Here is a 72,089-nt window from a genome sequence, read left to right as displayed (position 1 = left end):
CAACATAGCGCAAGTTTGTATGAGTGGCATTCCATTTCATTCCCTAGCAGTTGGGAGGAGAGAATGACACTCAGGTGAGCAGCTTGTTCAACATCCAATCATTAGTAAGCTGCAGTGACTCTGCATCTACTTAGCTTAGAGGTAAAAGGCTGTTAGGTCTACTAACTAGCCCAGATGAAAGGAAGGCATTGCATAAAACAGGTGTTGATGTGGGAGGTCCTTCTGTCTCTGTGTTGCTTTTATTGGTTAATGAATAAAGAACTGCTTTGAGCCTATGGCAAGGGCAGAACAGAACTAGGCAGGAAAAGCTAGGCTGTGTGCTGGGAGAAAGAGGGCAGAGTCAGAGAGAAGCCATGGAGCCACTGGAAACAGATGCTGGGAACTTTACCCAGTAAGTCACAGCCATGTGGCGATATACAGATTAATAAAAATGGGTTAAAATAATATAAGAGTTAGCCAATAAGAAGCTAGAGCTAATGGTTTGATTAAACACAGTATCTGTGTGGTTATTTCAGGGTTGAGCAGTCAGAAACCAACAAGCCGTCTCCAACAACAAGGTGTTTCATCCTTGTCTATGTGAAAGCATTTTCTAAGGAAATACTGTGTGCCAAATACCATCCAGTGTTTGGTTATGCATCCAGGGACATAGTTATTCTTCTATGTAGGCAGAAAGTTGGTTCCTAAGATCCTGAATGTTGTAAGATAAATCCCGTGCATGTTTGCCAACTCATGGGTCTTGAACTACTGACCTTGGGGTTGTTGAGTAGAACATCAATTATAAAAATACATAATATATTAAAATGTATAATACATATCTAATAGGTTTATTGTATTTAGTTCTGGTGTGTGTGCGGGTATATATTCCCATCGTGTGTCCTCCTCTAACTCTCTCAAGCTTACTTGTTCTGGAAATGGATCTCTCACAGCTCCTAGAACTTCCCTCTTCAACCAGCCTAGCTGGTCAGCAAACCCCAGGACTGCTCCTGTCTCTGCCTTCCTCAGTACTAGCCTTACAGGCGTATATGACCGTCCTAGGCATTTTACCTGGGTAGTGGGGATTAGAACTCGGGTACTTATATTTGTATAGCAAGCGATTTATCCATCAAGTCATCATCCCAGTCTCATGTTTAACATTTTTATAAAATGTGCTGGACCATGTTTTTTTTTAAAATTTTATTTTAAGTATCTTTCCTTCTATCATCTCAAAATCAAAAGTTTTGGGAATTAGCAAAGCAGGGATGCAAAGCACTCTGAGGCACTAAGGAGTGTCATGGTTTGTTCAACTGGAATACACATGGCGCCTAACCTAGGCCTGAGAAGAGACCTTCTATCTATGTATGGTTTAACACAGTGATCTATACAGAATCCAATACTGGCCCATGGCTAAGACTGGATTTCTCAGATGATCTATTTGGTGCTAGAAACATATAATAAAAAGTTAGTGATCTCAGGAACTTTCAAAGGAGACATTGTTTTATTATTTGTTTGTAACAAGGTGCTATCTGCAGCCTAAGCTGCCCTCAAACTTGTGGTCCTCAGAGTGTTGTAATCACAGGTATGCATTATAATTGGCCTAAGAAAATACACTTTTAGTAATTACCTGCTCTCACGTTGATAGTAATCTAAGACCATGCTCTTAGCTTCAAAGATCACCTTACAGCCAAGCGCCTCAGCAGCACCAGTGACTAACACCATCCAAAGTACACGGGACAAGAACTGTTGGGAAGTTTTGAAGTAAAGAAACTCAGTTAATACTCTGAGCAGTTTTGGACAATACAGACTGTTCATTAAACTGCAAATTAGAACCATAATGATGGTGGTGGCGCACGCCTTTAATCCCAGCACTTGGGAGGGAGAGGCAGGCGGATCTCTGTGAATTCAAGGCCAGTCTGGTCTACAAGAGCTAGTCGCAGGACAGACTCCAAGCTACAGAGAAACTCTGTCTCAAAAAGCCAACAAACAAACAAACAAAAAAGAAAGATAAGGTTCAAAGCTAGTTTGGGGCACCCTGATATATTAACCCTATCAGTTGGGCTCTATAGTCCATGTTCTTGAATAAAAAGCTGAGAATACTTGGAGAGAGAAAATAGGAGAAAGTTAGGCCGTGTGACATCCAAGTGTAAGCAACCAGCGTGAGGACTGTATTGCATAGGTGTGAACAGCAGATTTGTATTTGAGCATCAAGGGACATGCATCACAGAGCTGATGAAAAAAAATCTAGCTGTCTTCTACTTCCACTTCTATAAAGTTTAATGCCAATGTGTATTCATTTTATAGACTAATGAATCTGTGGTGCACCACCTTCAGTGTCGCCAAGTGTACCTAGCCTGCAGGGTGAGTGACATCTTCGCTCATGTGGAAGTTCTGGCAGGGCTGGAAAACGGCAGAGCATCCGGTCTAGAATCACACTGACCCTTGCCCTCACCATTGCCAGTCAGCAAAGTAGTATCCCACACAGCAGACTCTCCATGCTGTGTGTGACTTCAGGTGTCATCTGTCAGTCATCGGCATGTCTGTGACTTTGTCACTCTGACCTCTGCCCTGAAGTCATAGAGTTCTTTCCTGGAAGTTGGCTGGTCCCAGCGCTTCTTCTTTCCCCTGACACAGAGTCCAATCCTATCAGACCCAGATAGATTGTCTCTTGACCATCTGAAAGGGCCCAATTTCCACATCAATTTTACTCACAATCATCAGGGGTAGCACTTCACTGTCCCTTGTTGGGGAGCATCGTTGAACTGAAGCAATGGTTCATAACATAGAGACCCTTATTGGTTCACAACACCCCAAGGCCAAGTTCTCAGCACAAAGAGATTTATTTGCCCCAGGGGACAAGAGGCAAAGTCAGGAGACAGATGATGAGAGAGAAGAACAAGGGAGCAACAGAGGGGGGAAGAGACATTTGTCCCAGGGAAGTGAGTGGAATGACTCCCTCTGGATATAGAGGAGACAGACAAAATAGCAACTTATAAAAGGAAAGGGGAAAACCCTGTGTTAGGATGAGTTGGTAAATGTTGATTGGGCATGTTAATTAGATGAGCCAAAGGGGGCATTTGACTAATAAACTTCAATACTTTGAAAGCTAGACTTGGTAGTCAGCCTCAGGAGGAGGAAGTGGCTGAATGAGGAAATCTAATGGATTATTTTCTTATTTTTTTCTTATTTTTACTGAGCTACGTATTGTTCTCTGCTCGCTTCCCATCCTCTCCCCTCACCTTCTACCCACTACCATAGTCCCCATGCTCCTAATTTACTCAGGAGATCTTCTTTTTTTCTACATTCCATGTAGTTTAGATCCATGTATGTCTCTCTTAGGGTCTTCATTGTTGACTTGGTTCTCTGGGATTGTGAATTGTAGGCTGGTTTTTCTTTGCTTTATGTCTAAAAGCCACTTATGAGTGAGTACATATGATATTTGTCTTTCTGGTCTGTTACCTCACTCAATATGATGTTTTCTAGATCCACCCATTTGCCTGCAAATTTCAAGATGTCATTTTTTTCTGCTGTATAATATTCCATTGTGTAAATGTATCACATTTTCATTATCCATTCTTCAGTTAGGGGGCACTTGGATTGTTTCCTGGTTCTGGTTATAGGAAACAATACTGCTATGAACATAGTTGAGCACATGTCCTTGTGGCATGATTGAGCATCCTTTGGGTATATACCCAAAAGTGGTATTGCTGGGTTTTGAGGTAGGTTATTTCATAATTTTCTGAGAAATCTCTGATAGCCAAAGCAGCTGTACCAGTTTGCACTCCCACCAGCAATGGAGGAGTGTTCCCTTTACACCACATCCTCTTCAGCATAAGTTGTCATTAGTGGTTTTGATCTTGGCCATTCTTTAGGTGTAAGATAGAATCTCAGAGTTGTTTGGATTTGCATTTCTCTGATGGCTAAGGATGTTGAGCATTTCCTTAAGTGTCTTTCAGCCATTTGAGATTTCTCTGTTAAGAGTTCTCTGTTTAAGTCTGGACCCCATTTTTATTGGATTATTTTTTTCTTTTGATGACCAATTTTTTGAGTTCTTTGTTTATTTTGGAGATCAGCTCTCTGTTCGATGTGGGGTTGAAGATCTTTTCCCATTCGGTAGGCTGCTGTTCTGTCTTGTTGGCCATGCTTTTGCTTTACAGAAGCTTCTCAGTTTCAGGAGGTCCCATTTATTTATTGCTGTCCTCAGTGTCTGTGCTACTGGGTTATATTTAGGAAGTGTTCTCCTGTGACAATGCATTCAAACATACTTCCCCCTTACTTTTCTATGAGAGTCTATGTGTTTGGCTTTATGTTGAGGTCTTTGATTGATCTGGACTTGAGTTTTGTCCATGTCTATAGATATGGATCAATTTTCATTCTTGTTTCTACATGTTGATATCCAGTTATGCCAGCACCATTTGTTGACTATGCTTCTTTATTCCATTTTATATTTTTTGCTTCTTTTTCAAGAATCAGGTATTTATAGGTGTGTGGATTGATATCTGGGTCTTCGATTCAGTTTACTTGGTTTGCCTGTCTGTTTTTATGCCAATACCAGGCTGTTTTCTGTAGTAGTTTGAAGTCAGGGATTATGATGCTTCCAGAAGCTCTTTATTGCACAGGATTGCTTTGGCTACCCTGAGTTTTCTGGATATCCACATGAAGTTGAGTATTATTCTTTCTAGGTCTGTGAAGAATTTTGCTGGGATTTTGATGGTATTGTATTGAATCTGTAGATTGCTTTTGGTAAGATTGCCATTTTTACTGTGTTAATTATACCTACCCAAGAGCATGGAAGGTCTTTCCACTTACTGGTGTCTTCTTCAATTTCTTTCTTCAAAGATTTAAATTTCTTGTCATATAGGTCTTCCACTTGTTTGGTTAGAGTAATTCCAAGATATTTTATGCTATTAGTGTCTACTGTGAAGGGTGATGTTTCTCTGCTTTCTTTCTCAGCCCTTTATCATCTGTGTACAGGAGGGCTACTGATTTTTTTGAGTTAATCTTGTATCCTGCTACATTACTGAAGGAGTTTAAGAGTTGTATACGTTCCTTGGTAGAATTTTTGGGGTCAATTATCATATCACCAGCAAATAGTGAGAGTTTGACTTCTTCTTTTCTGATTTGTATCCACTTGATCTCCTTTTGTTATCTTATTGCTCTAGTTAGAACCTCAAGAACTACATTGAATATATATGGAAAGAATGGACAACCTTGTCTTGTTCCTGATTTCAGGGGGAGCATTTTGAGTTTTTCTCCATTTAGTTTGATGTTGGCTGTTAGTTTGCTATATATTGCGTTTATTGTATTTAGGTATGTTCTTTGTAATCCTCCTCTCTCCAAGACCTTCATAATGAAGGGACATTGTATTTTGTCAAAGGCTTTTTCAGCATCCAATGAGATGATTATTTGAACTTATTTTTTCAATTTGTTTATATGGTGAATTACAATGGCAAATTTTTGTGTGTTGAATCATCCCTGTATCTCTGGGATGAAGCTGACTTGATCATGGTAGACAATTTTTTTGATGTGTACTTGGATTGAGTTTGCCAGTATTTTATAGAGTATTTATGTATCAATGTTCATGAGTGAAATTGGTCTGTAAATCTTTTTCTTAGTAATGTCTTTGTGTGGTTTGGGTATTGGGGTGATTGTAGCCTCATAAAAAGAGTTTGGCAATATTTCTTCTGTTTTCTAATGTGTGGAACAATTTGAGGAGTATTGGTAATAGTTCTTCTTTGAAAATCTTATAGAATTCTGTAGTGAAATCATCTGGCCCTGGATGTTTTTTGGTTGGGAGACTTTTGAGGACTGTTTCTATTTCTTCAGCAGTTATAGGCCTATTTAATTTGTTTATCTGGTCTTGATTTAATTTTGGTAAGTGATATTTATCCAGGAAATTGTCCATTCCCTTTAAGTTTTCCAATTCTTTGGAGTACAGTTTTTTGAAATATGACCTGCCTTTTGGTTAGCTTGGATAAAAATTTGTCAATTTTGTTGATTTTCTCATAGAACCAACACTTTGTCTCACTGACTCTTTGTATTGTTTTCTTTGTTTCTATTTTGTTGGTTTCAGCTCTCGATTTGATTATTTCCTGCCATGATGGAGGAAGGTCATTGGTTAATTAATAAAAAAAACTGCTTGGCCCTGATAGGTTAGAACATAGGTGGGTGGAGTAAACAGAACAGTATGCTGGGACGAAGAGGAAGTGAGGTAAGACGCCTCAGACAGACGCCATGCTTCCCTTTCCCAAGCAGATGTGATGAAGCTCCGACCCAGGATGGACGTAGGCTAGAATCTTCCCGGTAAGTGTACCTTGGTGCTACATGCATGAATCGAAACGGGCCAGGCAGTGTTTAAATGAATACAGTTTGTGTGTTGTTATTTCGGGGTATAAGCTAGCCAGGCAGCCAGAAGCTGGCAGCAGGAATGCAGCCCGCAGCTCCTTCAACACTGCCATCTAGTCCTCCTGGGTGAATTAGATTCTTTTTGTTCTAGAGTTTTTAAATGTTCTGTTATCTCACTAGTGTGGTATATTTTCAGCTTCTTTATGCAGTTATTTAGTGCTATGAACTTTCCTCTTAACACTGATTTCATTGTGTTCCATAAATTTGAGTATATGGTGTGATCACTTTCATTGAATTTTAAGAAGTCTTTAATTTCTTCCTTTATTTCGTCCTTGACCCATTGATGATTCGGGTGAGCATTGTTTGATTTCTATGTGTTTGTGGGCTTTATGGAATTAGTGTTGCTGTTGAATTCTAATTTTAAGACATGGTGATTTGATAAGATACATGGGGTTATTCCAATTTTTTTATATCTGTTGAAGATTGCTTTGTTACCTAGCATGTAGTCAATGTTTTGAGAAGTTTCCATGAGGTACTGAAAAGAAGGTATATTCTTTTATGTTTGGATGGAATGTTGTATAGATGTCTATTAAGTTCAGTTGAGTCATAACATCTGTTATTTCCCTTATTTCTCTGTTTATTTTCTTTCTGGCAAACCTGTCCCATGGTGATAGTGGGATGTTGAAGTCTCCCACTATTAGTGTGTAGGGTTTAATGTATGATTTAAGCTTTAGAAGTGTTTCTTTTACATATGAGGGTGCCCTTGCATTTAGGGCATAGATGTTCAGTATTGAGATTTCTGCCTGATGGATTTTTCCTGTGAATAATTTAAAATGTCTTTCTTTGTCTCTTTTGATTGATTTTAGTTTAAAACCTATTTTGTTAGATATTAGGATACTTATACCAGCTTGTTTATTAGGTCATTTGATCAGAATTTTTTTCCTAACCTTTTACTCTGAGGTAATGTCTGTCTTTGAGGTTGAGGTGAGATGTGCATCGTGTATGAAGCAGGACGATGGATTCCATTTTTATAGCCAGTCTGTTAGCCTGTGTTTTTTTTATAGGTGAGTTGAGTCCATTTGTATTAAGGGATATTACTGGTCAGTGATAGCTAGCTCCTGTTATTTTAGTTTTTGTTGATGGTGATATTATTGTGTGTTTTTTTCCCTTCTTTGGGATTTACTGCTGTGAGATCATCTATTGTCTATGTTTTTTGTTTGTGTAGGGCTAGGTTTGTGTCTAGGTATTGGTTAAATCTGGTTCTGTCATGGACTATTGTTTTGTCTGTCTATGGTGATTGAAAGTTTTGCTGGATATAGTGGTCTGGGCTGGCATCCATGGTTTCTTAACATCTGCATAATGCTTGACCAGGACCTTCTGGCTTACATCGTTTCCATTGTAAAGTCAGTGTAATTCTGATAGGTCTACCTTTATATATTACTTTACCCTTTTCCTTTGCAGTCCTTAATATTCTTTTCTACATTGTATGTTTAATGTTTTGATTATTATGTGGAGAGGAGACTTTTTTGATCCAGTCTATTTGGTGTTCTATAAGTTTCTTTTATGTTCATGTTCATATCTTTCTTTAGGTTGAGAAAGTTTTCTTCTATGATTTTCTTGAATATATTTTCCGTGCCTTTGAGCTGCAGTTATTCTTCTTCTTCTATACCTATTATTCTTAGCTTTGGTCTTTTCACAGTGTCCCATATTTCCTGGATATTTTGTGTTAAGTTTTTGTTACATTTAATGTTTTCTTTGACAGATGACTCTACTTCCTCTTTTGTATCTTCTGTGCTTGAGATTCTCTTTTCCCTCTCTTCTATTCTGCTGTTTATGCTTGCATTTGTGGTTCCTTATTGTTTTTATCATAATTTTTGTTTCTATAATTCCCTTGCTTTGTGTTTTCTTTGTTGTCTCTATTTTGTGTTTCAAGTCTCTAATCATTTCTTTCACCTGTTTGATTGCTTTTTCTTGTTTTTTTTAAGGGATTTGTTGATTACTTCCAATGTTTTGTTTGTATTTTCCTCCATTTCTTTGAGGAAATTTTTCATTTCCTCTTTAAGGGTCTCAAACATTCTCATAAAGTCATTTTTAGGTCATTTTCTTTTGTTCTACATTTGTTTGTTCAAGTCTTACTATTGTAGGGCCACTAGTTTTTATTGGTGTCATGTTGCTCTTTGTGATTTTGAACATGTTCTTACCTTGTCTACTCATCTTTTCCTCTGATTGGTATAGTTGGGGCTATCTGTGTCTCTGGTGATCAATCTTTCAGGTGATAGTGGATCCAAGGCTCAGATGGTTGCTCCTTGTGGTGCAGTGAAGGCCATGGTTCCAGTCACCCTAGAGGTCATTCAGTGTTCCTGGAGGTAGTGCAGTGCTTCCTGAGTTCGTTCTGCAATACCAGGTGTCATTTGGGCCTGTTCCCATGGAGGTTGCCTGCTTGGGGCTGCTTCTACTGAGGTTGCTGCCTATTGCCTGCTCTGGCAGAGGTAATTGGCTCTGGCATGCTATCTCAGAGGTTGTTGATTCACTCCCAGTCTTGCAGAAGTTTCTGGCTCAGGCCTGCTCCCTCAGTGGTGGTTCCCTTCTACCTGTTCCTGTGAAGGTTGTTGGCAAAGGTCACTGGCTCAAGCCTGCTCCTGTGGAGGGCACTGCCTTGGGCCTGCTCCTGCTGAGGTAGCTGTCTCAGGCCTGCTCCCTTGGAGGTCCCTGACTCATGCTAGTTTCTGCAGAGGTCTCTGGCTTGGGACTGCTCCCTTGGAGGTTACTCACTTGTACCTGCTACTGTGGAGGTTGTTGCCTCAGGCATTCTTTGGTGGAGATTGCCGGCTCAGGCTTGGTCTGGCAGAGGTCACTGGCTCATGCCTGATTCTGTAGATGTCCCTGGCCTGGGCCTGCTCCAGGCTCCTGGCTTGGGCCTGATCCTGCAGAGTTCTCTGGCTCAGACCTGCTGCCTCGGAGGTCCCTGACTCACACATGGACCCACGGAGGTCTCTGGTTTGGGCCTGCTCCTTCCATGTTAACTCCCTTGTACCTGCTCCTGTGGGGATTGCTGCCTCAGGCCTGTTATGGTGGAGATTGCTTGTTCAGGCCTGCTCAGGCAGAGGTTGCTGGCTGGGTCCTAGTCTGGTTAAAATAGCTGGCTCGGGCTTACTCTGACAGAGGTCACTGGCTCAGACCTGCTACCTCAGAGGGCATTGATTCACACTCTTCTCTCAGAGGTTTCTGACTCAGACCTGCTCCCTCAATGGTGGCTTTCTTGTACCTGCTCCTGTGGAGGTTCAGAAATCTAATGGATTTTAGCAAGGCAGAGGAAATCTTGGAGAAGGGCAAGGCCTGTCTGAACCATGTTTCTCAAACTCAGGCTGGCTAGAATCCCTTCACACAAAGACATTGCAAGGAATGAGGTACCCAGATATGGGAAGTTGCTGCCACTAATCTAGAGGGAGATGGTGATGGCCTTAATGACCCATCTCTGGTGGACACCAGAGGTTCACATCACCCTACAGATGGATGCTAGAAGTGTGTCTACACATCCATGTGGACTGAAAATGAGTTGGTGCTTTTGCTCAGCTGGTTTACACTTTTCCAAAGTCTGAACCAAGCAGGGCATCCTGGGAAACATGGCTTCTGGGAGTCTGGTCCTTGCAATAACTTAGAGGATTTGAACAAGTGTTGGGTAGCAACAGACCCAAAATGAACTACATCAGCTGACTTTCCATTTGCCAGTAGACAGTCAACAACATCAATTTACATTTGAAAATAGTATGTGTAATGGTAGTGTATACACTTATATCAAAAAACATTTCCCAGATCTCTTTAGTACAACCATGTGGAAAATTTTAAAAATTCAATAGAACTGAGAGAAATAGTACTGAATGTAAAGATCAGCATTACAATCTATGTTCACAGAAACAGTGATATCAACAGAATAAAAAAAAAGACACCACTCAAATGTCTAAAATAATTAATAAATTGTGGTGTATTTCTAAAACAAAGCCTTACCCAAAGGTAGAACGAAAGAACTAAGGGTATTGCCCAATAAAATACTGATTTCTGAATCCTAGTAGTATTAGAAAAAAAAAACAAGCTAGGGAATAGTTCATGCCATATCATTTTATAATGTTCTAAAATAATTTAACATAAAATATTATTAAATAAGAATATGAAAGACAAGGAATAACTAACACAAAATCAAGTCTAGTCTGCATTTACAAAAGAAACCTTGGGGAGAGTGTGTGGGGGCCTCTCACTCACTGGTTCTCTTCTACTGTCTTCTATTGTTAGCTTGGCCAGTACGATCAGAGCCTCTATTTATTAATGTACCCTGTTTATAGGAATGTATGTTGAAATACTCCTTGAAATATGTTAACTATTTATCAGTGTATGTTGTTATTAAATGGGGGGAAATGCATAAGGATGTGAAGGAAGTCAAAGCTATAAAAATGTCCTTTGAGTGACAACAGGTTTGTACACACCCCACTTTAGAGACTATTTGTCTAGGAGCTTAGACTATCGTCAACAAAATGAGACACCATGTAAAAAAACAACTAGATCCATAGGATCAGGACAAAGCCCAGGGTTTCTGCTGAAGCAGTACAAAATGGCGGTGCTAATAGATGAAGCAATTTATCTGTTCACATGCATCCCTCTTAACAGTAATTAAATGCGTGCTTGCTCATCGAAGCTGGGTCTTCTCTCACACATGCAGCAACACAAAGTGAAGCTTGGAATCTGAATGCTCTTATTAAATGTAAAAATAGCAATAACACGAGATTTTAATTATTGCTTAATTAAACGTATTCAAATTAACTGCAAGCGTATCTGGTTGCACATTGACTCTTTTGTTTATCTCCTTAGTATTCATTGGTCACTAACTCTATTCCCATCGTCTTCTCCGGGATGGGATACACACAGAAGAAATTCCTTCACCCGCAAATGTTTCACACACTTCATCTACTGAAGATGCTAGATGGATGCCGACACCCAAAGATCCAGTGGGACAAATGCTACAGACAAAAACATCCTGGGAAAGGCTATAGCTCCACCAGGATGGCTTCTGGATCTGGGAAAGAAACTGAGCACTCCAGAGAAAGGAATCTTGGAAGTCAAGGAAGAGGATGACCTGTCCTGCAGTCTAGCTGCAAGTAGCACTCCAGAGAAAGGAATCTTGGAAGTCAAGGAAGAGGATGACCTGTCCTGCAGTCTAGCTGCAAGTGGTGATGCTGCATCTTCAAAATACATATGGAACATGATATGAAGAAAACTGGTGAGTGACCCCAGAAAATGACCCTGGGAAGGGTATATAAATAAATACATAAATTGTCATGTTTTTGTATTGTTTAGCTTGATCAAGTTTTATCACATCCAAGGGATGGGAGGTCGAGGGCAGAATAAAGATGTCATGGCATGAGTTTACAGAGAGTTGTAATGGTAGGCAGATGGCAACAGATGAGAGAAAAACCAAGCAGCACTACCAGGAGATTCAGCTGGTGACCTGATTAGTTTTACTGTCAACCTGATACAACCTAGGAACAGCCAGGAAGAGGAAAGCTCAGTAGTGAAATTGGATCTTATTAGCCCATGACCATGTCTGTGAGAGGTTGTATTGATTGATGACTGATAATAGAGAGCCCTCTACTCTCAGTGGTACTATCCATAGGCTTGTGGTCCTGAGCTGAACAGAGCCTGGAGCTCAGTCAGCATGCACTGTTTCTAATGGTTGCTCTTTCAGATTCCTCTTTGAGTTCTTGCCCTGACTTCCCCCAGGGATGGACTGGGACCTGGAACTGTAAGCCAAATAAACCCTTTTCTATCCAAGTTTCTGTGGATCATGGTATTTACCACCACAACAAAAGGCAAACAGAATAGTCACATTCAGACTTCATGAGAAATGACTATAAGGAAGTCACCTGACAGCAAGAAATTTACACACTAAATCATATATGCACTTTTTAGTGCAGTAAGGGACCCATCGCACCTGGATGGCCCAAGCATATAAAAAAGCTACCATGGAAATCCTGATTTTCAAGGTGCAGGCTGGTTTACCCAGATATTCACACACCAAGAGAGGCCCAAGACAGAGGACGCTCATCATGAGGGTCTGGGGATCTAAACCATGGATAGAGGTTTGTGGGGAGCAAGGTTGGGTAGATGGAGAAGTTCAAATCCTACAGTGAGCATTAGAAGTAAGCTCACCTCATGTCATCGTCATTGCTTGAGGATAAGGCGCAGAGCTCAAAGTCCTGTCCTATCATCCACTGGGTGAGAGTTGCTCTGTGTATCTGCACATGTCCACTTAGAGATCTAAGTCCAATACTGCCTCTGTGAAGAACGCATGGAAACAATTTCTTCCTGGGATGCTTCTTTTAGACATTGAAGATGGAGTCAGGAAAGGAAAATTCGTATGTAAAGATGAGATGAAATAATTGATATCTCCATGAAGCCTTGTACTACAAGCAATAGTAAGGTAATTGCATTCAACTATCAATTTAAGGCGTTCAAAAGATGATCAAGCTGGAGAAGAAACAAATGAAAAATAACATCTGAGGAGTGTAACTTCCCAGATGAGAGACTTTACCTTTCTGCTGTGGGAGAATGGTTTTACCCAGGGAGCACTGTGGGACAATGGTCTTACCCTGTAAAGATTTGTTTCTTGTACTTGTTTAATAAAGTGCTGATTGGCCAGTAGCCAGGCAGGAAGTATAGGTGGGATGACCAGGTAGAAAGTAGAGCAGGGGCAATGTGAACAGGAGAATTCTGGGAAGAAAAAGAATAAGTCTGCAGTTGTCATCCAGACACAGAGGAAGCAAGTTGTGACTGCCTCACCAAAAAAGGTACGAAGCCACGTGGCTAACACAGACAACAATTATGGGCTAATATAAGTTATAAGAGTTAATAAGAAGCCTGAGCTAACAGGCCAATCAGTTTATAATTAATGTAGGCCTCTGTGTGTTTCTTTGGGACTGAGCAACTGCGGGACTGGGGAGGACAGAAATCTCAGTCAACACCTCTCTGAAAAAGGTAAAGAGCCATATGCCAAGGAGGGAACATCATTAAAATGCTTAAGAATACCAGGAGGAAAGCTGAAAGATCATAAAGTCTTCCAGATTAAAATCTGAAACATATGGAAAGAATTTGGAACCCAAACGACCTCAAGTTTCTCCAAAACCAACCCTGAAAGCAAGGCCTTGTTTCAAAAACCATGAAAAGATAGGAGGAATAAAGATCTTAGTTTTCATGTCCAAGTAGAATTTTTAACATTAAAATTGAGGTGGTCTGATTGTTGGTGCTAATAATCAACTTGACAGACTCTAGAATCAATCGGTAAGGATACAAGCCTTCCTACAGACCTTAGAGCATCTACATTAACATTAGTGGTGATGTCTTAATCATATTAGGATATGTGGGAAGGTGCTTCTTTATCAAGGAAGCACCAATCCCTGAGTGAAGATTCTGGATTATAGAAGATGAAGAAAGCCACATAGGAGCAGTGTTCGTCTCCCTCTGCTCCCTAATGTGCCATTGAAGTGACCCACTCACTGCTTCAAGCACTTGTTGTATTGACTTTCCCAACATGATGGACTGTACCCTTGAACTGTGACTCTGAATAAGCCGTTTCTCCCTTAACTCACCCTTGTCCAGTTTTTTTAAAATCACTGCAACATGAAAAGAAATTGAGACAAATGGAGATATTTTCAGATTCACATTTGCCTGAGAACTTTCATGAATTTTGCTAATATATATATTCCATCAAGACGAGAGAATAAATCAGGAAAGCCATAAGAAGTGGGAAATGTAGATATGGCCGAGATGTGTAGATGTGGGGATGTTGGGAAGCCAGGAATGAATGTGGCAGAAGTTTATGACTTGGGGAGAGCTGCTGAACCCTAATGAGACTAATGGTATCTTTGAGGCATTTATACAAAGTAAGAGGGGAATTGTGATCCTGGGGACGAATGTGGAGGTAAATTAAATAATGGCTGCCAAAAAATCTAGCAAAAGATCGAACTCAATAGATGAGTGTAGACTGGATTTCCAGGCAGGGGAACTGCCGTGTAAGGAGCATAAAAGACTGTGAGGGCCTCCTGTGGTTCTTTAGTATGGTGTATCACATTAAGAAAATGGTATAGGAGAATAAAACCATGAGCCAGTATTGATGGAGGCTGCTGTTGTTGTAATCCTGCAGGTCTTCCAAAGGGCTCAGTCACCAGGTGACTCTGCTGGGAGATAAGGACAAGCAGATGTTCTTAGGGCACTTTGGGATGTACCTGTGAAGGGGATTGGGATACCACAGGCTCTGAATCCTGTTTTTGTTTCCCTGGCCACGAGGGAGTGTTTTTGACCCCACTGCTCACTTCCACAGTGACCTGCTGCCTCACCATGGAGGCAAACATCAGGAAGTGGCCTCCAGTGGACTAGATATTTCAGAACTAGACACAAACTTTACAGGCTTGCTATCTTGAACATTTTGTCATAGCAATGGGAATCTGACTGGCAGCTGAATAAGTACAAGTGGAAGTTTGATCCTGCTGAGAAATAAGGGTAGTCCTAGGATGGCAAAAGGTCTTTCGGCTTGCTGTTGCAAACCTGTGTGTGACACAGAGAGAGAGAGAGAGAGAAAGAGAGACAGAGAGAGACAGAGAGAGACAGAGAGAGACAGAGAGAGAGAGACAGAGACAGAGAGAGAGAGACAGACAGAGAGAGAGAGAGACAGAGAGAGAGAGAGACAGAGAGAGACAGAGAGAGACAGAGACAGAGACAGAGAGACAGAGAGAGAGACAGAGAGAGAGAGACAGAGAGAGAGAGAGAGAGAGAGAGAGAGAGAGAGAGAGAGTTACGAGCTCAGACAGTTGAGGCTGTGGATATTATTTTTAAAAACTAGGGTGATTAAAGAAGAGCAGAAGACATGATCAAGAATCCTCTCCAAATAAAATTATACCCACAGCTTAGCCACTAAAACTTGTAACTATTGCCCCATATGGCATAGAATTAGGATTAGTTTGGGATCTAGAGGCATTTATCCTGTGCTGTCTGGGTAGGCTCCAAACACATTATATGTCCAATATAGAGAAGGCAAAGGGGTGCTCAGAAAGATGCACAGATGGCCATAGAAGACCCAGGAGGTCTACACCACCAGAGTCAAGAAATGAAGATTGTAATTGATTCTAGAAGAGGCACAAAGTGGGTTCTTCTATAGGTTCTTGGCTGACCAGCTCCTCAATTTTGACCTCTGCTCTCCTAAACTCAGTAATGATAAATGTACCTTGTGTTCAGCCACCTGCTTAGAAAATGCCCTACGCTATGTCTTAACACAAAAGGGAAAACTTTGAAAGTGCTTCCTCCAAAGAGAGGAGCCAAGAGGTGTCAAAACATCCATGGGCCAAGCTTGAACTAAGGCAGTCAGGGCACTGTGCATGGAGCTCAGCTGGTAGCTTGGTCACTTAGCATGCGTGAAGCCCTCCTTAGGGCCACACAAAGACAGGTGTGGTGGCAAATAGTAATTCTAGTATTCAGGAGGTGGAGGCAGGAGAATAAGAAGTTCAAGGTCATTGTTAGCGACATATCAAGTTTGAAGTCAGCCTTAGGGAGAGAAAAGAGCACAGTGGAGTTATTTACGACCTTTTATAGACAGATGGGATGGGGCACTGTGTAGAAGTGGGACGGGCAGGGGCATTGTGCAAAAATTTAACAGAGTGATTTTAAATGACTCTTGGTATCTTTAAAATCAGTTACGAAGAGTTTACAAAGTGAAATCACAAATGGGGGGGGGGACTTCGAATGTCACTCCTAATCAAATCATTACAACCATGACTGCAAATCTCAATCCCCAGTGGAATAAAATGAGAACCAAGCAGGCACAGCATGCAAGAGTGAAAAGCTTGGACCAGAACACTGGCTCCTCCACTCACCAGCTCAGACTCATGTTTGTGACCTAATCTCAGCTCTGGAATTCTCCCTCATCTCTTCTGTGCATTTAGGAGACTGTGTTTCCCAAGGGGGGATAAAAATGATTGAATCAAATGATGCCTGTAAGATGCTTGGCGAGCTGCCCACCGCATGGTGAGTCCTTATACGAAGAGCAACTATTTTTCTCATTGCTGTGATCCTGTTGGTTAGTACTTTGGTCTGTGTAAGAAGTTAGATAAATTCCCACCAGCTAGCATGGAGAGATGGCCCCATGGATATGAGTGCTTGCATATAAGCATGAAGACCCATGTTCTTCACACCCCAGCGCCTGTGTTCAAGTTGAACATGCCTATAACCCTAGTACTGTATGGAGTGAAGACGGGAATATCAGTGGGGCTTGCTGACCACCAGCTTAGCTCTAGTTCATGGAGAGACCCTGTCTCAAGGTAATACATTAGAGTAAAAGTTCTACTAATCTCATTCGATCTATATGCACATGCACAAGTGTGCACACATGTGCACCTACAAAACTCACGTGTACAACTTACACACATACACACATAAAAAGGCATATCAGCTGTGAAGGCTTCAGATCAAATGCATTGTGTGTTATGGATGATGAGCTCTCCCTCTGTAAATGGGCGAACTGTCCTGTTATAGGTAATGGATGTGTGTTAGGGGAAGGTTAAAAGTGTCACTGCTAGTCCACAAGCTATCTTTAGCAGCAGTCTCACAGGAAACCTCTCCCTAAGCCTAACAGTATTGATTGACAGCATGACAGGAGCCAGAGTCACCTGAAAAACAAGCCTTGAGGCCCATTCAAGAGGAAGCTTTTAGCCTCTGGTCTTGCCTGAGAGATTGTGTTGATTAGGCTAACTCGAGTGGGAGGAGCCACCCTAAAAATGGGAATCAGTTTCCTGGGATCCTGGCCTATGTAAGGAGACAGTTGGTAAAGCAGGGGCCTTCATCTGCTCCACTCACACCTGTAGACACAGGGTCTTCATGCCCTCCACTCACACCTGTAGACACAGGGTCTTCATGCCCTCCACTCACACCTGTAGACACAGGAGTCTTCGTGCCCTCTACTCACACCTGTAGACACAGGGTCTTCGTGCCCTCTACTCACACCTGTAGACACAGGGTCTTCATGCCCTCTACTCACACCTGTAGACACAGGGTCTTCGTGCCCTCTACTCCCACCTGTAGACACAGGAGCCTTCATCCACTCCACTCACACCTGTAGACACAGGAACTTTCATCCTCTCTACTCACACCTGTAGACACAGGAGTCTTCGTGCCCTCTACTCACACCTGTAGACACAGGGTCTTCATGCCCTCTACTCACACCTGTAGACACAGGAGTCTTCGTGCCCTCTACTCACACCTGTAGACACAGGGTCTTCATGCCCTCCACTCACACCTGTAGACACAGGGTCTTCATGCCCTCCACTCACACCTGTAGACACAGGAGTCTTCGTGCCCTCTACTCCCACCTGTAGACACAGGAGCCTTCATCCACTCCACTCACACCTGTAGACACAGGAACTTTCATCCTCTCTACTCACACCTGTAGACACAGAGCCTTCATGTTCTCCACTCACACCTGTAGACACAGAGCCTTCATGTTCTCCACTCACATCTGTAGACACAGAGCCTTCATGTTCTCCACTCACACCTGTAGACACAGAGCCTTCATGTTCTCCACTCACACCTGTAGACACAGAGCCTTCATGTTCTCCACTCACATCTGTAGACACAGAGCCTTCATGTTCTCCACTCACACCTGTAGACACAGAGCCTTCATGTTCTCCACTCACATCTGTAGACACAGAGCCTTCATGTTCTCCACTCACACCTGTAGACACAGAGCCTTCATGTTCTCCACTCACACCTGTAGACACAGGAGCCTTCATCCTCTCCACTCACACCTGTAGACACAGAGCCTTCATGTTCTCCACTCACATCTGTAGACACAGGAGCCTTCATCCTCTCCACTCACACCTGTAGACACAGAGCCTTCATGTTCTCCACTCACACCTGTAGACACAGAGCCTTCATGTTCTCCACTCACATCTGTAGACACAGAGCCTTCATGTTCTCCACTCACATCTGTAGACACAGAGCCTTCATGTTCTCCACTCACACCTGTAGACACAGAGCCTTCATGTTCTCCACTCACATCTGTAGACACGGGAGCCTTCATCCTCTCTACTCACACCTGTAGACACAGAGCCTTCATGTTCTCCACTCACACCTGTAGACACAGGAGCCTTCATCCTCTCCACTCACACCTGTAGACACAGGAGCCTTCATCCTCTCCACTCACACCTGTAGACACAGGAGCCTTTATGTTCTCTATTCACACCTGTAGACACAGAGCCTTCATGTTCTCTATTCACACCTGTAGACACAGAGCCTTCATGTTCTCCACTCACACCTGTAGACACAGAGCCTTCATGTTCTCCACTCACACCTGTAGACACAGATCCTTCATGTTCTCCACTCACACCTGTAGACACAGGAGCCTTCATCCTCTCTACTCATACCTGTAGACATAGGAAACTTTATCCTCTCTACTCACACCTGTAGACACAGAGCCTTCATGTTCTCCACTCACACCTGTAGACACAGGAGCCTTCATCCTCTCTACTCATACCTGTAGACATAGGAACCTTCATCCTCTCTACTCACACCTGTAGACACGGGAGCCTTCGTGTTCTCCACTCACACCTGTAAACACAGAGCCTTCATGTTCTCCACTCACACCTGTAAACACAGAGCCTTCGTGTTCTCCACTCACACCTGTAAACACAGAGCCTTCATGTTCTCCACTCACACCTGTAGACACAGAGCCTTCATGTTCTCCACTCACACCTGTAGACACGGGAGTCTTCATTATGTCTACTCATAACTGTAGACACAGGAGCCTTCATTCTGTCTACTCACACCTGTAGACACAGGAGCCTTCTTGCCCTCTACTCACACCTGTAGACACAGGAACCTTCATCCTCTCTACTCACACCTGTAGACACAGGAGCCTTCATCCACTCCAGTCTTACCTGTAGACACAGGAGCCTTCTTGCCCTCTACTCACACTTGTAGACACAGGAGCCTTCCTGCTGTCTACTCACACCTGTAGACACAGGAGTCTTCATGATCTCAATTTACACTTGTAGATACAAAATAAGCAGCTACTTCAATTTCCTTAGGCCTTGAATTCCCAACTATACCCTTGAATGATGAACCAGAACAAACTTTTCTCCATTACAATTCCTATCATCAGTGCATTTCATGACAGCAATGGGAGATGAAGCTACGTCATGGAGGAAGCCACAGATAAAATGGGCCTCTTCTATTGTGACTGGTGCCACTCTCTTTGAACAAGTCTCTCAGCCCAGGGGACCAAGTGGAACCCTTGCATTATCTCAGCAGCCTTGGAAGGAACAGTCTCACTACAGGACTTCCTAAACTGTGGTCAAGTCTCAGGTAGGAAGAAGTGTCTTTGCCAGGCAGTAGGGAGGAGATGCTGAAATGGCTACAGAAGTAAAAAAAGACTGGTTTCTCTTATTGGGCTGGCCAAAGTTTTGGGTACACACTTGGGTAGACGTTAGATCACACACATAAACATGTGTCACTTCCGCTTCCTAAAAGCCTGATAATTTCAAAGCTGTAAAAAGGCAGACTCTGAGAAAATGTAACAAGGTGCTCACAGAGCTAAGCATAATTAACTGCAGAAGACATGGATCACATACGTGCATGTGTATTTAGCCAAAGAAGCAGAGAGCATTAGGGCCTGGGCTATCCGAATAAGAGATGAAAGGAAAGATCTTCCTACAGTTTTCCATATTGCTAAGCAGACCCAGGAAACAGAGGGATCCCTGAAATGGAGCATGTTTGCTGGATGACAGCCAGAATCTTTCAGATAATTTTGGTGTCCAAATCAAGGCAAAGAAATTAATTCACTATTAGAATTCAGGGCTTGAACTCTACAGACGTCCAGAATAGCCAGCTCTAAGGACTCAAATATGCCCAATGTAGAGAAGGTTGACACATTCCTATCAGGCCTTTTGTAAAAAGACAGCTGTGTGCTCCATCGAGCTTTAGCAAAGACTGCAGGGATGTGATGTACCACGGAGAGGAAGTGCCATCAGCATGCAACTTTACTGAGCAAGGGTGGGACTAGGTAGCAGAGTTAGTGAAATGCTGGTCCAGCATCCAAAAATCCCTGAGTTGCATTCCTAACAAAGAGGGTAAGTGTCCCTGTCATCATTATATAGAAAGAGTCTTTGAGGCCAGCTGGAGTTGCATCTGACCTTGGAGGTTGGATGAAAAGACATTGTCACACACAGTGTCTAGACACACACCCCTCAGCCACTCAAAACCCAGTAATTACTTTTCTTGTTTTCTAGGACTGAGTGTTGAAAGACATAACTTATTAGGTCCTTATTAAGTGTTTTACAGATGTCAATCAACACTCATCTATTCTACCACAAATCTGTTGGAAGGAACTGTAACTTTGTCAAAACCAAAGGAATTATTAATGGCAGAGTCAAGAGGCTTCAAGTTAGACTTTATTCAGCATCTGCTAACTAATTCATGCATATGTATGTGCACACACTCCCCCATACATGCACAGATAATAGTAATAATAAAATCAGAGCAAATAAAAGCCCTGTTGAACATCTAAGGTGTGCCCACCAAATCTGGTGTTGTTGGGATATTAATGGTGGTAGTTCTCAGGGGTGCAGCCAGAGCACAGATGGGGCAGGAGGAGGAGCCCAACCCCACAAATGATAGTGATGCTATTTAACTTCAGGGTCATATGGGTACCAGCATTCCCTGTGAAGCCTCAAAGTAGCCTGCTGTTTCCTGAAACAGACCCGTGTAGTTTGTAGTTGGAAGATGCTTGTTTGTTTCTGGCTGCTCGGCAGCTCAAACCCAAAATAATCACACAGAAACTATATTATTTAAAACACTGCTTGGCCCAAGACAGTTTCTTTATTAACCAATGGTATTCCCAGCATACAGAGGGAAATCCGACATCAGTAGTTTTCTGCTGTTGAGTGGGCCCTGGAGCAGACAGAGGCCTGAGGTTGCCCCAGCATCCTTCCTGTATTTTTCCATCATCTAGAAAGACCTATGCCTAGCCTGCTGTCTTAGAGAACTTTGTGAGCATGTGAGACAAGCTTCTATTTATCTGTGAGAAACCATGGCCTCCAGGCAAGCAAAGTGAGCTTTTGATGGCTCTCAGGAGGTTTACTCCCTAAGACAGAGGGCTGAGAGGAATCAAATGTGTCTAAGTCTGAATGCGGATCACAGACCAACATCTGGGAAGATGGGATACTTTTTAGAAGACTTATCTCACATCCCAGACACCAGTAATTAGAAGCAGTAGGATAAAACCTACCAAGTGAAAACCTCTGACTCGTGTCTATGGATCTCTTCTCCTGCTCTGGAAAATTAAGGCTTTCCATTTTTCACATGGCCAGAGGAAGATACATCTTCTTAATTCTCTATCCAAAGACCTAGGATTCCATATAATTAGGAGTTGTCCACAAGAATGCTCACACTAGGAAAACAGAGGTGTCTTACCCTGGAGACTCCCATAATGAAAATGGGAACATAGTGGTCATTTTGATCTATATACACTGATGGCATATTTTGCATTAAAGAAAATGTAAGACTATTATGTGTGTAAGAATATACAAGTTTTTAAAAATATATATCATATATATGATATCACACACACACATATACACACACACACCATACCCCACAACATCCCATGAGCCACCAGTGATGCTTCCTTCTCCCCAGCAATTACTGAACTGACCATACAATTACGGAACGAGGTGGAGATGAAGGCCATCTCATCTGAGACTTGCAGGCAGATGCATCCCTGCTCTTCATCACTGACTTGACACAAATTACTTGGGGAACTCTCCGAGTTTGTTCCTTAAATATCCAAAAGCATCACTGTAAAAATAAACAATGAATGTGTGCACCTTTCAACAGCATAAGCATGCGGGCGTCTTCCCATGCACTATACCCGGTTCTCAGCTTTCTTTAGCAGCTGTGTGCCACAAGGAAAATAGCTGAAAATCTCGCTTTCAAGCCCCTCTTTCTCCTCCAGGGATCCATTTCACAACAACCTTTAGTTATATCGATATCAGTGGCTTCAACATAAAAATGGGCACAAGATATCGGACCCACAATGGTTTTTCTATGGAAATATAAGAAGATGACAATGTCCTCAACTCTTGTGTCACTTGTGCAGAGTGCTAGAAAATTAGAGGCTGTGGCAGAGAGGAGCTCATATTCTCTCCGCACTGACCACTTCTGGCTATGTGGGCCGGAAAGCACTGTGAAAAACAGGATCGCTGTTAGTCAGGCATGCATAACCACGTGCGGTGCCTACACAAAGGATGTCAGAGGAGGGTGTGTGCACCTCAGGGCTGTGAAACAGTGGCTGTTACTTCCTAAGTCACTATACACATACCACGTGCCCTGTCCTCCATCACAGTCCCATGTTCTTTGCATTAGTATGTAACACACATCTTCAACAAAACCCCACAGCCATGTTATATTTCCTTACTCTGTTTCACAGAACATACACGGCCCAGGGGTCCCTGATCGCAGAACCTCTGCTGCCTTTGTAGCCATCACACAAGGTCACATAAGAACACACACATCTTCGAGAAGCGCAGGGGTTCAGCGACTCAGAAACAGAGACACAGAGATGAAATGACTAGCCAACAACATAAAGCAAATGACTGGCATCAACCCCGAGCCCATCAATCTATAAAAAGCCCTTCTCCTTGCCTGGTTGTTGTTTATGCTTATGTTGACAGCATTGGGGATCTTGGGTTGATCAGAAGCCTTGACTGACAGTTATATAGGTTTTGATGAATAAAACATGAGATAATAAAAGTGTTATTACTTTTAAGATGCAGTTGAGTAGGTAAAAGAATTCCAAACGGGAAACAGGAGCACATCTTCTCGGGAGAGGTGTTAGAGCGCACTCACTATGCTGATGTTGGCTTCACACGTGCCCACAAACAAGAGCATGTCTTCTCGGGAGAAGTGTTAGAGCGCACTCGCTATGCTGATGTTGGCCTCGCACGTGCCCACAAACAAGAGCATGTCTTCTCGGGAGAGGTGTTAGAGTGCACTCGCTATGCTGATGTTGGCCTCGCACGTGCCCACCAAACCATGAGGTGATGAGAATCAGGAGCCTTAGTGGCCGAAGCCACACATTGTGAGCATCTCAGACTGACAGGTGCCTGATGCCCGGGAATGTCTCACCCACATGATGGCTTTGCTGCCTCTGGTGTCATGTGGGATTACTCGATTTTCTATCAGAAATTCTGTGGAGCCCAAAATATTGATGCTGGTTTGTTCTCCATCTCAGCCGCTCACCTCAGCATTATTCTCCATTGACAAAATACAAAAGAAAGATAGTTTGTAATACGAAGTTTATCTATTTCAAATAAAGCCATGATCAGCAGGTGTTACTACATAGTCCTCTGGTCTCTAATCAAAGATCGAAACAAGTTAGTTTTTTTAATTCTGTTGTTTGTCAGACATAATAGATTTTATAGTTCCTGCCACCCCAGGGAGCCAACACACAGTGCTTCAGTCTAGATTTTCAGTGCTTGGTCTTTCTGTTAAGGAGGCAAGAATACTAGTTCTTGACAAAGATGTGCATTCAAATCCTACTGTAGGACAAATATCCCCATAACGAGATCTCCATGTGCGCTGTTATAACTGGAAGCACAAAAGGAAAAAACTAATGAAGGGTCATTAATTCTCCCATAATTCCAAGCACAGAGACTAAAACAAAAACTGACACAGAAGCCAGGCCAGTTTGCAGCCAGAGGCACTACACTGTTTGAATCTTATGTTTTGAAACCTGCATGGTTTGGAGAAATGTTTGTCATTAATTTTGTGCCAAAAATAATGTCAAAATACTGGCACACCACCATCCCAGGGGCCACCTAGTAATTGAATCAGCTCTCAAGGACAACACAAGGAGAATGTGTTTCCTGCCCACCCTGCCCCAGGACAAAAAGGATGCCTGGTGCTGATGTGGGGCCCAAAAGCCTTTGCACCATGTGGACGTGGTAAAGGCCAGTAGTACAAGCTCCACTGTGGCTAATTGTAACTTCCATGATTGCATGCAGGCATGAGGCATTTGTTTTCTTGTCCATGCTTCAGAAAACCTTAACTGCCTGCAGTCCAGAGGGAGGAGTAGACAGAGGGATTAAAAGGGGGATAAAAGCAAAAAGGAACAAAAGAAGGCAGTAAAGAAGGTGGGAAGGAGGGAGGAAAAGAAGGAATGGAGGTGAAGGAGGGGGGAGAGGGGGGAGCAGGTAGGGAGTTGTCTCCGGTTGCTGTGGAAACACAGCACCTGACATGTGACTCCCTGATGAATTACGAGACTGCTAGGGAGTGTGTGTCTGAAGGAAAGTGACATTCCTCGTGTGACTTTCTGTGTTACTATAAAATCAATTGAACAAATGCCTTACCTCTCTTGTGCTGTCGTTGCCTCTGCCTTGTGTTTCTGTGTCCTCGTTCCTGGTGTCACATTGACCGGGTGGGAGTTAGGGAAGATTAGGAGTATTGGAAGGAGTCTGTGGAGAGCAAGGCCTTCCACCCCAGCCATGTGATGTCCCTGAGCACCAGAGAAAATTCAGAGGTTCAAACCAAGTACATTAACTAAGAAACGCGGAGACAAATCTCAGGTAAATGAAGTCAAAGGTGAGAGGGCATTCTGACGGGCTGCTCACTGATGAAACAGATCATAAGGACTATGATAAAACTATACATAAGAAAAAAATGGATAAACCCCTAGAAACACGAAGCCTGCCAAGCCTGAATTAATGACTAGAGTCTGAGCAGGACAAATGACAAGTAAGGAAGCGAAGCAACACAAAATCTTACAGCAAAGAAAATACCAAGATGGCTTCCAAACGGTCATTATCAACCATTTCAGAGAAGGGCTAACATCAGTTCTTCTAAAATTCTTCCAAGGGAGAGAAAAATGGAAAGAAAAAAATCCAAAGCCTTATATGAAAGCCAGAGATACCAGGAGTTAATAAAACCTGCAGGCCAGTGTATCAATGGACATAGGTATAAAGACACTTGACAAAATACTAGCCAACAGGCTTACTTTCCAAGGTGATTAAATGGGGTTCGTGATAAGTGAGACTGGATTTGCATATCCAAAAGAATCCATGTTACCCTTCATACTAGCAGAATGAAGTGTAAAAACCACACGATCATCTCGAGGGATCAGAAGAAAATCACGTGGAAAGTTCAGCATCCCCCCATGACAAAAATTGGGGACATTTCAACAAATAATTACAGAGGGGAATTCCACGTGGTGATTTTCATAGGTAGGATAACCATTGCTGCAATGAAATGCTGGTACCAAGGCAGTCTGGGGGGGGGGAGGTCTTCTCAGTTCATGCCTCCACATCATGTTTATCATCTAAGCAAGTCAGGACCTCCAGCAGGGTAGAACCCTGGAGACAGGAACTGATGCAGAGACCATGGAGGGGTGCTGCTTACTGGCTTGCTTCCTAGGGCTTGCTCACCCTGCTCCCTTATAGAACTCAAGACTGCCCAGTGCAGGGGTGACACCTCGACAATGACCTGGGTCCTCCCCCCATTAATGACTAAATAAGAAGATGCCCTGCAGGCTTGCCTATGGCCTGATCTTACGGAGGCATTTTTTCAACGGAGGCTCCCTTTTCTCTGATGACTCTAGTCTGTGCCAAGTTGACATAAAGTCAGCCATCACAGGTGACTACTTGATAACTTTTGACACGCAGCACTTCTTAGGAAATAACCTTTCCCTTTCCTTTTTTGGGGAGGGGAGCGGGAAGGGATGTTCATCTCCAAGATCTGAGATTAATAAATATCTCAGATATAAACCATATTACAAAGCTTAAAAGCTTTGTGTTTTTTTACCAACTCAACACTTTAAAGGACTGTCTTTTTAATATCCAAACCTCTTTTAAAACTTAAAGTCTCTTAACTGTGGGCTCCTATAAACTAAAAAACAAGCCAAACACTTTCTTACTTCAAGGAAAGGAAGAACCAGGGCATGGTCACAATCTGAACAAAACAATCCAACTCCAACAGAGTAAATAATTTAAAGTCCAATATCTGGGATTTACTCACAGTCTTCTGGACTCCTCCCAGGTGCTTGAGCCACCTCTCTGGCTGTGCCCTGTGCGGCACACACAGTGTGTCATCTGGGCTTTAGCTGGTTCCACTCCACCACTTCTGCCGTTCTTGGAGGCCATCCCACCGTCCTGGCATCTCCAAAATGCTGGGGTCTCTTGTGACAACTGGGATGCACGTTCACCAGTAGCCTCTCCTGGACTCTTTTCGGGAACTCTAACCACACAGGACCAGGGTTTAGCTGTTCTCCAATTCTCCATGACCCCTCAAAACCAGGACCACCTGGGTAGCCCTTAAACAACCACGTTGGGCTGCCAGCTTGTGGTTGACCACTTCTAGAACTTAGCTTCCATGTGCTGAGCCTAAAGAAACAGTTCCCAAACGACTTCATTTCAATGATGTTGATCTTTTGTTAACCATAACTGATTCTTCAGCTCCAGTTGAGCAGACACCATGAATTCTTCACACAAATGGCTCAGTAGAGTCTTTGCTTCCCTCTGAAACATGGCAAGCCAGGCCAGGCCTCCATCATTTTCACTGCTCTCAACACTCTCTCCTTCCAAGCTCCTACAGAGCAGTCCACTGAACTCTCAACACTCAATCGCTCTTCAGGCCAAAGTTCCAAAGACCTTCCACAGTCCTCCCCAGAACATGGTCAAGTCTAACGCAGTCCAGCCCATTTTATATAGCAAGTTCCTGTCTCAAACCCCCACCTCTAAATTTTTTTATTAAAAAATAAAAAAACTCAACAATAAACAAACTAAAAACAAACAATGTAGAAATGAAATCATGAAAAGAAAGTCATGTTTACAATAGCATCCAAATAATACAGCAGGGATAAACGCAGCCAGAGACCCGACAGAAAACCTTTCTGTTACAGCCTACCTACCAAACAGGAAGCCCTACGATGATGGTGTGTTGGAGGAGCCACTAGTTAGTTCCAGCCGCTTAGCCCCAAAATAATCACACAGAAACTGTATTAATTAAATCACTGCTTGGCCTATTAGCTATAGCTTCTTATTGGCTAACTCTCACATATTAATTTAACCCATTTCTATCAGTCTGTGTATTGCCACATGCCTGTGGCTTACTGGCTAAAGTTCCGACATCTGTCACCAGGTGGGCTACATGGAATATCTCTTGTTCCACCCTTCTTTCTCCCAGCATTCATTTTAGTTTTCCCCACCTACCTAACTTCTGCCCTGATATAGGTCCAAAGCAATTTTTTTATTCACAAATGGTATTTATAGAATACAAAGGGAAATCCCACATCCATGGTGCAAAGGACAGGAAAGATTTAGATTCCTGATTAGGAAGGACAAATATTGTTAAATGTTCATACTGTCCAAAACAAGGCAGTTTTAAAACAGTCTCTATTAAAGGTCAGTAGTGGGGCTGTAGGGGAACAGAGCTAGGCAGGAAAAACTAAACAGAATGCTGGGATAAAGGAGGTGGAGTGGGAGAGAAGCCATGGAGCTGCCAGAGACAGACACTAGGAATTTTACCTGGTAAGCCAAAGCCACGTGGCGATATAGAGATTAATAGAAATGGGTTAAATTAATATAAGATTTAGCCAATAAAATGCTAGAGCTAGTGAGCCAAGCAGTGATTTAATTAATACAGTTTCTGTGTGATTATTTTGGGTCTAAGCTAGCCGGGAATGAAAAAGCAAAAAGTGGCTCCTTGCAACACTGGGCTCTGACAACTGTGTAACCTTTAGGCTTTCCATGTACATGGAAACTTCTCTATCTAGGGCCAAAGTCCCTTGCATCACTCTGGTATGTGTGTGGGCATCCCATACTTTCCTCATCTCTGTTCACATCCTGTGACAACACAGGAGTCATAACTCATAATGCAGTATCTTTGGAGCAGAAGCCAGAGGCTCCATACCCTACACCCTACAGGAAGGTCCAGGTTGGGAGCAGAACCAATGTTTTAATGCAGGCATCTCTTGCATGAGTATGAAGCATGCCATTCTCAGAAAAGCAGGAAGAAGGACACATTAATACAGAGGAGTATCACCTCAGTCTACAAAAGACGGAGCCATAAGAGCTAATGAGCTGGCATCTGGCTGTAAAGGGCCCATCCCAGTAATTGACCTCACGGAATTCCCACCCAACGTCCTTACAAAGTTGAGAAGACATTGCCCAGGACGTCAGTCACCTGCTCGGGGTAGCCAGCCTTGTTCAGAAGCCAACCTCTCTAGCTCCCAAGCCAAGTCAGCCTGAAAGGTCTTTTGTTCCTGGGGCTGCCTGATGGAGTAGACAGCAAAGTTGACCCTACAGAGATGGAGTCTTGGTGGTCTCCCTGGAGCCCAGGCTTGAATGCTTCGGAAAGCCCGGAGCAGTACTGTGCTGCAAAATGGCTGAGCAAATCACCTCGTGGATATCTTTATCAGAGATCTATTTCTGCGTGCTGTTTGCCTGCAACTGAGCAGGCCTATGCTGCCCTTAGAACCTGTGGAATGAAAACTGCTGAGGGGAAACAACTGCAGGTCTCCAGACAGCATCCAGGACTTGATGGCTCTGCTCCTACCCTCATACACAATGCCAGTCCCAGCCAAGTGCAATCTACCAGCCTGGGGATAGCTCTCCCTGGGGACCTCTGCTCCACAAAGGTCTCTGGATCTGGGTCAGCGTAGCCCCACCCCAGGGTGGCTGTAGCACCCTTGTAAGCACGACTACTTCAGCCACCAGGAAGTGGTTCTGTCTTTTCCTGTGGTAGAGAGGATACAAGCCACTCTCTGCTTCCAGTGGGGATTGTGAGCAGCTTCGAGGAGCGGCCAAAAACTCACCCTGGAGTTGCACCTAGTTCCTCTTTTCCCATTTACCATGAGGCTAGCTTTCTTTTTGAGAAAAAGGCCTTTTCTGGTGAGAGAACGTTCCTCTCACCAAAACCCTTGCCCTGTGTCCAGAACCCAATTGTCACTGGGCTGTGGGGCACACAGGAGGCAGAAGCAGGCAGATCTCTGTGAATTCAAGTTAGGCCTGTTCTATACAGCAAGTGCCAGGATATGCACCAAAGCTACATAGAGAAACCCTGTCTGACTCTTAGGAGTGGTACTCCAAATAATTTTCAAAAGTTTTGTCATTTCTAAGAGCTTGTTCAGAGCTGAAGAGTTATCAGAGGGCAAGGTTGCCCCATAGCTCAGAAAAGCCAATCTTTGTCAGCCCAAGGTAGCGTCCAGTGTCTCGACAGTAACCCTGAAGCCAGCCTGCCCTCCCTACCCCAACAAAAGTTTATCCAGGAAGGATCCAAACCAAGGTACCTCGCCTGGAAAAGCAGGACGTGGAACAGAACTAGCCAACGCTGAGCACCTTTTGACTGGGATGGGTGGAGGTTGCTGAACCATCCGTGGCGTGTGCAGAGCCCTCACGGGACTGAGGGTGTGGAAATGGACACATCACTGAATATGCAGTTGACACACTGACCAGCCATGTCTCAGGTAGCTTTCTCCTCGGCACTCCTATGTAGACAAGCAAGTAAGGTTATTCTATATAAATATGTCTGGTTTGTAGAAAATCTTTAGATATGAAATACAATTCTGAGTGTTTTTTATACCCAACAAACCAGAAAATAAAGGATTTAAAATAATTTTCAAGTTGGAGAAAATGTCTGAACCTTATCTATCCTTATTTCTTTTTTTTAAATTTATTTATTTATTAAGGATTTCTGCCTCCTCCCCGCCACCGCCTCCCATTTCCCTCCCCCTCCCCCGATCAAGTCACCCTCCCTCATCTGCTCGAAGAGCAATCAGGGTTCCCTGACCTGTGGGAAGCCCAAGGACCGCCCACCTCTATCCAGGTCTCGTAAGGTGAGCATCAAAACTGCCTTATTTCTTTTTTCAGGACTATTCTTATTTCTTCTCTCTCTCTCTCTCTCTCTCTCTCTGTGTGTGTGTGTGTGTGTGTGTGTGTGTGTGTGTCTGTGTATGTGTGTGTGTGTGCAAATGTGTAATAGTTAATCTTGGCTATCAGTTTGATTAGATATAGAATCAAGTGGACAAGGCTGGGAGTAACTGCGGGAGGAAGTCCTCCCCAGAATGACTGGTGTCTTCCTGAGTGGCTTACAAGAAGGTTCAGAGGAAAGAAAGGCATCCTGCCATACCTGCTTGCCTTCACTTCTGGCTGGTAAGTGCATCTACTCTGTGGCTGTTCTTGCTGTTGCCTCCACTGACATTAGAACCAGCTTCATCAGGTCTTCCAGGAGGAACTGAAGACAGGTTTCTCTCCAGGAATCTTTCAGGCCATCAGCTCCGGATGGGTGAGCCTCCAGCGTCACGGGCTGAACCACTACCAGTTCTCAGGCTCAGTCTCTCCAGTGTGCAGACAACCATCGTTCTACCACCCAGCCTGTGTCTGGAAAACCACTATGATGAATCTGCTTTGTAATCTACGTATTCATTTTGATGATTTTCTTCCTCTGGAGAATGCTGACTGCATATAACAAATGGTTCATGGATGATCAGCTTATTAGCGTAAGTTTCTTAGGCTCTTGCACATTAGCTACCACGATGGTCAAGGCCTGTGACCTCAGCCTTAGCTTCTCTGTAGAGGAGGGTTGTATTAGCACCCTGAATAACTACCATGATGATCGTAGTATTATATTACATCATATTGCTCTATATAATATATATCATGTGTTATCTAAATGCGTTAGCTGGTACCTGACTATGGGGACTGCAATAGTGGTAAGCTTCCCCTGTTAGGTTCATGGCAGTCACTGTCGCCAGTGTCTCTGCCTTCTTAGCTTTGAGAAGAGCACAGAGGAATGAAGATGGAGCTTCCTGCTCCCAGTCCTCACTTCTGTTGTCCCTTGACACATACATTGGTAGGCAGAGGGTGTGAATGTCTTCCCAGAAGGACAGGGAACCACTCCGCTCTCAGCCACTTTTCTGTTCACTGTGATCCAGAGAGCAGAGGCCAGGAAGACAGAAAAGCAACACACACTGTGTCCTCGTCACTTGCTCTTCACCTTGCTGTATGGCACAGGTAAGGAACGAGTTCAGGCAGAGCTCTGAAGAGGAGATGCCTCCAACAGTCAAAAACCCACAGCCCTGGGAGCCCAGCTGCCTTCTCCCAGGCAGGGCTGCCAACATGAGTCTCTGCCCTGCCTGACTTTTGACAAAGGAAAATTCTTCCAAGTGCTGGTGTGGAGCTTGGGATATGATAGATATCTTTAATGATATGACAATCAGAGACAAACCAATTAAATACCACTTGATAACCAATCAGTTGCAACATTCACGAAACTGGTCCTTGTTTCCTCCCCACCAGGTTAACAGATGGTGCCATCACGAGGGGCTGCACTTGGAGGAGGAGCAGGAAGTGCCATTACAGTTGAAGGATCAAATATTTGGTGCTGGCGTTGGGAAACCAACAAGCATCTGATGCCGGGAAACAAGAGTGATTTACTACTGGATTGAATGTGCACAGAAAAAAAAAATCAAGGAAAATGAAACGCCCTCAGCAGCCACCTGAAATTCCTCAGCACCATCTGTCCGTAACATTAAACAAAGCCCGGGAGGGTCTGGAAGGAAGAGAGAGCGAAATGCAGCGATGAACTTAACCTCCTGAGTAGCTTGATAAATCTCCTTTCCACAGGCAGTCACAGGTCAGCAGATCCCACCATCCTCTGGAAGGCTGTGGAGGCTGCGCTGCTCTCTGGGTAGAATTGCCCGGCAGGCACCTGGGTGGAGTTTTCCAGACTGAGCACTCTGGAAAACTAGGTTTCCTGGGCCCAACTTGGTTCCATCCACTCTTCTTGGTCTATACTTTCTTTTTATTATTATTTTTCATTGTTCATGGTACTGTGTGAGATGAAGACATTTTACCATGATTAATATATGTTGCATGTTGACGCTGAGTGTATCCCGTACTTCCCCTGCCTCCATCTCCACTCAGGCCCCTCATGTCATGATTTCATACCAATAAATCCAACCTTTGAACTTAACATTGTGACATGACACTGTCACCTACTTGTAAGAGCCAGTTCTCTCCTACCGTGTGGGTCCCAGGGACTGAACTCCGATCCTCAGACTTGGCAGCAAGTGGCTTTACCCACTGAGACTACTCACTGACACCCTTCCCCATTACTAAAATTATAAATTTTCTTCTACAGCACTGCTTTCTGCACAGTGCAGGGTCATAACCTCTGACTCTCACCTTCACACCAAACTACTAATTCACTTCCTGCTTTTCTGAAATTAGCTATGACAAAATCACAGTAAAATGTGTCTCCATATTTGTGAGATCAGTTCATATCAGCAAACTGGATCCTGTGTGGTGTCCCATAGTCCCTTATAAAGACACTGCCTAGCTTTTCATCCTTCAGCAAAGATGGGCTCTTAGACAACTACCAATTATTTTATTGAATTTTATTGTGCTCTACATTTTTCTCTGCTCCCCTCCCTGCTTCTCCCCTCCCCTTCAACCCTCTCCCAAGGTCCTCATGCTCCCAATTTACTCAGGAGATCTTGTTTTTTTCTATTTTCCATGTAGATTAGATCTATGTATGTCTCTCATTAACAACTACCAATTTTTAATCGATAAGAATGGTGTTGCACTTTGGGGCATATCCCCAAAAGATGCTTAGTTACACCTCAAGGACACTTGCTCAACTGTGTTCATAGCAGCTTTATTTGTAATAACCAGAACCTAGTGACAACATAGAAGTCCCTCAACTAAGGAATGGATAAAGAATATGTGGTACATTTACACAATGGAGTATTACTCATCTGTTAAAAACAGTAACATCATGAAACTTGAAGGGAAATGGGTAGAACTAGAAAAAAATCATCCTGAGTGAGGTACCCAGACCCAGAAAGACAAACATGGTATGTACTGATTCATAAGTAGGTATTACCTATGAAGGTAAGGATAACCATGCTACAATCCACAGACCCAGAGAGGCTAGATTGGTGAGTGGCCCAGCTGTCATCAAGGAAACTTCATCTAGTAACTGAAAGACACACATGTAGAGACCCACACCCAAGCATTGCGCTGACCTTGGAGAATCCTGCTGAAGAAAGTGAGGGGAGGATTGTAAGAGCTGGGGGTTCGAGTACGACACAAGGAAACCCACATTAACAACTAACCTAGGCCCACAGGAACTCCAACTCTGAGCCAACAGTCAAGGAGCCTGCCTGGGACCAGCCTAGGTGCTCTACACATGTGTGACTGTTGTGTAGCTTAATCTACTTGTAGGACTCCCAGCAGTGGGAGCAGGGGCTGTCCCTAAGGCTTTGGCTGGCTTTGGGAAACCTACTCTCCATAGTGTGTCTCCTTGCCCAGTCTTAATAGAAGGGGAGGAGCTTAGTCCTCCTACCTCAACTTGATATGCCATGCTTTGTTGACACCCATGGGAGGCCTGTCCCTTTCTGAACAGAAATATAAGAGAAATGGATTGTGGGGGTGGGTGCTGTGGGAGGGGGCAGAGGAGGGAATGGGAGAAGAGGAGGGAGGTGAGATTGCAATTGGATGTGAAATAAATGAATAAATTTATTAATAAAAATAAGAATGATGTTGCAATGAATAGTCACGCCTGTCACTATAAACATGATTTGTGTGCAGATCCCAAGGACGGCGGCTGCCACGTTACAAGTCACACGTGTGCTACGTCTAAGGAATAGCTGACCCATCTCCCACAGTTGCTCACCATTATCCCTTGTCTGTGGCAGGCTTGAGTATTCCACTTCTCCACATTCACATCCGCGTTGCTTTTGTCAGGACATTTCAGCACCATAGAGGATGCTACGTGGGCTTTTAGAGAACTCTCACTGTGATTTTGGTCAGCATTTCTTCAAGGACTCCTGGAGCAAAGTGTGGGCTGATTTGCTGTTTCTTGGAGGGAAACTGAAGTTTCCATGCAAATGTTTTGGCCGTTTTCAGCAATTAATTCCTACTCTTAATTTGAACCTTGAACTCCAGATGAAGTCTTTCATGACATTGGTGTGACAACGCACACCTTTAGTCCCAGTGCTAGAGAGGCCGAGGCAGGTGGATCTCTGTGAGTTCAAGGCCAGCCTGGTCTACTTACTGAGTCTTAGTCCAGCCAGGGCTACATAATGAGACCCCATCTCAAACAAACAAATAAGATCCTTTATCATATTTCCGATAAATACTTACCTCCAACCTGTGGTTTGATTTGTCATTTTAATAGTATGATTCATTGAGAGGGAGTTCACATTTATTTCATTAATTGACTTATTGATGCCTATTTATGTCATATCTAAGGCCTCTTTCATCTTATCCAACTTTGAGGGGAAAAAGTAACCACTTTTGCTTTTACAAGAATTGTGTTCTCCATTCTAGCTGTTGAGTCTGTGAGCTGTTTGGGATAGTATTAGTAGTGATATAAGGTGCAATTTTTTTAGTTTGTATCTTTAATTCAGATAAGTTTGTGCCTACATCTTGTGTTTGAAGGACCAATTTTTTTATATTCACTGCCTAGGGATATGGGATACCCTTTGTTATGTTGGGAGCTTAGGCCGCAGCCCCTAACCCTGAGAGTTAGCACTATGGACTCCAAATCCCAGCAGGCCAAGTCCTGACCCCTCCCAGAGGCTCAGGACCAGTCCCACTGAATATTTAAGTGAACTCCCAAAAGAGGAACATGAGGTCTCCTTTTTCTTCCTCCCAGAGGTCACATTCATGAAGCTTCCCAGTTTCTCCTTGGGGCCACCTGAGGGCAGAACTCCCATTAAACCTGGATATCTTTTAATTTGGCTTGTTTTGATTTGGCTTGATTGGGAATTTGTGTTAGTGGAGAGCTTGTGTTAGGAAAATATTGCTAACACTCTTGTGTATGTAGTAAATATGTCTTATTGCCATTGGTTAATAAAGAAGCTGATTTGGCTAATAGCCAGACAGTATAGAGTCAGGTAAGAAATCAAAGCAAAGATAAAAATAAAAAAAGGCAGAGTCAGAAGACACCAGCAGTCATCAGAGAAGCAAAATGTGAGGTAACAAGCCACAAGCCTCATGGTAAAAGATAAAATAATAGAAATGTGTTATTTTAAGTTATAAGAGTGAGTTAATAATAAACTTGAACTAATAGGCCTAACAGTTTATAATTAATATAGAGCCTCAGAGTGGTTATTCAGGAATTGGTGGGCAGGAGAGAAACCTCCAGTAACAGCCTTGGGATCTGATTTTCACATTTTGATTGGACTCTTTGGCCATTACTGTTTGTTCTTAAGCAAGTAACTCAGAGTTTTGATCACTACAGATTGAAATTATAAATATATAGCAAAATCCTCTAAGCTTCTTATTTGTTAATTTTATATCATTCATGGTAATTTTCACCTCCACATAAATATTTCAGGTAGCTTATGAATTTTTACATGACAATTTAGCTAGAATTTTCTCAAGGATTGATGTGGGATTCCCCTCTCTGTATGTTGTGAATATGTTTTATTATCATTGGTTAATAAAGAAGCTGTTTCAGCCAATGACTTAGCAGAATAAAGCCAGGCAGGAAATCTGAACAGAGATATAGAGAGAGTAGTCAGAGTCAAAAAGATACCACATAGCTGCTGAAGGAGACAGATGGCCAGAACCTTACCCTGCAAGCCACAGCCTTGTGGCAATACACAGATTAGTAGAAATGGGTTAATTTAAGATGCAAGAGTTAGCTAATAAGAATCCTGAACCATTGACCAAACAGTGTTATAATTAATTTGGTTTCTGTGCAATTATTCCAGTCTAGGCAGCAGGAAAATGAATGAGCAATCTCTGTTTTCAAAGAATCACCTTGACTCTGAAGATCAGTTAGTAGAAATTTCCTGACTTAACACCAAAAGTTTATTTACATCTTTCCAGATTTTCTTAGAAATACTTCATGGCTTTCAGCATATAAATCTTGCTGTATGTAACTTCTTCTGTTAAACATATTCTGGGTATTTATTCTTAGAGCTTTTATTGTGAATAAATTTTATTCCCTTGTATTTCATTGCTAGTATGTAGACATGTAATTTATTTTGTATATTGACTTTGCGACCTATTAATTGGCAAATTCATCTACTTGTTGTAGTAGAGTTTAGGGTATAGTCTTTAAGATTTTATGCAAATACTCCATGCAAATACAATACACACTGTAGAGTGGATATTGCATCCTGTGTTGGTAGTCAGTAAATTTATTGGTTCTAGTAGCTTTTAAGTATCTTCTTTCAAATTTCCTCATGCATTAACCTACAGTCTGTAATAAATACAGCTTTCTTCTTTTTCTTTGCATTTGACTTTATTGAATTCAATAGAATCTCTATCAAAATCTTGACTATAAATAGAAAAGAAATCTTTGTTGCATGCCATTATTGGAAGATGTGCAAACATCAATCTTTCTCTGTTAAAAAAGATACTGGTTAAAAGTTGTTCACAAATCCATAGTCACTCAGAGAAAGTCTCTTCTTGGTCCCATTTGAAGGAAGTTCATAACATGAGTGTGTGTGCTGAGCTTTGTCAAGTGCTGAGCTTTCTAGATCTTTTGAGACAATTGTTATATCACTCAAATCTCCATTGCTGTGGCACTGCGACAGAAAGAAAAGAAAACCATCTTCCAACTCTCAGCTACAGAGGATTCATTAAGAGGTTGGTTTGCTACTGCTTCAAGCCTAAGATGAGGCCAAATGCCATAGCAGGAGCATAGGCACAGGAAGACAAACCCTACAGGTTCCATCAGCCTGAAGGGTGTAGAGGGGCAGGAAGGAATGGATTGGTCCTATTTCCAAAGATTATCGTGTTCCTGTGTATCTGGAACCTACTAACATCTGAAGTCCTTAGGAAATCCAGAGTTGTGTGAGATATGCCTCTTATCACTCCGGACTTTGTCCTCTGCTGCTTCTGGCAAATTTCCTCGGACTCAACAAGGTTTCATTCTTATCATCATCACACCTCTCCATGAACTCCTCTTTACCAGGTAACTTTTCCAGACCGACATGGGGTTCCAAGAGACAGAACGCCTATACAAGGCCCCTGAAGCATCACTCCCTCCCCCATCTCGGCATCTTAAGGTAGTGGGGGGGGGGCATCATGACTTGTAGATGGTCAAAAAAAATGGTTGAGAAAAATGTGCATTCGGCCAAATGCTACAAATGAAAATGTAAATACCATACAACACAAACACAAAACAGTATGGCACAAACGTAAACTCTACAAGCACCAGCATAAAGGGACAGGAGAGACTGGTACAATATAGCCAGATAGAAAGGTCACTCAGCTTAAGACCTTGAACTGCTGGCTTCAGGCTGCTAACTCAAGCCCTTATCCTGAAGTGTCTATTTTCCAAGTGCTTTGGATTAGAGGAATGAACACAATTCAGGCCATGTCCTGTGAAGTTCAAGAAGGCTAGCTCTTAACAAGTTGCTCACACCATGTATGATGGAGTGAACCCCTCGGCAAACACTGGTCGTGGTAGTGTGCACTCAGACTTAAGTTTGACTGACAAAGATTCTAAGGAGATAGTAGCAGAAGCAATGGCTGTGACATGTAGTGATATTTCATTTGTATTTAAATAAATAAAGCCTGCCTGAAGATCAGAGAATAAAACAGCTGCCCTGGTCAGCCTTACAGATCAGGTAGTGGTAGCACACACCTTTAATCGCAAGAGATACACTAGTTTGCCCCGGAAATTGGGCAGTAGTGGTGCATGCCTTTAATCCCAGCACTAGAGAGGAATATAAGGTGGGAAGAGACAGCTTTAAGTTTCTGTTTTATTCTGAGATTCCTGGAGGCAGGATCACCATTTTGGACTGAGATAGAGGCTAGGTAGTGATTCTGCTCTGTGTGCTGTGAATACCACTGGTTAATAAAAAAGCTGTTTCAGACCTATCATAGGGTAGATCAGAGATTGGTGGAAAAATTCAAACTAAATGCTGGAAAAAAGAAGGCAAAGTCATGGAACGGCTGCCAAAGACAGATATGCTGAAACTTTGCCGGTAGTCCATGGGCCTTGTGATAAGATATAAAATAATAGAAATGGGCTAAATTAATATGTAAGAGGTAGCCAATAAGAATCAAGAGCGAAGGGGCCAATAAGTGATTTAAATAATATAGTTTCTGTGTGGTTATTTTGGCGCTGGGTGGCAGAAACACACTAGCGGCCTCCTACAATATAGAGGTAAGAGCCAGTGTTTGGGCCAGGCAGTGGTGGCACACGCCTTTAATCCCAGCACTTGGGAGGCAGAGGCAGGCAGATCTCTGTGAGTTCGAGACCAACCTGGTCTACAAGAGCTAGTTCCAGGACAGGCTCCAAAACCACAGAGAAACCCTGTCTCGGAAAAAAAAAAAAGAGCCAGTGTTTGGTTGTTTTGCTTTTCTGAACTTCAGGTTGAATCCCAATATCTATCTTTGGGTTTTTATTATTCATGCTACAGTGACAGAAATACAGTGGAGAATGGAGTTTGGGACATGGAGAAGCTTTAGACGAGCACAGAAGAGAGAATTGTGGACCTCTCAATACCAAGCTTCCATGTGGCTGTGAAAATAAGATCCCAAGCAGAACATGACAAAAGCCTTGAGTTTTACAGAAGAACTATTCTCTGATACATCACCCGACTCCATGGGTCAGGACTAAGAGCATATCATGTACCACTTGGGAGTATTTGTTCAGGAGACATCATGCAGCAAGAATGCAGTCAGCAAACAGGGAAAGGGTTGGACAGAGCATTGTCTACTGTTACAACTCGGGGCCCAGCAACATTGCCGATAAGAGCCCAAGACCAATCTCTGCTTCTGGAGCCAGAACTATGGTCACAAAGAGAGACCACACTGACATCAGTGATGACAACTCCATGTTTATATTCCTCCTTATCCATAATTTACAGTGTCAGTAGGGATTAGCAGGATGTATCACATACTCCTTCCTGCTTCTGGGAACGCCTATGGTTACCTATGCGTCCTTAACACTCTGTAAGTCACAATTATTTCCTAATACACATAATGACCCAGGGCTTTTGCATTCCGAGTCCACAAATCTTTATAATGCAGCTTCTTTAATTCCTAGCACCCTCACTACCATGATGTAAGCCAGACTCTAGCCCTATCTCTCTCAAGTTATTAGTAACAATCTTTGCCTGTCTCTTCTCTATAATTTACGTTCTCTCCGAGAAACCACTGCTTGAGTAGACACAAGCACTAGGCCATCTCATTGCCCCATTCTCCCTAATGTTTTTTAAACTTATTTATTTATTTTTATTGAAAAAATTTCTGCCTCCTCCTTGCCTCCCATTTTCCTCCCCCTCCTCCCACTCCTCTCCTCCTTCCCCCACTCCTTTCCCCCTCCCCCCACTCCTTTCCTCCTCCCTCTCCAGTCTGAAGAGCAGTCAGGGTTCCCTGCCCTGTGGGAAGTCCAAGGTCCTCCCCTCTCCATCCAGGTCTAGGAAGGTGAACATCCAAACAGGCTAGGCTCCCACAAGGCCAGTTCATGCAGTAGGATCAAAACCCATTGCCATTGTCCTTGGCTTCTCATCAGTCCTCATTGTCCGCCATGTTCACAGAGTCCAGTTTTATCCCATGCTTTTTCAGTCCCAGTCCTGCTTGGTGAGCTCCCAATAGATCAACCCCACTGTCTCAGTGGGTGGGTGCACCCCTTGCGGTCCTGACTTCCTTGTTCATGTTCTCCCTTTTTCTGCTCTTCATTTGGACCTTGGGAGCTCAGTCCGGTGCTCCAATGTGGGTCTCTGTCTCTATCTCCATCCATCACCAGATGAAGGTTCTATGGTGATATGCAAGATATTCATCAGTATGTGTCCCCAGTTAGTTCCTTGGACAACTGAGGAGAGGGAACCTGAAATGGCCCTATCCTATAGCCATTCTCCCTAATGTTAAAAGCCACTTCCATATACTTGTGTTCAGCAGTGTGACCAGCCCCTATTCTGAGGGGATACTCACCCTTCCTTCCATGTGTATGACATGTGCTGCCGTCTGCCCTTTGCCTACACACAGGGGTACTCCACAATAAAAGCGCCTTTCTTCCTCTCAGGCCTGTGGCACCTGCAGGTCTCTCAACTCCAGCCATGTGTCATCCCCTCCCAAAGCTTGCCTCCAGCTGCTGACTGACAGAAATGACTGCAGGCTCGTAGGAAACCCAGGTGAGTGGAGGCAGTAGAGGCTTTCCTGATTATTTTGTGTTCACTAATGTATTTGTCTTCATTTCCGTTTGATATTTTTCTTCAATAACTAATTTTTATGTTACCAATGTAATCTATATGATAAGACCACATAACAGATCAAAAATTAATATCTTGGGGCAAGAGAGCTGATTAGTACATGAAGTGCTTGTCATGCAAATGTGGGAACTAGAGTTCTCATAACCAGCACCTGCATAAGATGACAGGCCTGTCTGCAAACCCAGTGCTCAGGGGGTGGGGACATAGGTGGAGACAAAGGAAGAGACAAGGGATCCCTGGAACAAGCTGGCCAGTAGGCCAATCAAATCAGAGACCTTCTCATTCAGACATGACCAAGAATGATCAAAAGGGGCTGGAGAGATGACTCAGAGGTTAAGAGCATTGGCTGCCCTTCAGAGGCCCTGAGTTCAATTCTCAGCAACCATGTGGTGGTTCACAACCATCTGTAATGAGATCTTGTGCCTCTTCTGGTGTACAGGCACACATGCAAGCAAAGTATTGTTTACATAATAAATAAATAGATCTTTAAAAACAAAAAAGAAAGAAAGAATGATCGATCTCTGGCCTATACACAAGCAGCCACATACACACATATACCATACACACAAACATGCCACACATACACATACCACACACACCACACACACACACCATATTTACACATACCACATACACCACACACACATCATACACATACCACATACACCACACACACCACCAAGTACACACACCACCACACACACATATGCCATACATAAACACAGACCATAATACACATACCACATACACCACACACACATCATACACATACCACACACACCACACACACATCATACACATCCCACATACACCACACACACATCATACACATCCCACACACACCACACACACATCATACACATCCCACACACACCACACACACCACCAAGTACACACACCACCACACACACATATGCCATACATAAACACAGACCATAATACACATACCACATACACACACCACCACACATGTATACCACACACACACACATATACCACACATACACACACACCACAACACATGTATACCATACACGCACATACACACACACCACCAAACATGTATGCCATACACACACATACAATATATACACATACCATATATAACACACACACATCATACTCATACATCCCACATACACCACACACACCACCAAGCACACACACCACTATACACACATATACCATACATACACATAGACCATAATACACATACCATATACACACACCGCCACATATGTATAACATATACACACATACAATACATATAAATACACCACACATACACACACACCACCACACATGTATGCCACACACACACATACAATACATACACATACCACATACACCTGACACACACTCTCACATACACACACACACAAACACACACACAAACACCACACATACTCACCCATACCACAATACACACTCAAGAAATAATAAATAAAAATCTTGGCATTGTTCCTCCCTTGTTTTCTTTTGTTGTTGTTCTTTGGCTTTGCTTTTTACATTTTTTACTTGAATAAGGAGGGGCATCGTTGCATAAAAATAAACAATACCCTTTAAAATGAGCAAGCAGGTCTACCCGAAGGATCCTGTCCTTCCAGGAGCACTCTTTGTTTGGGGAACATGCTGATCTTTTTCCTGTCTCCAGTGGCTCCCTTCCATCAAGAGGCAGAGTGGCCACATGGGGCCATTCGAGTCAGCCAAGGTCACATAGAAAGAATATATCAGTGTCATCTCAGAGGATCTCCAGTGGAGCTGAATGAAGTTGCCACTTTATGCATTGAGCTCATGCAAAGCCTTTTTAAAAATAAGAGTCCCCCACTCTGAATTCCAGCAGCAACTAGTGTAGCACTTCTCCTTCCTGAAGACTCTTCTTATGTTCAGGCACCAGCACAGACCATGCAGAAAACCAAAGCTCCTGATTCTACAACTCAAACTTCACAGAATCCGATGCTTTCCCCGTCTCCCAGGAAGATGCAAAGCCTGTTACACCCAGTTCTCAGCAGGATACATCCCGTTGAGCGTGTCATGTTGTGTTTTATGTCATTCCAGCTCTTCCTGGTATGTCTTCAAGTTCTGGTGAGCCAGACCTTCGTAGGACTCTTGTCAACATCTCAGCGGCTTGCACGGTATTCATATTAGTGAGCATTGATGAAAGTTTTGCTTATCTGGGCAAAGTCTGGAGTAAGTCTGACAAATACGGTAGAGCTGTAGATGGTGTGGGAGTCCTTTTCATTTCACCGCTTGTCATTTAGGGAAGTTCTCGATCACAGAACATTTAGCATAAAGAGAAGAGGAGGAAAGCTTAGCTCAAAAGGAAAGAGCTACACACATCTTTCCTTCCTTCCTCCCTTCTTTCCTTCCCTCCTTCCTTCCCTCCTTCCTTTCTTCTTTCTTCCTTGCTTTGCACACACTGTAGGAGGGCTGGGATGACAGGCACACACCACCACACCCAATTTTGTATGGGTTCTACAAAAGTGAACAACAAGGGCTTTGCCTGCTAATCCATCTCCTCCGTCTCTGAAAAGTAACAAAAACAACAACAAAAATGAAAACATGAAAACACAGAGGCCTTTGTGAACAACAGTCAATCCATCCAGAGTCAGAGCAAGAAGGAGGAGCCTGACTCTTGACTCTCCTTGCTCCTAGATTCAGAGACTGAGGAACCCCAATCCCTAGATACAAAGAGGTATGGGCTGTTGGTGTGGAGGACTCTAAGCCTAGCTTTGTTAATTTGAGGTGTCCACTACCAGAAAAAGAATCTAAGGAACTAAGAATAAACACCCTTCAGCTCCAGGAGTGTCTTCTTCCACAACATGCTCTTTGGGCCTCTGTTGTCTCTGACTATAATTTCAAAAGAAGAAAAAATAACTATTTCCTCAGCACAAAACCTTATTAAGTTGAAATTTTTGGTACCTTAGTATCAGTAGATAAGCTTTGCATATCAAAATATTGTCGAGGGATATTCATATTTTGGTTATACTTTCCTTTAAGAAAATATGGAGGAGAACTCAAATATTAGCAATCACCAACTTTTTTCACATCTGAAACATTTGTCTAGTAATAGCTACTGAATTCCCTGCCTAGAAGAGCACAAAATCCTTCATCAGGCAATAAAAATAGGCTCAAAATACTACAGAGCCAAGTAATGACTCACACCTGCAATCCCAGCATTTGAGGGACTGAGATCAGGGACCTACTGCGAGTTTGCAGTTAGTCTTGGCTATATAGGACACTGTCTCTCCAACAAGCAAATAATCATAAATTACAGACAGAACTAAGCAGAGCTTGAACCTCATCCCCTGCCCCTGCCCCTGCCCTACATGTCGGTTGCATTTTGCCTTTCTGGCTTAGCAGCCAATTCTGTTCTCAACAAAGCAGCTATGCTTACTTGCAGGAGACCTTCATACTCTGGGTTATTGATGTTCTTTCATAAAAGAAATGGTTAAGGAGGATTCTTAGACTCTATCTGAGATTCCAACCACTCCTTCCCTGGTTTATGCGATTATACCCCAGCTACACATAGTCTCATAGCCTTGAGAGGTGGTGGAGGATACAGTGCCATGGAGGGTTAGCTATGGAAAAGATTCCATATATACAACTATGGAAGTGTCAGCACCCATTCTAGGGTGGGACTCTTTGGTAGCATAGATGCTTTAATGTCATTCACGCTCCTGTATGTAAGTAATCCCAGTAAACTAATTAATTCACTAAGGTAGATTGGATGGTCGAGCTTTGGCCTGCCATTGCTGCCTTTTTCAGGGTGTGTAGGTATCTCTCTGTGTCTCCTGAAGGCAAGTCCACATATTATCAAGCAGCAGTGACTTGGGGAAAACTATACTAAGAGACTAAAGACCCCAGGTCCCATTTTTTAAAAAATGATTTTATATTATTTAGAGACTCACTGTATGCGTGTTCCTTGGTTAGTTAGAAAACATCAGTAAGTATCAAATGAAGAGCATGTATTAGGGACAGCATCAGAAACGCCAAGACAAGTAGAGGGCTATACCTTGGTCACCACGTAACATCAGTTCACAGACAGAGGTGATAACAGACGGGCTCTTTCAAGAAGTTGGTAGACACAGAAACTGTCCATCCTTAAGGTGGACCATGACACGTTTTATTAACTCTCTTAACCTGGTTTATTTTCTATCTTGAGATAATATAACAATGTTTGAGCAAGGATTCATTATCACAAATGATTGCCTTGAAGTCACCCAAATGATGTCACTGTTTTGTTTCTCCAGGTCAATAGTGCCTCATTCAGCGTAAATAATGACTTGGTGCTGCAGACAGGAAGCATTACATTGGTTTGCTTTATCAAGGGCTTAAGTTATTCATTATAGATGAGCCTTTGAACACGGTCACTGCCAGGAAAGTAGTGCAGCATATATATATATATATTGAAGACGCATAAAATCATCAACATGACTAGACGCCTCTGAGAGGGCTTTGCCCTTCTTGCTTAGTTAGTTTGTCTTCCTCCTCCAATGTGGCTGTCTGGTTCTTCTTTGTGTCTTGCAGGAATTTATTGAACCTCTTAGATATTGCTGACTTCCTGTGGGGGGGGACATCAGAGATTGGGAGTCAGGTGGATATTCACACTCTGAGGAAGATGTTCCCCGCTGAAGGTAGTGGGACACACAGCTGGTGCTTCTGGGTAGGGGAGGATTGCTGCCTTTTGCATGGTCCTGTGAAGTCCTACTAGAGTCTTTGTGGCTATTTAGGATTTCAGCAGGATTTTGAGAAAATGATAACTATGATTTTAAAAAAACATTGATTGCAGCAGCAATTTTATGTTAACTCCACTATCCTTCTACAGCAGATTCTAGGATAAAGGAGCACTTTTTCGAGTCTCTGCCTTGAGATGGAACTCAGAATCCACTCTTTCAGCCCAGTACTGAAAGAATTTTTCCTCAGTGTTTCAGAAGGTGATCCTTAGACTGACCTTTGGAGAGAGCATTTGTAGGAATGAATCATTAAACCAGCCTTGGAGAGCAGTGCTGTGTGGGAGCGGATCCTCAGACCAATCCTGGAGAGTGGTGCTGGGTGGGAGCGGATCCTCAGACCAATCCTGGAGAGTGGTGCTGGGTGGGAGCAGATCCTCAGACCAGTCCTGGAGAGTGGCGCATGAGTGAGGTGTACAATCACAAGGTAAGAAAACATATAAATAGCAATAGCCAGTTGTGTGGAATCATCTGAAATAAACTCACTCCTACCTACTATACCTGGGAGGAGCAAAGAAACACATTCCGAGAAGGGAGGAGCATGGAAACACATACCAAGAGCAATTCCCTGTTTTGAAGAGCCTGAGGTCAAAAGACTCTTAACATGTTTTCTCAAAGCCCTCAGAATTTGGAGAATTCTTGGAATATGGTCCAAAACCAAAGACCTCCCCTCCCAACAATAAACATCCATGTGTCTAGTATAACAAAGACCTTTGCTGAGGGCTTACGATATGCTCCGGACTCATTGGTTCATTGAACCCACACAGTACATTCAGTAACTATTTTAGTAGGTTACTTATTTTATTCCCACACCTGCCCTAGGTGGCTGCACAAACACTGTCCTTGAGATGCTGCAGCCTAGAGTTCCAGTCTACTGTCAGGATAACTGTCCAGTAGCCGCCTTCTCTTCAAGGCCTAAGCCTGTCAGACTTGCAAGTCACACCAAGCTTCTTCCTGCAGGGAATCTGGATACTCTCTGGACCACATACTTTTTAAAATTCCGCTGGAGGCTGCAGAAAGAGAGCTCAGTCTTTAATGATGTGAAGACAAATTAAAGACACTCAAGTTACTGTTCAATCTATAAATTTGGAGACAAGGGTGGTTGAACCTCCATTTTCTAAACTGAACTGTTATCTTGATGGGATGAGGGAGTTTTTTGCAATTCAAGCTGACCGAGTAGGCATAGCTACAAAGAACTTGCCCCTCTCATTTCAGACAGTAGCTTCCATGACACGATCATGACAGAATGAAAACCTTGCTGATGTGGGAGTGATTTCTTATTAATAAAGAAACTGCCTAGACCCATTTGATAGGCCAACCCTTATGTAGGCAGAGTAAACAGAATGGAATGCTGGGAGAAAGAAGCTGAATCAGTGAGTCGCCATGATTCTCCCACTCCAGACAGACGCAGGTTAAGATCTTTCCTGGTAAACCAGCTCATGGAGCTACACAGATTATTAGAAATGGGTTAGATCGATATGTAAGAGCTGGCCAATAAGAAACTGGAACTAATGGGTCAGGCAGTGTTTAAAAGAATACAGTTTCCATGTAATTAATTCAGGTAAAGCTAGCCATGTGGGCGGCCCGGTGCCGGGGACGCAGCCCCGCTGCTCCTGTTTCAACACCCTGCCAGGAGAAATGGGAAGAAAGATTTGCTCCAATAGAGGGGTTAGTGTATATAAACACAATTTCAGAGAATACAATAATTAATAATAAATTAATAATAAAAGAAGAGGGTGGGTGGCTGAGCTTCCTCCTAGCAATGGCCAGAGTCTTAGGAAGATACAGACTCTGGCTGGCATTTGTTTGTTTGTTTTTTTGGTTTTTTTTTTTTTTTTTGGTTTTTTGAGACAGGGTTTCTCTGTGGCTTTGGAGCCTGTCCTGGAACTAGCTCTGTAGACCAGGCTGGTCTCGAACTCACAGAGATCCGCCTGCCTCTGCTTCCTGAGTGCTGGGATTAAAGGCTTGCGCCACCATCGCCGGGCTCTGGCTGGCATTTGTGCCATCATCTCTAACCTTGCCCCCTCTCAGTATTGTCATTTTGTTGGAGTCTTAAAAATCCTGCCATCCAGCCTGAGCTCGGAAACCAGCAGCAGTAAGACTGGGGCTGCATTGTGGCTCTGGCTGCATGAGCTGTTGGAATAGCTCCCCACTAATAACTCCATGGGAATAGAGGCCATGGAGCTGAGGCCTGGCTCTGGGGGGACTCCTTTGCCTTCTGCTTTCGTGCTCGCCCCCAGGCAATTACATGTTTTTTTTTTTTTAAGAGAAGGCCTCACTAAGTGGCCCAGGCAGGCTGAGAACTCACCATTCTATAATGCAGGCTGGTGTCAAGTTTGCAATCTTCCTGCCTCAGTCTCTCCAGCGCTTAGGTTACAGATACACACCACCCCTCTTAATTTTGCCCCTGTGCTTTCTAATTGATACAAATCCTTCTCAATAGTGTTGTGTGGTGCTCTAAGGGTCTGAGCTGGGCTCTCCGCTGATTAGCTATTAAGTTTATTGTTAGACATTCTCAATCAGGGTTAGGTCTTGTAGGGACAAACACCAAACCCCAGCCCAGATTGATGGAAGGAAGGAAGGAAGGAAGGAAGGAAGGAAGGAAGGAAGGAAGGAAGGAAGGAAGGAAGGAAGGAAGGAAGGAGAAAGAGGGAGAGATAAGAGAGGGAGAGAGAGAGATCGTACTGTTCATTTGGAAGATCAGTACAATTGTTACTATGATGGCCATTCTTGGATATCAAGTACACTCCATCTAGAATTAACTAAAACCCAAATGGCTGAGCAGACCTATGAAAGATTTTTTTTCTTAATTTAATCATTTGAAGTCAGAAGACCCAATTCTACTCCAGATTTTTGAGGTGGAAGATTCACCTTTAATCCAGAACATTTGAGGTAGGAGGTTCCATCTTTAATCTGGGCTGCACTTTCTGTCAGAAACTATATAAAGAAGATAGAAGAAGAAAGCCAGCTCTCTCTCTCTCTCTCTCTCTCTCTATATATATATATATATATATATATATATATATATATATATCTCTTCGTTGCTTCCTCTCACTCCTTCACTGGCATTAGAGCTTACTTCTTTGGGATTCCTGTTAGCATCCAGACACCCTGGCCATGCCACTTTCGGACCTGACAGAGTGGTCACCCCTGAATCATGCCTGCCTGGGTACAGGGCAGGCAGTACCCTGTCTCTTTAAAATGCAAAACTCTGTCTACCTCTTCCTCTTCTTCTCCTTCCTCTTTTTCTCTCTGCATCTCCCCCTTCTCTCTTTCTCTTCCCAGGAGGCCTCTCTGAGCTCCCTTTCTCTCTTCCTTCAATAAAACTCCCCAAGTAAGCTCTGTCCATATGGCCTGTCTGTCTCTCACTCACCATGGCCTGGGCCCACCCACCAAGGTCCAGTCTTTTGCAGAATCATAACAATTCCAGTATATACTGAAGACCAGGTGAGACAGCCTGCCTTGTGGATTCAATAACTTCAAGATTCTCAGTAGACAGCCATTATTGTACTAGCTGGACCACAACCTGTAAGCCATTTTGATAAATCCCCTCTGTGTGCATAGAACATTCATTCTAGAAGTATGTTGCTCTGGAGAGCCTTAACAAATACTGGTATTAAGCAGGCATACTCTGTAGAAAGTACACAGTTGAATGTGGACTCCAACAATGGCTCCCACCCAGACAGGCCTTGCTTTCCTGGTCTGTGAGTATTAATTTTATAAATGGTGGTAAAGAGTGTTGAGAGCAACACTCCCCGTGTGTGAGCAAATTCTGACAGCAACAGGGTCCCCCAATAGATACATCTAGGTATGCAGCATCGTGGCCCCAGAATGAGGGTATCTCTCTGAAACTCTCCCTCCTGGGTTTGAAATGGGAATATTCAAAGTGTGATTCTTGCCCAGATGAGACTGTTCAGAGATAACAGATACATTAGGCTCAGTGAAATACCTGACATGCAATGACATGTTCACTAAGCATTGGCTATTTTAAGACCTTTTAGACTTGGGAGACAAGCAGCCTTCACTTGAATAGCTCTTGCCACATGACTTCTGATCTCTGTTTGACGGTAGCTTGGGAATGCATTCCCAGAAGAAAAAGAAAAAAATTTCAACAAATCTATTAACAGATATCCACTGATCCTTCCCACACATGGCAGGCAGAATGCTTCAGGCTCTGTGAATGATTAGACAGGAATAGGGCAGGGCCCCATTCAAGGACATAATTTAATTACTTACGAAGATAGTACAACACGGGGCGGGGGGGGCGGGTCCTCCACAAGGAGGGTGAGCCCTAGAGCATCATGGTAGCTGGGAGAGTGTCTCCCAGCTCAGGTGGCTGGGAGAGGGCTACTGAGGAGATGGAACCTGACCACAGCTCCAGTCCTCACTGTGGTGATCACCATGTCTCCTCTCCCTTTGAATCTACTCTGAGTGAAGCCAAAAAGGCCTCTTCTGGACCCTGTCTCAGTGCACTGCCTTAGGACTGTGGTATTTTAAATGAGAATGGCTCCATTGGGTCATCTCTGTGAAGACTTGATCCCCAGGTGGTGGCACTGTTCAGGGGAGTCTTGGGAGGTGTGACATTGTTCAAGAAAGGGTGTCACTGGGGGCAAGCTTTGGAGTTAAAAGCCATTTTTCCTTGACTCTCTCTGCTTCCTGCTGGCAGTTCGAGATGTGAGCCCTCGCTCGGTCTTCCAGCTTCTGCCACTGCAACTCAACCCCGCCATCATGGACTCCTGGCTCTCTGGAATTGTAAACGCAAATAAATTCTTTTCTTCCAAAAGTTGCCTCAGTGATAGTGTTTAGCACAGCAGCAGAAAAGGGGCTAAGACAGTTACTAAACAAAGGATCCCTGCTCAAATTCCTTGCCCACAGTTAGGGCAGGGTTTGATTTAAACTGCAATTCCTGGTGACAGTCCACCGCACACACCAGGGAGGTCACAGTAGGTACTGCAAGAGCTAGTCACTTCACAACCATGGTCAAGAGCAGAGAGCATGGAGCGCCCGCATGTTTGTTTAAAGTAACCTACTGAACTGAGGATGAAGGTCAGCTGATAGGCTTCTTACCTAGCAGCCGCTTAGCCCTCTGCTCTGTCCCTGGCACCTCGTAAACCAGGCCTGTAAACCAGGCCTAGTGACACATACCTGTGACTCCACCCTTCTGGAGGAATAGGGGAAAGAACCCGGAGTTCAAGACCATCGTTAACCACAGAGAGAGTTTAAAGCCAGTTTGGGGTTTGTGAGACCCTGCTTCAAAAGGTAGAAAGAAAAAGGAAAAGAGTGAATCCTGAAAGATGGATAAATCTTGACCAGATTGGCCAGTTTTGAAAAATAATATTCTTTGGAAAGAAAGAGCAGACAGAGACATGACAAAGAAAGCCTCTTTCCAAGATATCCAGGTCTCCTTAGGGATATCACAACTACTTGTATCAGAACAGTTCCATCTGCCAAGTCATTTACCGTCAGCTCACACCCAGGCCCCAGCCATCTAGAATCAAAGGTAGAGGATCACTTGAACACACTAGTTCAAGACCAGATGGAGCCACACAGTAAGGCTCTGTTTCGAGAAGACAATTCATCAATATGGAAGAACCGGTTAGGGTAGTCCTCCCTCCTCCCACAGATTAAAAGTCAAGCTGCCCGTCTGATTGCTAATCCTTGCTGAATCCTTTCTCCACATCAGCACCCCACAGCTCATAGGGGAGCCTGGTTTATAGCTAGTCCTCAGTGCGTACAACAGCCATTTACCCTGTTAACGATTTATGGACTATGTGAGTTGGGGGTGGGCAGGGTACAGCCATAGTCTGACCACTGGGCGTCTTCCTGTCACAGCCCTGAAGGAGTATTCTCTCCAAACAAATGCTGCAAAGATGCATCAACGGTGCGTAGATGAAGCAAGAAAAATCTTGGGAAAAGTCTGTATAAACAAAAAGCAGCTACTATCCAAAAAAATATATATATTTGTAGTATTTTTTAATATCATTTTGATGAAATCTAGCTTATAAACAGGTCCGGTGCTGTGTAATTTGCAGCGTAATTCCACTGTCTGTTTATCTATCCATCCGTCCACTCATTCATATGTATATAACCCAGGCAGGAAATCTGGTGTCTGTTGCTAGTTCATAAATCAGTGTCTGCTCTCAACAACATCTGAATACAAATGTGATTAAATTTGATACCATGCCCATTTTTCACTTATCAGATTTCAGAATGTGGAGCCTCGCAGCTGTCCTACGATAATGCGTTTTGCATTTAACCCCTTGAGTCCCATCATCCACTCCAGGAAACTCCCAGCAGTTACACTGGGAATGCATAAACCCCAACCGGAAGTCTGCTCTGCATGTCACAGAGATATTTTCTCAACAAGTCAGAGAAAACAGGAGGCCAGGGAGAGATCTGGTAAATGTTCTCGGAGATGGGAGGAGATTTCAACAAGGCTCTTTTGAGCCTCAAGAGGCCTTAGATATCCCCAAGCCCTGAGATTCTCAATGCCCCATGTCCTGCAGACCAGCTGGGGCTCTGAGTGCTCTCTAACAGCACCCATTGGGAGCCCAGCCCACACACGGAGCACGGAGCAGCGGGCTAGTTGGTCTATCTGCTCTGCTGTTTGCTATATTCTTCTGTTCTAAGATAACCTCCTAAGCACAATGAGCTAGGTTATCCTAGAAGGGAGGGGGCATAACTCATCTGTGAACAGGCAACACATATGCATTACCTCATCTGGGAAACTGAGGCACGCCCCCACTGATGCAAAAGTAAGCGCTGAAGTCAGACTCGAATACAGATTCTTAAACAGTGGCTTCTGATGTTAAACTAACGTTCATGGAAATGAGACGGTCAGAATGGAAAGCAGAGAACAATCCAGAACATGTGTAAGAGGATCCAGAAAAATGTCTCCATAGAGATGGATTGTTCAGAACTTCCAAAGATCATCAAAATGATCCCATCAGGTCGCAGAACAGGGCAGTGCCCAGTCCATTGCCAGGAAATGGAAACGAAGCAAAGGACACAAGACTAGCCCCAGCTGCCACATGGAGAACTGGCCAACATGCAGAAGATCTGCAGCCATTTTTCCTTTCTTAATGTTATGCTAACTTTGTCAAACTGACACAGCCTACAGTCAACTAAGAGGGGAGACTCAACTGTAGGATTGTCTAGATCAGGGTGGCCTGTAGGCGTGTCTGTAGGAGATTGTCTTGATTGTTCCCCGATGCAGGAGGTCCAGCCCATAGGGGGCATGTGGTCCTGGGCTGTATAAGGAAGGTAGCTGAGAGTGAGCCAGCAGTATCCTCCGTGATCTGTTTCAAGCTCCGGTAGTTACTGCTTTTCTAGATGATGCAATAGCCACCCAGGGGAACGTGGCCGGCTGAGGTTCATGGGTAAACTTCAAACTCTTAGACATGACTGCACACACTTAGGAGAAGTCGGTGCATAAACCATGCATCCCAGTTCCATCCTTCCCGAGTTCTTCAGTCAAGTGTGCTCCTCCTGATAAGCAGTGAAGGGTCAAAGACGTCCAGGACTGGACTACTATGCTCCCGACAGTCACTACACTGCCATTTGTAGGCATCGTGCCCTTAACTCATCAACTTAAGAAGGGATGACAAGGGAGGCGGGAGAATGGAGCAGACGGCGAAGTCTAGACAGGTTTTCACAAAGTGTTATAAACTGGCTTTGGCAAAACCAAACTGATCAAGAGAAAACCTCCAGAGGAGGCCAACGAAAATCTGCTGGTGACACTGGTGGAGGCACTGAGCACTTTGGAATATCTGAAGATGGCCTGTGCTCCATTATAATACTAACATACCTACCCCCGGATGCCTAATCAAGACACCAATGAGATGCGCCATGTGCGCAGCTGTATGTAGAACCATGCTCAGCAGACAGAGCTTGTGCGAGGAAATCCATGTTATGAAAACCAGTCAGAATGCTATGCAAATGAGCCATAAAGTACTCACCGTGTGACATAAAAGCCTCTTCGTGTGCACAGCACTGCATTTGGAGATACTGAACCTGCTCCAGCCTGCTTCTTTCCTTGATAATGAATCTTGAATAAACTCACTTTCTTGTTGACATGCGTCTCTATGCAATTGTTTGATCTGGGACACAGGAACCTGGAACCTCTCCAGAGCTGTTCTCCAAACACCAATACAAGGGGATATCACATGTCATAAGATACTTCAAGAAAGAAAATATTCATCTAGCTTTCATTATAGCATGCTACTATAATTGTCCTCATGGCTGTGCTTGGGAAAGCCTCCTCCAGGTTGCACTGAAGCAGGATCTACAGACCTGTCATCCAAGCCAGTCCCAGAATGCATCGCTTGTGGACAAGGAGTGACAATTTAGCCACCACATCCTTTGGAGAACAGAAAACACATGGACCACTCATCTTAAAAGGGCACAAAACTTTCTAACGAGCTCGCAATACGTGAACACGTAGTATTCCACCACCAGCATGCCAAGACTGCTGGCGGAACAGTCTCCTGGAAATGATAACCAGTCAAACAGCAATGCTTTGGGGATTAACTAGGGGTGCTATATGCACCCTTGGTCTGTTGGAAAGGGAAGAAATACCATATGTTTGAACATACAGCTTTTGTCTGAGCACAAGGCTTTGGTTCTGTGCAGGCAAGGACTGCCTATGTTCTCAACTCAAAGTCTGTTGTGATTCCCTGTAATTATTTGACATATGTATCATGAACCTCAAGAATGTTCAGCACCTGGAAAGCTTCTGGCAACCAGACCTAAGGGAATAATTACTTGTAGACACAAAAGTTAGCCAAAGGCTCTCTTATTTACAAGAGAACCCCTTTACAAATGCATGAATACCCAAACCTAAGGAAGCATCTGGCTTATCATAAAGTGGCATGGGGGTGCCATATTCTATCATGGAGCCTCCAGCGTCGTTCTGTGGAGAAGCAAGAACATGGATTTGCTCAGACATGACATGAATACATGCAAGCATTCACACACAAAAAAAGGGAAACTGAAAATAGGTGTCCGAAATGTTTGCTTGTAGGTTAATTGGAGGAAATCAAAGGATCATTCTACAATAGTTTGTGAGGATCCCAGGGCAACCATGTCAACCCTTAGTGGAGACAGGTCAACACACACCATTAAACTAACTGATAATTCTATTAGCCACCACAATCAACCATTCCGAATGGGGCTAGAAATCTATATTTTATCTCCTATTACTTTGTTCTGTGGTTGCTTCCATTGGAGTTTTATGGAGCAACTGAATATTGCTCTGAGTAACAGAAATTTTATTAATTTTACTCTCAGAAATGATTCCAGATAGCAAACATGGTTTCCCCTCCTCACTCTGCCCCGTCTATCTGCATCTTGAGGAGACTAAAGGGATCCATGGCTGCCCTGTACCCATAGCCCTCCAGCACTTATGGGGTTAACAGTCTGCGTCCAGCCCCACCCCCACACAGCGTGATTATCTCACAGGCAAGTCAGCCCCAACCAATCCTTTAACACAAAAGCACAGCATAGGAGGGGAGCTGTCTGCCCCCATAGTTTTCCTCCGATTTCCACATAAAAATGAAAAGAGGAAAAAAAAAAAACCTGGACTCCCCTACCCAGTCCTATTAAGCAGGGATTGGTCACTGTTATTGTCTCAAGTGGGATACTATTTATTGGGTGCACAAAAGCAGACAAAGCCACAAATGAGTTGCCCTGTCACTCTTGCAAGTGTGCAAGACATGCAGGAGGCACCTCCTCTCCAGTGTTGGTCACGGGGCCTCAAATCCATATGTTATGGTTATCAGTTTACCAGTGAGCAGGACAGGGTGAGCTAGGTGCCATTGGTGGCTTGGAAAGCAGATGGTGGTCTGCTAACACACACACACACACACACACACACACACACACGCACGCACGCACGCACGCACGCGCGCGCACACACACACAATTCTTCTGCCTTCTGGTGACACTCTCCCAACCCCCACACTCTCTCTAGTCCCTGGTTAGTTTCCAGTGGCCCTGAACCGGCAGGATCCAGTTTGTACACGTGACTTTCACTAGGCCCCGTTCTAATTTTAGCCACCTGAAAGAAACCTAGAATCTGTAAGAAAGCTATCTCACCTTCAAGTTTCCCTAGAAAGAATTTAAATTTCTATTCAAAACAGAGCTCGTTATAATTGGGATAGAGATGCTCTTCCCTGAGGCGCTCTGAGTCAATTAATTGGTTTTTTTTTTTTGAAGTGTTAATGGGGAAAATTTTTTTGACCTTTTCCAGAGCTTTTCCATGGAAGCTATTCATGAAAATTGCTGGGCTATTAACCAACCAATTTTGGAGGCCACAAAGCCCCATGAGCTGTGTAGGGTTTTTTTTGGGGGGGGGGGGGGGTTGGGGGGAGAATAAACATACAGCATGACTATCTTCTTTGGTCATATCAAGAAAATGTACCCATTTGATTTAAGGACTGCTTTTATATGCAGGCATAAGTATGATGGATTATTCAAGAGAGAGACAAAAACAACAACAACAAAAAAAAACAAAAGCAAAAAGGCAATGACAATGATTTTGCAAAGTCTGAAGCCCACCCCAGCAGCTCTTGGGGTTGAGTGTAGTAAGGTTTTCATAGGCACAGCCTCACACTCCATATTACAAATCAAAGCAGCAAGGGAAGAAAACTACGAAGAAACCACTCAAGAGACCTGACCTCGGGATCAGAGACCCAGCATATAGACATTGTCTGAAGATTCTTCCAGAACCCTGAAGATTGCCAGCAAGATTAACAGTAAACTGATCGCGAGAGGTGGATTAATGTCAGTAAATACAGTCTGTTTATTTCTAGCATCTTCTATATAAAGAAGCACTGGGGTTAATTTTGTGTTACTTTTGTGTTTTCATTTTGCAGGCACCTGAAAGTCATAGCAGCATTTTCTTCTTCTGGGATAAACAAATAAACCAACAAAGACCATACCAGCCAGGCACACACTTCACTGTTCACGCCCCTTCTATCCACCCACCCCTGCCCAGGTTTCTGCACATGGTACTTTAATAAGGATGCCAGAAATGAATGAAATAAGTGGTTTTGCCCAAACTGGGCAGGCTTCACAGGGCACGGGGCACTCTGTTATTAGGACAGATGGCATACAAATCAGTGTTTGGTTTAACGACAAGGAAACCTTCCATTCATCTCCCGGAGACTGGAGGTGGGGTGATTGGATTAATTAAATGTTCTGCTAAGCAGTGAGACTCCACTTATCCACAATAGATTCCTACTTTAAAAAAAGTGTACAACACAAATAAATACACTGTGAGCAGACAGAGGGAACACAAACTCAGGCCTCAGGATGAGGCTCAGAATCTCCCTCAGGCTCATCAACCCAGCACCTAAGGTAAGGAAAGAGAATACTGGCCTGCTATGTGCTGCAGGACAGCCTCAGAAAGCAGAGGCTTTTTATTAGTGACAAAGCTGGCAAGAGGGGGGTCCATGGGGGACGTCAAAACTGAATTAGTATCTAGAGATCCCTACAGCTGCCACCACAACCCTGAAAACCCAGAAACATTTCTAAGATTAGGAGAGCACAGAAATGCCCCCCTCTCTCTGCTTTTCAACGTAGTATTAGAAACCATAGCTAATGTAATAAGACAAGAAAAGATCAAAGACGTACTTACAGGGAAGAAGGAAGTAAAACTGTCTTTGTTTCTAGACAGCAGGCTTGTCTGTGTAGAAAATCTCAGTCAACGAGTACACCTGGATTTCATAAGCAGCTATAAGATGGTTTCATGACACAAGTCAACTCTCCTTTACCAAACAAGTGGAAAACAAACATCAGTTGCAATATTTAAAAACAAACCACCACAATAACGAAATCCTTAAATTGGGCAGTTCTGTTCCCAGTTCTGGAAGTTTTTAAGTACAACACGCAGGTTCAACACATTTAGCTTCTCAGGAAAGCCTACGTCATACATGTCCCAAGGCATTAGTGACATACTAATGTCACAAGCTAGTGAAATAACTCTCCAGATGGTTTCTTTAATAATGTCATTTAAGGCCAGTGACTTAATCACTTAGCAAAGGTGTCCCCTCACAATGGCATAAACTTAAAATCTTTACATGTCAATTTTAGGGAGAGAAGACCATCTAGTCTATAGATGCCTGTATGATAAAATCTATAAAACTCTGATGAGGGTTATCAAATAAGAACTAATCAAATGAAGAGACAGGCTAAAGCTGTGGGTAGGAAGACTCAATACTGCCAAGAGTCAGTTTGCCACAAGAGCTATGGGTTCAGTGCACCCCTCCTCAGAATCCCATTGAGTCATTTTGTAGATATAAACACAATGACTCCAAAGGTTACAACGAGAGGGAAAGATCCAGAAAGGGTAGCTTGGCATTTTTGGAGGTCACAAGTTGGTATTACCTGGATGTCAAGATCGATTGTAAAGCTATAGTAGTTAGAATGGTGGGACCCTGGGGAAAGGCACACAAAGAGATTAGTGGAACAGAAAGGAGCCCAGAAAGCAATGGCAAGAGATGGAACCAACATGCTACAGTGGAAACTTTTAAATAAGAGATGCTGGGCAAACCCCATGTCTGCTCACATTGAAGGGCAACAGCCTGAATGATGAATGACAGGACATGAATGAGATGTCCCAACAGAAAGAAAGGTTCAGGCCAGGGGATGTATGTAGAAGGAGAGTCTATTTGAGCAAGGCAGGAATTGAGACAGTGTGGAAGGCTTATTGATGGTTGATCTGAATAGTCAACTTGACACAATTTAGAGTTGCCTGAGGAGGGTGTTTCAGTGAGGGATTGTCTAGACCAGGTTGTCCTGTAGGGAATTGTCATGAAAATTTAACCGAGGTGGTTAAGACCTGACCCTTGCTGGTGGCACCATTCCCTAGGCAGTGAATACGCACCTGGGTAAAAACAGAGGAAGCAAGCTGGGCACAAGCTGGCATGCCTGTATTCTCTTTGCACTTGACAGTGGATATACTATGACTAGCCATTTGAAACACCTACCTACTTGACTTTCAGTGATGGACTGCAACAAGGTAATCATAACAGAAAAGAAATGAAGGCAGCAATCATTGCCAAGTGCATACTGACAGAAAGAAAAAGGTCACTGAGGACCAACCTGCACCAGAGAGGAGAGCAACCATCCCTCTATTGACCCCTGCCGAACCACTTCTGCAGCAAGAACAATGACTCTGTTGCAGTAGGATCTTTCTACAGAATTAACAGCTAGGCACGTGGTACAGAAGTAGGGACATTCTTTCTAATCAAAGACAACGCTAGGCTCCGCAAAAGCAGGACTTAACGCAGAAGTGTATGTTGAAGAAAGGACCTCTCACCAAGTTTGCAGTTCATGCAACCCTCCAGTGGAGTTAGAAAGAGCCAGTTAGCGCATAAAGAATGGTCTATTTGGTGTGAAGCAATATGGCTTTGCCAAAGGCTAAGGGACGTCTGCCGGCATCCGTTACATCCCCATCCCAGGGAGGCCATTAGCACAAATTTAATTAAAACCTACCACTTTTATCAAATCTCAGTGGCCAGTTTGCGAAGACGTATTCTTAGTAAGTGCTGATTCTAGCACTGTCTCGGGTTAGCTAAGCTGCAATGAAAAGACTCTGGCAATGACGAAACCTGGGTCCATGTTTGTTGCTAACAGAGAGCACAACATACGATGCTGTCCTAGAAGGCTGGGGCTGCCCCAGGTCCAGGGCTCCTCTCCTCACTCTCTCCTCCTCCTGCCTCATTCTGAGTAGAAGCCTTAGATCTCAGGCTTCTTCTCAGGTTGTTGGAATAGTCACGGGATAGTGTTCTTAGTGGAGTACCAGTAAGGATGAGCTTTGCTAATCTGCATCCGATACAAGACAAAACTTGGGGAACTGCACAGGGGAGCCTGGGGGTCAGAGAGGGCTATAACTTGATGATTCTGGATGTAGAGAGCTACAGGCATAATCTGTTCCTCCTGGCACTCCAAATTGCCAAAATATAAATCAGAGCAGGAAATATTGGAATTGGAATCATAGATGCCATGTGATCAAGGATGACCCAGAACACATCAAAAACTTTTGATAGCTGCTTCTGAGTTTTGTGTTTGGTAGGATTCTGAATCTCAACCTGAGATTGCTGGGACAGACTAGCGTAACCAGAGAATGATGAGTCGTATTAAAAACAGACAGACAGAGGAGATAAACATGAGTATGGTATTATCATTCTTCACTTAATCTATACTTTTATCGTTTAACATTGAAGTGCAGGACCTTGAAAGACCCACCCATCTGTCCACCCTCATGCAGACATGAGTCCCAGTACAAGGATTCAAATACCAGTTCAGAGAAAAGACAAACTGAAATGCGCCTTGTGACGTACCTGGCATATCCCAAATTTGGTGGTCATAGTAGCTATAGTTTAATGTGTTCCACGTGTGGGTTTGATGAGTTCAGCAAAAGACGGGTGATGTGAGAAGCCGATAACCTCAAAGAGGAAACAGGGGCACCTTTCAGGGCTGGGACTGGGCACCACTTCCATCATGTTCTCTCTATGTAAGTAATTCTCAGGCCTCAAAGGCCTGTGTTGAGATGAGAGAACTCAGGCCATATCTGCTGCTCACAACTTAATTGTGCCGCTGTCTCCTCAGGTGATGAAATTATATACATCTATATATAGTTGGCCATCCTTACCTCATTGCACTAGAACGAAGGCCAAATCAATGGTGACCATGTACCTATCCATATCTGTGTCACAAACCCTACAAAGTTCTTCATTCACCCCCATCATCATAGTTTTATGTACCACAGTGCGCTAGAGAGCCTAATATTAAGCAAGGGAAGAGCTTTGCACTTGGGTGCCCAGCACCCAGGACCGAGTAGCCTGAATGTATCTCCAGCACCCCAAGCCAACACCCCCTCATGTTATATTTTTAGAAACACACCCTCTCTTATTCCGGTTCAATTTTCCTGCAGATATTTCCAAAGAACAAGATCAAAGATGTATGAGGCGATAGGGCTCCTCAGCACAGGACTGGGTTTGGGAGTCACAGAATAGCATCTTCGTTTTCCACGAAAGGATTGGACCGTGGACATTCCACAGAAGACCTTTAACTGCAGACTCACGCTTTCCACCGTGACGTAGTCTCCATTCTTTCCACAGTAGCTTAGACTCCGTGATTCCCACGGTAGCATAGACTCCATGATTCCCACAGTAGCTTAGGTTCCATGCTTTCCACAGTAGCTTAGACTCCGTGATTCCCACGGTAGCTTAGACTCCATGCTTTCCACAGTAGCTTAGACTCCGTGATTCCCACGGTAGCTTAGACTCCATGCTTTCCACAGTAGCTTAGACTCCGTGATTCCCACAGTAGCTTAGACTCCATGCTTTCCACAGTAGCTTAGACTCCGTGATTCCCACGGTAGCATAGACTCTGTGATTCCCACAGTAGCATAGGTTCCATGCTTTCCACAGTAGCTTAGACTCCGTGATTCCCACAGTAGCATAGACTCCGTGATTCCCACAGTAGCTTAGACTCCGTGATTCCCACAGTAGCATAGACTCCGTGATTCCCACAGTAGCATAGGTTCCATGCTTGAAACCACCCAGAAGACACTAGAGTGGGCCCTGTAGCCATGGGAAGAGGGAACAGGCACTGTCATTTCTATCGTTTTTAACTTTTATTTTGTGTGCATGTGTGTTCTATGTGAGTGCCACACATATGTTTGCATGTGTGCTGAAGCCAGGGGCAATCCCAGGCATCATTTCTTAAGAGCCATCCACCTTGTCTTTTGAGACAGAGTGTCTCAATAGGACCTGTGTTCACCTATTTGGCTAAGTTGACTGGCCATTGAACCACAGGGACTTACCTGTCCCACCTCCCAAGAACTGGGATTACAAATGCATACTGTCATGCCGGACTGTTTTATGTGGGCTCCGGGGATTGAACTCTTGAACTCGGTTCCTCATGCTTGAGTAGTAAGTATTTATCAACTGAACTATCTCCTTGGCCTCCATGTTGCCATTCTCTATTAGATTATATATTGTATTTAAGCAATGTTTGGCCTCTTATAACAAAAAACAACCTTATTTGCTCCAAGCACAGACTCCAAAATATAAGGAAAGCTAATTGGATTTTGTTGTTTGTACTTCAATCTCTTAGTTAATGGTCCCTCAACAACAGCAACGGTAAGTCTACAAACCAGCAGGAACTTGCAGAACTTAGGACTGTATTGTGAACTGGTCCATTGCCTGTGAGAGAAACCTCACAGAAAAGGTTTATAGAATTGCTCAGGGCACTTGCTGTCAAGATGAGGAGTTACCAGAAACTCCAGAGTAAAGAAGCCAGCACAGATATAAGCAAATGGCAAAGTTAGCCCTTTCCTCCCATGAGTTTGTCAAGCTCCCCAGCCCCTGAACCTACACACCAGGAAAGAAAAAAAAATCTAGGATTAGCTCCTAGCTGTAGTGTATGGCATGGCATGTCTTTAGAGATGGCAGATAAATGTGCTTTTCCCTCCCAAATAAACTCTACAGACAGGTTTGACAGGTGTGATCATACACACATGTGCACACACGAGCGCACACACACATCAAAGGAACTAACATGCCAACAGCCATTGAGAGAGGAAGGCCCAAGGGCTGGACCAACCATTTTACTCAGATCCATCTGGGTATCCAGATGTGGAATGCTACAAACAAGATGGTCTATGCCTCAAGAACATTGGCTTCAGATGTTCACTCCTGTTGCTTTGGATTGGAAGATGACTGGTGCTTTGCTTTTGATTCAACTTAGCCAGTCAAAAGTCATTATCTCTAGCCTCCTGGGCAAGATCCGGGAGAGTGAGAGACCCTGTCTCAATATATACAACAAACAAACAAAACTCAATATAGATAACAAACACTTGAAGAGTGGTTCTCAAGGTTGTCTCCTGTCATTAACAAGTATACACATGTATGTGCACACACACATCTGACTTATCATGACTTGCATTAGTTACCTGTGCCAACATAAGCTTGTATGTTTCCTAGCCATTAGCAGATGACCTTCCATAGGGATGCTATCAGATATGGACACTCTAAATATATGGGAGGAACCATAAACCTCTGAACACCCAGTCTCTGCATTCATGAGGATGGGAGCAGGTAGAAGACTTGCTGAGGGGGATGCTGAAGCAGTGGTCACTGTAGGGTGAACCTGGTCACAGAATTACAATTGCACAGAGGTGGGGGTTGAGGGGTGGAGTGCAATAGGCCTGATTTTAGACATTACTAAGTGGTAAACCTTTACAAATAAAAAACTCAGGGCCATATGGATAAATAGACTGAGTTCCATCACCCATAGATGTTTAGGGTATGAACTGTGGAGGGGAAGATAAATGCCCCTGTGACCCACAGTGAGAACATGAATGGTCTAAAGCAACATCTGGTCTACACTTGGTGAGGAAAGAGATTTTTTTCTCCTTCCTTCCTTTTTTCCTTTCCTTTCCTTTCCTTTCCTTTCCCTTCCTTTCTTTTTTCCTTCCTTCTTTTTTCTTTTTTCCCTCTCTTTCACATATCCCAGCATAGCCTTAAATTCTCAGTGTAGCAGAGAGAACCATTGAGCTTCTGACTCTCCTGCCACCGTCTTCTGTGTGTGCTAGGATCACACTACTCTGCCTGACTCACCATACTGGGGATTGAATGAAGGACTTTGGGGCCCTAAGTGAGCACTTTGTCAACTGAGCCACATCCACAGTCCTATAACTGAGCTTTTGACAGCCATAAATAGGTTTAAAATAAATAAATTAATTAATAATAATAATAATAGTAATAAAAGCCTTGAGACCTGAGAGCTGAGCTGCACGTGAAGACTGACAGATATCTCTCCCAGAGCACAAAAGACATGGAATGGTGTTGAACCAAATTTTTGTGGCCACTGGATCGTTTCCCAAGTCTGACCAACTGATGAACAAATTCAGGAGCCAGCCATAGGGGAAAGCCAGTATGCCCTGGCCTAGCAGCTGCATCCTGAGCTCCCCAGGAGGTGGGTGTTACTGGAGAACACCCCTTCCTGTCCCTATCATCCATGTCAGAGTCCTCGACTGCTGGAAGGAACCTGCTCGGACATGTGTCCTGGAGGCTGTTCTTTGGGCCCCAAAAGTGTCAAAATGAAATTTTAGGACAAGTCCTGGCCAGTGCTGATTGGCGGTAGCAGAGAACACGGGCAGAACAGTATGTTGCCTCTGTGAAGACCTGGCTGCCTCATAATCAGCTCTGACACTTATGGCCTGTATCCCCGAGGGAGCTGGACTTCCCATTCTCTGCATAGGCAAAGAATGGGAGTTGTGTGTCAGTTTACCGTCGGGTTGGTCCCTGCCTCTCAGGGCTGTGTGCTCTGAAATTCATGAGCTGGGAGATGCTCTCTTGCCATCTCACGGAGGCAATGACAGATACCCTTAATTTGTGAGCATTAGCAAAATGAGATGCAGTCTCGGGAGTGTGACTAGATCCTCCTTGTACTGTGTCACCACATCTCAGTAGAGCTAAAGGGTGGCATTGCATGCACGGAGCCTCTTGACAGCAATGCAAGAGCTGCCGGAGGTCTGACAGAAAGCGGGAGAATCAGCGTTTGCTGTTGTGTTCATAGGGTGTGTGTGATGCGTACTCTCTCTCTCTCTCTCTGTTCGTCTCTCTGTTCGTCTCTCTCTCTCTCTCTGTTCATATCTCTCTCTCTCTCTCTCTCTCTCTCTCTCTCTCTCTCTCTCTCTCTCTCTCACACACACACACACACACACACACACACACGGGAGGGGGCAAGAGAAAGAGAGAGAGAAAGAACGGTTTTCCAAGGTGCTAGTCATTAAGTCGAAAAGCTCTAAGATCTGTTAAGAAGCATAACGGCTTTCAAACCTTTCTGACATTAAAATGTTCTATAATCACCATCCATTAGTAAAACTAGAAAAAGCCCGGCTTTGGTGTAAATGCACAAAATTCATGCGCCTGCCTTCCACCCCCTTCATGTCCTTGTGCCTAAAATACCCCAGACTGTCAAGCTCTCGTGAAAGGAGATCAGTGGGGTTTTTTTATTCTAAGGAAAAAAGGGTCCAGATTTTATGGCTATGCTTGGAAAACAGTTCAGTTTTCCATAATTCAGTTATATAATTAAGACTGGGAAAAGATGAAGAAAAAACAACCCTCCTACCCTGCTCATTTTATTCATAAAGAGACCGGGCCCATTTTCCTTTGTCCAAGCCAAAGTGACTCTAGAATCCAAATTGATTTCTGATTGCCAGATGGTAATAGACATGTAACCGGACTAGCATGGGAGAGTCAGATAATAGATGCAGAGACGTTTAGCAGGGGTTTGGGGGAGGGCGGCGAGGGAGATGGATCTACAGGAAAAGGGCTTGCTGGGCAAACATGGGGACAAGAATTTGAGCCTTAGAAAGAAGCTTAAAAAGGGCAGGAGCGGTGGCACTCACTGGCAGTCCCAGGAATGGGAGGCAGACACAGGTAGCTTCCAGATGTCTGAGATTACTCTCTGGCCTCCACACACGTGCATACATAAATACAGGCACCCACATATGAATGTGTCCCCTTGCTCAGTCCCATACACATATGCATGCACATTCACACAGAGGAAAACTAAAACAGAGCAAGGAGGTGGAACATGTAATCTTGGACCCAAGGATTTTCAATAATGAAGAAGGAAGGGAGACTAACCATTAGTGGACGTGCAGGAGAGGACGGATCAGAAGGTGTTCTCTCCAGGCAAGCAGCGCACCATGGCTTCATGGGGTATTATTACATCAGCCAGTGGTTGCCCCATATTGCTAATTCTGGGGTACATTCTTTAAAGGAAAAGAAAATCTTTCATGATTCAGGAGGCTGAAGCAAGAGAGTTACACATTACTGTTACTCTGGGTTAAACTCTATTAATATATATTGTCTATATACATATATTATATATAAATATGTACATATATATACATATATATCAGGAGTCAAACATGTTTAGATGATAAAATATATGTCCATATTTCAGAGATTACAGCACATCTTTAAAACCTTAGGAAGATGTTAAAATGTGAAGTAAGCGAACAACGTCTTACCCCAGTGTTTTCCAACTGCCCCTACAGCCTATTCACAGGTTTCAAATACTGTGTTCGACCTAGTGCTACAATGAACTCCACTTCAAAAACGTTGAGTTATAAGAAGAAAAATACAAGTGTTTAATCCTAGTATTCAAATTTCCAAGGGCCCTGTATATGGGTGTTTTTCTGGCATGGTGCCAATGCACCGTGTGTGCAGTGGATGTGGAAGCCAAAAGAGGGCATCAGACACTACAGAATTAGACTCAAGGGTTGTGAACCTCCATGTGGGTGCTGGGACTTGAACCTGCGTCCTTTGGAGAGCAGTAAGTGTTTTTAACCACTGAGCTATCTCCCCCAAGCCAGCCTGGTCCTTTTATTCACATCTCCCTGCTCTTCCTTCCATTCTGAGATAACAAAGATTAAGTGCCAGCCCACATGAAAAGGAATTTGCATGGACAGCTGACTACTAGGTGCTTTTATCAATTTGGAGAGATAATAATAATACAGAAACAGTTTAAGCCAAAGATTGTGTCCAACAGATGGTGCGGGGTCCCTCTGTGGACACCGCCGCAGAACTGAACCAGCAGCCCGCTACTGACCCTGGCTGAGAAGAGGACATGAGCTGCTCACCACCCCGCCCCGGGGTCCTGGAGACAATCATATGCAGCAGAGTCTAGCCAAGCAGGAACTCCTTCATTTCCTTATAAGAAGCAACTTATAAAGCAAAAACCCACGAATCCCAGAAGCAGCAGAAGGGAAATTAACCAATCATGCCAGCAGTCACATCTGCATGAGTGGTGGCTCCTTTAGCCCCTAATGGGGATTATGTGAGCATCAGGCGCTTTATGTCATCTTACCCCGTCTCTAACTCCAGTCATTCAGCACCATCTTGGCTGCGAGCATTCTTCAAGGGCTTTGCAACGTCACCTTTTTTTGAATTTCGCGCCTTTTTCTAACTCTTGATGTCTTTTTTTTTTTTTTTTTTTTTTTTTTTTTTTTTTTTTTTTTTGGTTTTTCGAGACAGGGTTTCTCTGTGGTTTTGGAGCCTGTCCTGGAACTAGCTCTTGTAGACCAGGCTGGTCTCGAACTCACAGAGATCCGCCTGCCTCTACCTCCCGAGTGCTGGGATTAAAGGCGTGCGCCACCACCGCCCGGCCCTTTTTCTAACTCTTAACGCTTTTGGTGTAGCTCTTACGCTTTTGGCGCCAAGTGCACCTTTTTAAACTGCCCCCTTTTTTTTGCCCTAACGTGGCTACTCCAGCTTCCTATATGCTCATGCTCGGTTCAGTCCACAAGATGGACAGCTTTCCACATCTGCTTCCCGCATAATAAATAGTAAATGTGTTGTATTGTTCAACTGGATTCAGACAAAGGTAGACTGAGTCTCAGTCATGCAAATGTTTAATGGGTCATTTGAACAAATATGCCCATCAAGGTCACTCTGAATTCTAAAATTATGTACTGTTCTAATAATCTTTGGAGCCGCAGCACATTGCTTCAATCATCCCACATATGGTAAGAAACCTGAAGATCTTTCTGGCACAAATGGCCCTCTGTCAGGGAGCTGCACTGCCCAACTGTTCCAATCTTAGGTGGACCCCAAGAAAGGAAGACATTCTGCTGCTACTAGATAAGCCAAGAGCCAGCCACTGGGCTTCCAGATCTAATCCTCTACCTTCTGTTGGGACTACAGAAGGGGGTGTGGTAAGCCATGTAGTTGGCCAGTGAAGAAGAGTCAAGATTCCCTCCGCATGGATCGTATGGCAGTTCTCTGAGCATGTGCCCTGACATATTTAACAACTCGGGTTTCTTTCTGTTTCTCTCTCTCTTCATTTTGCTCGAGGGGCCTCTGGCCACTGTCTTTTGCTTAACCATAACTGTCCTTCAAATCATTCAGATGTCAACTCCCTATTTCTCCGCTGACCACACCCTAGGCGGGTTTCACACTCTTGCTCCTTGCCCTCAGCTGCTACATGTCCACTGTTCTAAACACAGCAATCACATTAGTTCACCAGCTCCACGTCTCCATGGCTCCTTATCCAGACTGAGCAACAGAGGAGACAATGGGCCATGTGATCTCAGTGTCTCTAGCACTGAGTTCACACTGGACATCACCAAGTGTAGGTCATCTGAGGGAACCAAGAGTACTGCCCTTCTCTGACATCCCTGTATCATGAAAGAGTTTTAGAATTTTTGTATCCTCAGTGATGTCAGTTGTACAAGGCAAAGGACAGGTCTGAGCATCCTTCAGGAACATGCCAGTGTTGATAAACAGGACCACTGTACATGTGCTGGTGAGCTAGCTGAGAAGTCTCACGTGTGTGTGTGTGTGTGTGTGTGTGTGTGTGTGTGTGTGTGTGTGTGAGAGAGAGAGGGGGGGGGGAGGGAGGGAGGGGGGAGAGGGAGGGGAGAAGGGAGGGAGGGAGGGAGAGAGAGAGAGAGAGAGAGAGAGAGAGAGAGAGAGAGAGACCATTCTGGCTACTCCATTACAATTCACTGAGCAGCTAACCCAGGCCAAAATATGCTCTAGGCTAATATCAACTCCAATAGACACTTTCATCTGAGAAGAAGTAGTACTGTTAGCCCAGCTGTCCTGCCTTGAGTAAGGGCTGTATCCTGCATCCTGCATGCTGGCATACGCCACTGGTCACAAGAAACAGTGCTTTGGCACAGGGCTTCTTCCTCCAAGACACCAGAATACAGCAATATCCCACTAAACTGCATAACTTGAATAATCTTTCTGATGCAGTCGGGCCCCTCACATGGTCTTGGTTCACTTGCTATAAGTGGATTTCAATATGTGTTTAATCAAAATACCCAGCTGCATTCATTTAGAAGTGAAACCCACAAAAGCGTCTCAGCAGGCCCCTTACCTCCCTGCTAAGAAAATGCAGGAGAGATTTCACCAGAATTTTAACTCAGAAAAAAAAATGCTATGAGAATTAGCTATTTCTGATTCAAACTTTACTCTGTCTTCACTGGGGGAAAGCAACCCATGTCTTACTCATGCCTACACAGATGAGAAGCAGGCTGTGTAGAGGAGGGGCATGGAGTCCTCAGTGCTCACCACCCCGGACTCCACCCAATACCCTCTAAGTTGACTCAGAAACTAGCACTTTGGAGCATACACTTTCATAAAGACCACGACCTGCCAGATAAATCTCAGGCTTGGAATCAGATTCAGGAACTGTTAGCCTTGACAGTATCGATACTCTGAAAGTCTCTTCATGGTCATTATCAAAGTGTAAATGCTGAAGCCTACTGCATGGGTTTGCTGTGCACCCTACAGATTGACACATTGGCGTCTTCTTAATAAGCTGAAGAGTCACAGGACCTCTGAAGGTGACCTTATTTGGAAAGTGTCTCCCTGAAGATGGAACTAGCTGCAATGAGGTTATAGAGTTAGGGTGAGCCATCTTAGTTCTCCTAACCCCTAGAGTAATCTAGCAATGTGTCACAACAAAATGTCTGTAATGACTTTCTTTTCTCGGCTAACCATCTGAAATAGTGTAGCAAGAGAGATATGCTCACCCTGTTTCTAAAGCTACAGTGGGGCTTCCTGGGTTGGGAGAGCAGTCACACCCAGCAGATCAGCTCTGCTCTTGGTAGTTCTGATGGTGTGAGCTCTACCATTCTCTCCTTTGTGGCAGGAAGATCAACCCAGGTTTGTGGGACTGATCACAGCAGTGTTATGGGAGTCCAGTGAAAGCTAGCACGAAACAAGCTTCAACTGCTGCTCTGGATCCACACAGTCATGCCTGAGAGAAGTTTTCCCATCCCAGCAGCCACTTCCCAAATAACTGGCTTGGAGACTTAATATTAATTATAAATGTTCAGCCAATAGCTCAGGCTTATTATTAGCTAACTCTTACATTTTAAATGAACCCATATTTCTTATTTATACACTGCCACATGGTACTATATACATGTAAGGAATGCAAACACAGGCATTGGTTTGTAATATGAGGGCCTGCTGCTTGTTGGGGTTTCTGTCCTGGCACTTAGCAACCTATTCCCTACACCTGAAAGTACTACACACACACACACACACACACACACACACACACACCACTTTAAATAATATTATCTAGCAACTTCAGAATCCCTCAACCCACCACCTGTAATGGCCTCCATGTACTTTCACCTCTGAACAACAGTGTGAGCTTCCCTGACTCAGGTAATGGTCAAACTTGGAGTGTCTGTCCACTTGCATTCCCAGTGTCTAGGTATGATTGATATAACAGTTGATCCATGTTTTACATGCCCAGACTTTAAAACAAAGTTGTTTTCTTTACTAACCTTTTAGGGCAGTGGTTCTCAACAAGTGGGTCATGACCCCCTGAGGTCACATATTAGATATCCTGCATATCGTTATGATTCATCTATTAGCAAAATCAGTTATAAAGTAGCAACAAAATAATTTTATGATTGGGGTTACCACAACATGAGGAACTACACAAAAGGGTCATAGCATTAGGAAGGTTGAGACTCACTGCTTTAGGAGAAATTATTTGCTTATTTTCTTATGTCTGTGCATAATCAGACACATTACTCAGAGAATGATTCAATGACCTCATCCATCTATCAATCAAAATAGAGAACCACCTGAACCATCTACTTCAGTAACTAACCCCTCATTCTCTTACTTCCTCATAAAAAGAGACCCAAGGCTACATCCTGGAGCCAGAAGTATACTCACTCGTGCAATCAATTTTCTTTCTGCAGACTGTGGTCCCTTTTAATCTGTATTATTGCTTTGCTCCAAGTAAAATTGCCTTTATTCTTTTGCAAATTTGTGTGAGTGCTTACTTTCAATTCTTTGGGTAAAAAAAACCAAGGACCTGGAAAAATCTAGCTCAGATTCCAAGCACTGGTAACACATGTGTGAGCTCACACACACACACACACACACACACACACACACACACACATCATGAGGAAGCCCAGGCTCTGTGTGGAAGATGTGGAATAACTGAGAGCAACTCCCTCGCCTCTTTGGATAATCAAAGCCTTGAGACATACTGATGTTGCTACTGACTAGCTGGCCACCCTCTGCTGGGACTTCCCACTCTCAAGTGGCACTCTTGTGTTTATGTCCATAGATAACCCAGCACCTACTTAATAGCTCTGCTGGGAAACTGAGATGAGAAACAGTCTAGATGTTAAGCATTTTAGACTGTGCCAGGTACAGAGAAATAAATGAAGTTAACTTTATTATCACCAATTCTTAGAACAATCCTGAGAGATAGCATTAAGTTTAATTTATAGATTAGAAAACAATTTTGCAAAGGTTATGCAATTTTTTTCCAAGGCAGTGCAGATAATAAATGGAAGATATGGGTGTCAAATCTATTTATTTCAGATGCCAAAGCCCATGTTCATTCTTTTTCAGCATTCCTCCATCTTCAGTATGCATACAAATTATTTGAGAGTCAGGTTAAAATGCAGATTGTTATTCGGAGGACAAGGGTGAAGTCTGAGAGTCCACAGTTCTAATAAGTTTTCACAGGACACTAATGATGTGGGAGAGTCTTCTGTTTTGTGTTGATTTCATTGGTTAAATAAAGAGACTGCCTTGGCCCTTTAATAGGACAGAAAATTAGGTAGGCGGAGTAGACTGAACAGAATGCTGGGAGAAAGAAGCCGTGTCAGGCAGTTGCCATGATTCTCCTCTCTGAGACAGACACAGGTTAAAATCTTTCCTGGTAAGCTACCACCTTGTGGTGCTACACAGATTATTAGAAATGGGTTAATTGAGATGAGAGAATTAGCCAGTAAGAGGCTAGAGTTAATGGGCCAAGCAGTATTTAAAAGAATACAGTTTCTGTGTTGTTATTTCTGGTATAAAGCTAGCTGTGTGAGCTGGGAATGTGGCCCACTGCTTTTCATTACACACTAACACTATGAGTCAATTGAGCATATTGTTAGTAGTGAGGTTCTAGAACATTCTGTTTTCCTTTTTTTAATTTATTTATTTATTAAAGATTTCTGTCTCTTCCCCGCCACCGCCTCCCATTTCCCTCCCTCTCCCCCAATTAAGTCCCCCTCCCTCATCAGCCCAAAGAGCAATCAGGGTTCCCTGCCCTGTGGGAAGTCCAAGAACCACCCACCTCCATCCAGGTCTAGTAAGGTGAGCATCTAAACTGCCTAGGCTCCCACAAAGCCAGTATGTGCAGACATAGCATAGGACTACCGAGAACTCAAGAACATTCTGTTTTCTTTTCAGGCATTTTGCCCTAAGGGATGGATGATCCAAACACACTCTAACTTTACTCTATCAACAGAGGGAAGAGACCAGTCTAAATGATGATGATGATGATGATGATGATGATGATGATGATGATGATGATGATGATATAGTAGAACAAGAGGAAGAAGAGGAAGAAGAGGAGGAGGAGGAGGAGGAGGAAGAAGAAGAAGAAGAAGAAGAAGAAGAAGAAGAAGAAGAAGAAGAAGAAGAAGAAGAAGAAGAAGAAGAAGAAGAAGAAATAGTAGTAGTAGTAGTAGTTCTGAGGACCAACATACCTAAGTCATAGCTATGCTTCCAAGGACTTTATATCCACATCAGATTGCTGTTCAAAATCACAAAACCCTGACTTAGTCTCTGTTGTAGAAGACGATTGTGGTGGCTCTCTCTCTCCTTCCCTTCTCTAGGCCCCTGCCTCTTGAAGGACAGCCAAACTTCTCTTACAAGTCACTGTTATAGAGCACACTGGCAAGCCAACAGTATGTGATC

The sequence above is a fragment of the Microtus pennsylvanicus genome, chromosome 8 (genome assembly GCF_037038515.1).
Source record: "Microtus pennsylvanicus isolate mMicPen1 chromosome 8, mMicPen1.hap1, whole genome shotgun sequence".
Lineage (NCBI taxonomy): Eukaryota > Metazoa > Chordata > Mammalia > Rodentia > Cricetidae > Microtus > Microtus pennsylvanicus.
This window is presented reverse-complemented; position numbering follows the sequence as displayed.